The 72089-nt window shown below is 43.3% G+C and overlaps 1 protein-coding gene across 1 annotated transcript; it reads left to right on the top strand.

Moving 5' to 3' along the window:
• Positions 1-26108: 26108 nt before the first annotated feature.
• Positions 26109-51984, top strand: SLC28A2 (solute carrier family 28 member 2). The gene is made up of 17 exons (XM_009210087.4): positions 26109-27235; positions 27372-27460; positions 38875-38966; positions 39909-40092; positions 40720-40861; positions 41491-41604; positions 41925-42002; positions 42440-42520; positions 42937-43017; positions 44309-44434; positions 44517-44647; positions 45059-45227; positions 45436-45633; positions 46251-46332; positions 48330-48428; positions 48708-48819; positions 51634-51984. Exons 1-17 carry the CDS (start codon positions 27155-27157, stop codon positions 51749-51751), a joined length of 1977 nt encoding a protein of 658 aa, XP_009208351.2. The 5' UTR covers positions 26109-27154; the 3' UTR covers positions 51752-51984.
• The last annotated feature ends 20105 nt before the right edge of the window (positions 51985-72089 follow it).

Below are 72089 nucleotides of genomic sequence, written 5' to 3'. Positions count from 1 at the left end.
TCTGAATGGGGTAAGATGGTAAAAAGATCTTTTCTTAATGATCAAATTTGCACAGATTAAAGTAAAATAAAAGCTGTGTTGTAGTTGCTAATTAAGTACTGAATATTTGCATCCTGCCAAAATACATATTTTGGAGCTGTAACCCCCAGTGTGATGGTATTTGGAGATGGGGGCCTTTGGGGGGTAATTGGGTTTAGATGAGGTCACCAGGGTGAGGTGTTAATGATGGGATTCTGTGACCTTACAACATGGCTGGGCACCATGGCTCATGCCAGTAATCCCGGTACTTTGGGAGGCTGAGGCAAGAGGATCTCTTGAGGCCAGGAGTTTGAGACCAGCCTGGCCAGCATAATAAGACTCCATTTCTATTAAAAAAATGAAAAAAGAAGAGGAGATACCAGAGAGCTTACTCTTCCTCTCCATCACATGAGGACACAGAGAGGCGGCGCTGTCTAAAAGCCAAAGAGAGCCCTTACCAGAACCTAACCATGGTGGCGGCCTGATATTGGATTTCCAGCCTCTAGAACTGTGAGAAAAAATGTTCTGTTGTTTAAACCACTCAGTCTATGGTCTTTTGTTATGGCAACTAATATACCGATAAACTTTCCAAACCATGATTCCCTTTTGTTGGTGGATGTTTTCACACGCAATTAGTATTTGTGTTGAAACTCTATGACCTGGCTGCCCATTTGTTTCTGGCCTCTGGGACCTGAGAACAGATTTGACTTCACCAGTTTCGACCTCTGTTCTCATGCCTTAAATATGGCCTCAGGCAGGGGTATCTAATCTTTTGGCTTTCCTGGGCCACATTACAAGAAGAATTGTCTTAGGCCATGTATAAAACACATTAACACTAACGACAGTTGATGAGCTTAAAAAAAAAAATCACAAAAAAATCTCTTAATGTTTTAAGAAAATTTAGGAGTTTGTGTTGGGCTGCATTCAAAGTGTCCTGGGCTGCAGGTGGCCTGTGGACACAGGTTGGATAAGTTTTGCCTAGGGGTTCCTGTCTGGTTCCCTCAGCCCAAACCCAACCCCAGCCAGCCCCTGGTCCCACCCTGTTGAGCTTACCTCTGGTCTCCAGGTAAAGGATCAGAAGATGAGATTGCATCTGGAGCCTAGAAGGTACAAAGAAACAAGGAACACATTGAATCTAAATTTAGGAAAAGAAAAAGAGGGGAGAGCCACAGGAAGGAGGAGAGACAAGAGAGAAAGAACATTTATTTATTTATTTATTTATTTATTTATTTTTCTGAGACGGACGCCCAGGCTGGAGTGCTGTGGTGTGATCTCGGCTCACTGCAACCTCTGCCTTCCAGGTTCAAGTGATTCACCTGCCTCAGCCTCCCAAGTAGGGGGGATTACAGGCACCTGCGACCACACCTGGATAATTTTTGTATTTTTAGTAGAGACGGGGTTTCACCATGTTGGCCAGGCTGGTCTCAAACTCGTGACCTTGTGATCCACCCACGTCGGCCTCCCAAAGTGCTGGGATTACAGGCTTGAGCCACCTCGCCTTGCCAGAAAGAACTTTTATTAAACATGCAACAGGCAATGTGTCAAAAGCTTTCATTTGATTCTTTCATTTAATGAATGACCTAATTTCATTTAGTTCCACAGCTCCGTGAAGATGCCATTGTCATTTTCCTTTTAAATGTCAAATAGTGGCCAGGCGCGGTGGCTCCCAGCACTTTGGGAAGCCGAGACGGGCGGATTACGAGGTCAGGAGATCGAGACCATCCTGGCTAACACAGTGAAACCCCGTCTCTACTAAAGAATACAAAAAATTAGCTGGGCGCGGTGGCAGGTGCCTGTAGCCCCAGCTACTCGGGAGGCTAAGGCAGGAGAATGGTGTGAACCCGGGAGGTGGAGCTTGCAGTGAGCCGAGATTTCACCACCGCACTCCAGTCTGGGCGGCAGAGCAAGTCTGTCTCAAAAAAAAAAAAAAAAAAGTTAAATAGTTTGTCCAAAGGTTTTGCCCTAGGTGGTAAATGTGAGATTCCCTGGGGTAAAACAAACACCTCTGTGGGGCTACAGAGGATGTGGAAATGAAAAGCTAGATTTCACCTTGATGATGAAGAACTTGTGTATCCAGGTTCTTTCCACTGTCCTAGGCTGCCTTGGTCATTGTTAGCTCTGCAGCCTGGAGAACAGGACCTCACCACTCTGAGGCTGCATTTCTATATCTTGAAAATGAGAGAATTGCTGGGCATGGTGGCTCATGCCTGTAATCCCAGCACTTTTGGAGGCTGAGGCAGGAGGATTGCTTGAGCCCAGGAGTTTGAGACCAGCCTGGGCAGCATAGTGGGATCCTACCTCTACAAAAGCATTAAAAAGTTAGTCAAGTGTGGTGGCACAGGCCTGTACTCCCAGCTACACAGAGGCTGAGATGGGAGAATCCCTTGATCCAGAGAGGTTGAGGTTGCAGTGAGCTGAGATTGTGCCACTGCATTCCAGCCTGGGCGATGGAATGAGATCTTGTATCAAAAAAAAGAAAAGAAAAGAAAGCTGGGCGTGGTGGCTGACGCCTGTAATACTAGCACTTTGGGAGGCCGAGGTGGGAGGATCACGAGGTCAAGAGATCGAGACCATCCTGGCCAACATGGTGAAATCCTGTCTCTACTAAAAATACAAAAATTAGCTGGGCGCGGTGGCAGGTGCCTGTAGTCCCAGCTACTTGGGAGGCTGAGGCAGGAGAATCACTTGAACCTGGGAGGCAGAGGTTGCAGTAAGCGAGGATTGTGCCACTGCACTCTAGCCTGGTGACAGAGCGAGACTTTGTCTCAAAAACAAAAAAAACAAACAACAAAAAAAAAAAAAAAAGAAAAAGAAAAAGACAAGAAAATGGAGGAATACATAAATATTTGCCACACTACTTCAGAAGGCTAGTGTGAAGATCTGGTGTGTCAATGTAAAGGAATGAAATGCATGGGAGGCAAAAAACCCATACAGATTCACTTCAACAGCTGGTCATAGTTTCCGTTCCAGGGAGGTTACCATACAGCTTGGGGAACATAACATAAATCAAGTAATAAGAATACATATGTGACTGAGTTTTTATCCACCTGGATGTGACCAAAGTACCCTTGCCTTCTGGGAATACCTCATCCTTCAATATTTAAATAAAATCATTTGGAACTCACATATTCTGTATGAGAAAAATCACCATCACTCCCAGTATTTCTGATAATTCTTTATCTTTTCAATAAATAACCTTCACACACTTTTGTTGTGCTAGATCCTAGGGTCTCTGCCATCATGGAGCTTCATAGCCAAAGAACCAATCAAGATAACTTGCTAAACACAATTCTTGATGAGGAATTCTACTGTCACTTTTTTTTTTTTTTTTGAGACAGAGTTTGGCTCTTGTTGCCCAGGCTGGAGTGCAATGGCGCCATCTTGACTCACTGCAACTTCCGCCTCCCAGGTTCGAGTGATTCTCCTGCCTCAGCCTCCCAAGTAGCTGGGATTACAGGTGTGCGCTGCCACACCCAGCTAATTTTGTATTTTTAGTAGAGACCACGTTTCACCATATTGGCCAGGCTGGTCTTGAACTCCTGACCTCAGGGTATCCACCCGCCTCAGCCTCCCAGAGTGCTGGGATTACAGGCATGAGCCACTGCGCCTGGTCCTCTACTGTCACCTTTGTACACACTTTTTTCCCCCTCCAGGCTACATTAAAAGACAACAATATGACAAACAGTAATATTAGAGAGGAATACAGAAGAGGCCATATCACTGACACATGAATAGCTCAGGCAATATAAGAGGACAGTGAGCTCATGGCGGCGGGGCGGCGGGTTTGAACTAGAGTCCAGACTCTTTCAGGAAAAGGAAGGTCCTGAGTTGAATTTTAAAGGATGGGTGGTACAGAAACAGGAAGAGGGGGAAGGCACAGGAGGCTAGGGGAGGAGTACTAAAGAGTCATGATTAACAGCAAGGACTTTGGACACAAATCCAGCTCTGTCACTTGCTCACTTGGTGACTTTAGCAAATTACTTCATTTCTCTAAGCCTGAGTTTCCTTATCTGGAAAACAGCAATGGTACCTTGCTTAAAAGTTTGTGGTCAGAGTTAAATGAGAAAATGCATGTAAAAGTGCCTGAAATAGAAGAGAACAATCTTGCTTAAGGGAAAGTAAGAAGTGAAAGATCTATGTTAGGGTCTTTACACTTTAACTAATTAGTAATATACACATACATATTTTTTGATATATATATATTTCTTTGAGACAGGGTCTCGCTCTGTCACCCAAGCTGGAGAGCAGTAGCAGGATCTCGGCTTACTGCAACCTCTGCCCCCTGGGCTTAAGTGATCCTCCTACCTCAGCCTCCTGAGTAGCTGGGACTACAGACATGCGCCACCATGCCCAGCTATTTTTTTGTATTTTCAGTAAAGACAGGGTCTCACCATGTTGCTTAGGCTGGTCTCGAACTCCTGAGCTCAAGAGATCCGCCCGCCTCAGCCTCCCAAGGTGCTGGGATTACAGGCATAAGCCACTGTGCCCAGCCATTAGCTAATTATTAAAATAATACTTTTGGATCACCTGATACAAGCGGCTTTTTCCCTGTATTTTTGTTCTAGTTTAATGTTTCCACCAATCTTGTAGGCAGATACGATGATCATAAATAAAATCATTAAATCATTTTGAATGCACATCTTCCGTGTAATGAGAAAAATCACTGTCACCCCCAATATTTCCGAGAATTCTTTTTTTTTTTGAGATGGAGTTGCCGCTCTTGTTGCCCAGGCTGGGGGGGAATGGTGCGATCTCAGCTCACTGCAACCTCTGCCTCCCGGGTTCAAGTGATTTTCCTGCCTCAACCTCCTGAGCACCTGGGATTACAGGCACCTGCCACCACATCCTACTAATTTTTGTACTTTTAATAGAGATGGGGTTTCACCATGTTGGCCAGGCTGGTCTTGAACTCCTGACCTCAAGTGATCCACCCGCCTCAGCCTCCCAAAGTGCTAGGATTACAGACCTAAGCCACTGTGCCCGGCCCCTCTGAGAATTCTTTATCTTTTCTACTTACCGTCTCTCCTTCTTATACGTCGCAGGGCCCTCCCCGACAAGCTGTGCCATAGGGAGCTCTGGGAGGAAAGATCGCCTCCAGAACACCTGTGAGGCCACCTCAGTCCTTGCTGAGCTAAACTGGTGACCCAGACAACACTATGGGCAGAGAGCACTGGTCACGTGCTCAGCTCTAGAGCTTCAGTGTCTACCACAACTTCCTACAGTTATAGCCTTACCAGTCTGTGGAGCTGAATCTTCATTCTCTATTTGCTGAACTTCCTGGAAGACTTCTGAAAAAGGGAGATGATAACTCCTTTTGCAGAAGTGAAAATCAAGGCTCAAGGGAGCTAAATACTTTCCCCAAAGTCTCCAGGTCCCTTTGCCCACAGAATCTCTGACTCCAGGTTTTTCCATTCCTTCTGTAAAAGTAAAACAAAACAAAAACTCCAAGAGGGATTAAACCCTGAAATGCTTAATAATAAATAGTTTGGTGGCGGGTTCCTTCCTTATAATTTGTTTTCCAAACAAGGGTAGACTTTCACCAATGGGACAGAATGAGAGGGTCTAGGGGGAGCATCAAGAGTGGGAGACCAACACCAGCTTTCTTTTTTCTTTTTTTTTTTTTTTTAAGACGGAGTCTGGTTCTGTTGCCCAGGCTGGAGTGCAGTGGCCAGATCTCAGCTCACTGCAAGCCCCGCCTCCCGGGTTCACGCCATTCTCCTGCCTCAGCCTCCCGAGTAGCTGGGACTACAGGCGCCCGCCACCTCGCCCGGCTAATTTTTTTTGTATTTTAGTAGAGACGGGGTTTCACCGTGTTAGCCAGGATGGTCTCGATCTCCTGACCTCGTGATCCGCCCGTCTTGGCCTCCCAAAGTGCTGGGATTACAGGCTTGAGCCACCGCGCCCGGCAACACCAGCTTTCTTAGACTTCATCCACTTCACATTTAGCCATGGAAAATTATTAGCCAACTATAAATCAATAAAGAACACTGAATGTCAGACTTTTCTAATCAGAACCCAACCCAAAAGTCTCCCAGGAAGTTCAGCAAATAGAGAATGAAGATTCAGCTCCACAGACTGATAAGGGTATAATTGTAGAGGTCGTTGTTGATACTGAAGCTCTGGAACTTAGCACATGACCAGTGCTCTCTGCCCTTAGTGCTGTCTGGGTCACCAGTTCAGCTCAGAGAGGACTGAGGTGGACTCACAGGTTTTCTGGAGGCGGTCTTTCCCTCAGAGATCCCTGTGGCACAGCTTGTCAGGGAGGGCCCTGCAAGGTATAAGGAGAGATGGTAAGTAGAAAAGAGATGAAGGAAGGCCAGGTGCGGTGCCTCAGGCCTGTAATCCCAGCACTTTGGGAGGCCGAGGCAGGTGGATCACCTGAGGTCAGGAGTTTGAGACCAGCCTGGCCAACATGGTGAAACCTCATCTCTACTAAAAATACAAAAATTAGCTGGGCATGGTGGCAGGCGCCTGTAATCCCAGCTACTTGGGAAGCTAAGGCAGGAGAATCACATGAACCTGGGAGGCAGAGGTTGCAGTGAGTCGCGATGGCACCATTGCACTCCAGCCTGGGCAACAAGAGCAAAACTCAGTCTAAAAGAAAAAAAAAAAAAAAAAAAGATGAAGTAGTGTGAGGGAGAGACAGAGAGGAGAGAGGGAAGGAAGGAGGTGGAGAAAAGGAGAATCAGAAAGAGAAAAAATTAGAAACATGATACAAAAGCAAAGGACAGGGCTGATGTGGTAGCATGTCCCTATAATCCCAGTGAATCAGGAGGCTGAGGTGGGAGGATATGTAGGATGGCTTGAGCCTGGGAGTTTGAGGCTGCAGTGAGCTATGGTTCCACCACTGCACTCCAGCCTGAGCAACAGAACAAGATCCTATCTCTAATAAATAAATAAATAACAACAAAAAAGTAAAGAGAGGGCAGGAAAGAAAATAGAATCCCCAATACCAGGAAAGCGCACGTGTAGCTCCTTAGGATTTGCCGTATTCTCTCTCACTTTGCTTTCTGTGGCTAGATAAATAATATTTAGTTGATCTTTCGGTGAGGTGTCTAGAAATGCTTTACTGAAAAAGCAGGCTCTCCAGCACCTGATGGTGGAATTGGCCAAGACCAGTGCTGCAGTGCTGCGGGCTATTTATAACTTCCCTCCTCTGTTTCCAGACTTTTCATTCAGTGTCATCTCTTGGAAAGGAGCCTGCTATGGGAGATAAAGCTAGAGAGAAAAATATCTTACTTTTCACAGGCAAATGTCAAAAAGCACAGAATTCCATGAGAAATGAAAAACATTTCAAAAAAATAAACTATACTTGGATATATAAGACATTAATATAAAATAAGGGTCCCTTATTTATATATAAATATTTAATATAAAATTAACGGTCCCTTGGAAAACACTTGTTACCACCATCCCTTTAAATCTACTGTTTTAACTGCCCCCAGTAATTCAGATGGCCTGGTATTCAAGGCCACCTCTATCCAAAATTGTGAAGTTGAAGAAATGTGTCTTTTTTTTTTTTTTTTTTGACAGGGTCTCACTCTGTTGCCCAGACTGAAGCCTAGTGGCATGATCAGAGCTCACTGCAGCCTCGACCTCCCAGGCTCAAACAATCCTTCCACCTCAGTCTCTGTAGAAGCTGGGACCACAGGTGTGTGCCACTATGTCCAGCTGATTTTTCATTTTTTGTAGAGACAGGGTCTCACTATGTTGCGCAGCCTACACAGTTGAGTCTTGAACTCCTGGACTCAAGTGATCCTCCTGCCTTGGCCTCCCAAAGTGCTAGAAGGATTACAGGTATGACCCACTGCAGCGCGCAGAAACGTGTCTGAAAATGCTTCCCGTCACACTCTACTCCATGCTGCTTTTTTTCCTTTACAAGCTCCTCCCCTGAAGGAACCTTGCCTCTGGTGAGAGGGCACAAAGGCTCAATACTTAGCTCTAGCACAAGACCAGAGAAGGAAAGGGTTAGTAGGAAACAGAAGTGTAAGGAATGCTTTACTCTGCCTGGAGGAGAAGGAAGGGGATTTGGGCAAAGGTGACCTCTGAGATGGCCTCTGAGAAGATAATAGCGGTTTGAGTTTAGGACAAATTGACTCTGAGATATCAGTGGATCCTCCAGGCAGAAATAACCTTCAGGTTTTTGCAGAGAGGAATGTGGGTGAGAGGTTAGGATTGGAGAGAGGGACTGGGTGTTGTCTCCATGAAGTGGGAAGTGTGTGATGGGCTGTTATCGTCACTGAAGCCTGAGTGCATGACAAGCAGAACAGAGGGTCCCTATTATGACATGCCCACCAGGCAGCTCCTGCAGCTTCATGACCTGCATTACCACAGTCAATGCCGTTGGGGTTAGTGGGGAGATCTTAAGGTCCATTGTACTCTAAGAATCTAAATGATTTGAAAAGGCAACCTGTTCCATATCCCTAGATAACAGCTATTTTTTACCCTGGCTGACTCCAAGGCCAGTTGGAACTAAACAAGGAAGGGGCAGGTGGACGTCCAAGTAACTCCTTCATTCTTTGATTTCTTCAACCATCCTCTTGGAAGCAGGACAGTTTCCAAGTCTGTTCTCTTCCTTAGCTGATAACAAGATAATTTATCCTCTTAACATTAGCTCAATGAAAAGAAAGTTGGAATTTTCAACTCATTGGTTCTCTCCCTTTCCTCTAAATGTAATTCCTCCATTTTAAATACATTTTCTGGATTTTCTCCAAAGGTCACTAAATGACATTGTAGCACTGCATTAACATGGGCTGACCTAAACTTGGAGATAAAGAAGGAGTCACCCATGTGGGACAATCTCAGGAGTTCTAGGAAGGTCCTGATGTTCAAAGCTATCTACCTAGGTCCTATCCTTAGGTTACAGCATTATTCCTTCTGTTTTATTATTTATTATCCAACAAGTATTTATTAATACCTGCTATGCCTGCTTTGAAGTGGCCTAGAAAGCACTGTACACTTGAGCTGTTGGTGATTAGCTTTTTAGTTGGTTGGTTTGTTGTTTTTATAAACTTTTTTTTTAGACATGAAGTCTCACTTTGTTGTTGTTGTTGTTCGTTTGTTTGTTTTTTGAGATGGAGTCTTGCTCTGTCACCCAGGCTGGAGTGCAGTAGTGTGATCGCAGCTCACTGCAACCTCCGCCTCCCAGGTTCAAGCAATCCTCCTGCCTCAGCCTCCTGAGTAGCTGGAATTACAAGCACCCGCCACATATGCCCGGCTAATTTTTGTATTTTTAGTAGAGGCGGGGGTTTCACCATATTGGTCAGGCTGGTCTCTGTTGGGGAAACCAGTCCCACACCACCCAGCAGGTACCCTGAGTCCAGCAGAGACAAAGGAGTTAGAAAGAGACAGAATAAGCAATTAAAATGTGGGTCCAGGGGACCAGAGCGTCGGAGGCTTGCTCACAACCCAGACTTCTCGGGCTCTGCCCAATTTATTAGTTTATAAGCTCTTTGTTCTTAGGGCAGATGGGAGGGGGAGGAAGGAATGAGGAAAAGGATTAATCAGTGAAGGAGAACTCATGAGTCATTCGATAAGATGTGCAGCAGTGGTGGTTTCTGTGAATTTCCTTGAACAAAGGCATGTGTCTAAACTACTTAAGATCTTTAACTTATCGAGACTGAAACAGGTGGGAGCGGGTTTCAGGAGGAGCCAAGATGTTTGATTATACTCCACTGCTTCAAGGGAGTGTTGTCTTCCTGAGCAACCTGTGGAATGCCGCTGAGCGGTTATACTCTTGGGGCATAAAGACTTGAAGGCAACAAGGAGATTTTTCTCCTCAGAGGTCACCCATGGCTTCCCATGGGTGTCTCACACAGGGGAGACCAACTCAACTGGCACCCCGGAAACTCTCTTTCCCACATGTCCCCCTTTTTTGTCTTTATTAATTTTTTTTTTTTTTTATTAATAACCGCCATTGCTATCATGGCTCATTCACAGTATCTGGCTTCTCTCCCAAGGTGCTGCCCACATCTATAGACTAAAAACAAAAAGCACAAACAGACACAAACCAAAATAAAATTTGCAATTGTTGATCCACCTATGGTTGTAATCCACGTTAAAGGATTGGTATTAGAAAGGCCATCAGCAGCTCCAGTAACATGGTGACATGAGCCTGAGATGCCTCAAAAACTTGTTTTTTCAGTTTAGCAATATCTAATGTTAAATTATCTTCTTTTCCTTGTAGGTGACATCTAATCATCTCCCAATGGTGTTCAGTGGCATTATAAGAGCTAGGAGTAATACAAAAATCAGAAGTATTCCAATCACATTGCATTTGAATTCTATGCTCCAAACTCATAATCTGATCTCCCATCCAAATTACTGTTTGACGGAGATCATTAATTTGATTTGCCAATTTTTGATCTATTTGGCTTTGGGAATTCCAAAGCTTAGAAGAATTTTTCTGCCAACTATCCACAAACCCCGCAGTTTGAATAGAAGACTGCAAAGCAACACCAGCAGCAGCAGCAGCAACAGCTGTGACAGCTATAAGGCCCATGATCACAGCTACTAAAGTAAGTATGAATCTCTTTGATCTATTAAGTATTCCTTTTAGTACTTCAGTGATAATACTTACGGAGGGAGAGGCCTCCCAAGATCTATTGAGGGAAACAGGTATCCAAACTCCTTCTCGGGCCCTAACCAGTAAAACGCTATTATCTTTATTAAAGGTAGAATTAATGCAGGTAAAAAGATGACAGTTGAGGTATGATACAGTTTGAGAGTCAGGTAGGATATTAATTTTTCCCACTGCCAACATAAAAGGAGGTTTAACACAACTCTGCAATGGGATTGACCAATTAGAGGTCATGACTACAACAAATTAAAGTTTTTTTTTTTTTTTTTTTTTTTGAGACGGAGTCTCGCTGTGTCTCCCAGGCTGGAGTGCAGTGGCCGGATCTCCTCACTGCAAGCTCCGCCTCCCGGGTTCACGCCATTCTCCCGCCTCAGCCTCCCAAGTAGCTGAGACTACAGGCGCCCGCCACCACGCCCGGCTAGTTTTTTGTATTTTTAGTAGAGACGGGGTTTCACCATGTTAGCCAGGATAGTCTCGATCTCCTGACCTCGTGATCCACCCGCCTCGGCCTCCCAAAGTGCTGGGATTACAGGCTTGAGCCACCGCGCCCGGCCAAATTGAAGTTTTTTACTGTGGGTCTCTGTTTTATTTTCTCCTTTCCAAATCCAAATTGGGGTTTGAGTCATCATTAATTTCTACAATTCTGGATGTTCTGGACTTATAATTGGATCAATCATTTTTGGGTTGTTCTCCTCCCACTTAATAGGGTAATTTGTTTCAATTCTTCTATATAATTTTGGTGCATTATCTGGGTAGTCGTTTGCAAAAGGAGTCTCTCTACAATCATCGCACTGTCCAGTACTATTTATTGCAAAGCGTCCCCTAGGGGCCCAATCAATGACTATTCCATAGGAATTATTTTGCCGTACAGCAGTGCTGTTTGCAATACAATCTTCCCAGGTTAGCACCTCTAGCTTTCCAGACCATTTAGTGGCCTACCTAGGGCAGGGCTTCTTATTAGGTTTAAATTTATTAATCTGGCAATGTGTCATAACATAGCTGTGCTCAACGTATTTAATAGTGTCCAAAGATTGAAATGTCCTCCCACTGATTGCATGAATAGAGGCTTTTGATCCATTATGTGCAGGGACATAAACCATCCAAATTTGTTTATCATAATTTAAACATCATGTTGCTGGCCCCAGGCAGATGGGAGGAAAGAGATAACCAATGGAAACATTCATTAATATTCCTTCCTCCTCTGGATGAGTAGGACCTTGGTTATCTGTTGGTCCAGGCATCCAGACACTATCATTAATATAAACCTCCATGGGGGGGGGTCTAACCATGTAACAGGCCTAATCAGTGGGGGAATGGGATGTTGGCCCAATAAGTATAATTTTGATCTGCCTCAGTTATGGAGAGACTCACTGCCAAGGAGATTACTGCCACCATAGCTACCATTAGATTACTGGTGGTCAGCAGCTTGTTCTGAGACCTCAGGTTCTCATCTGCAATGTGAGCTATTCTCTTCCTCTGCCCCCAGGTCGGTGGAGTTGCTTGGCGAGTTTTACTGGTTTCCATCTGTTCAACAAAGATGCTCATCTGAGCCATCTGATGAACTGGGGGTGCAGGGACGTTCCGAGGTCTTTTCCTCTTCCTTGGATTCTGGCTCATGGCACAGCTTGAGATGTCTTGTGGGTGCCCAGACAGGAAGCTGATTCTCTCCTGGCGAGATACAAGCAAACCCTTGACCCCATGTAATGATTTTGCCCTTTTCCCAGATTTTGGTTCTGACGTCCTTCCACTACACATGTTTTCCTTCATGAGGATTTTTTTGCCCTGTCAAATGCTGCTCTGCTGCCGTTGTACCCTGATCTCTAGACAAAATTAAAAAATTTAAAGTGGTAATAGCCAATCATAGCTGCATATGGGGAGTAGAGTATTCTCTGGTTCCCCTCTCTGTCTTTTGTTTTTGTAATTGAGATTTTAAGGTTCGATTAGCCCATTCAACAATGGCTTGGCCTTGAGAATTATTGGATGTTCCAGAACGGTGCTCAATGTGCCATTGTTGAAGAAAGCTTATAAAGATTTACTACAGTAGCCTGGGCCATTGTCTGTTTTAATCTTTTGTGGGATGCCCATGGCAGTGAAACAAGAAAGTAAATGTCTTTTAATATGAGCAGCTGCCTCACCTGTTTTGCAAATTGCCCATACAAAATGAGAAAAGATATCTATAGTAACATGGACTTATGAAAGTTTCCTGAATGAAGGTACATGGGTTATGTCCATTGGCCACAACATATTGGGGGTTAATCCCCATGAAGTTAACACCAGTCCTTTCATGTGGCAGTTGTAGTACCTAGCACTGAGGGCAATGTTGCACAATGTCCTTTGCCTGTCTCCAAGTAATCTGATATTTTTGTTTAAGTCCTGCTGCATTAACATGTGTTAGGGAGTGAAAATCTTGGGCATTAATAAGTACAGTGGAAACTAGTAAATCAGCTTGATAGTTAGCTCTTACAAGTGGCCCAGGAAGATTAGTGTGTCCTTGAATGTGCACAATATAGAAAGGAAAACAGCAATCACACATTGCCTTTTGTAAAGAAGAAAACAGCTGATAGAGTTGTTCATCCACAACATATTTAATGAGTGCAGTTTCTATGTATTGAGTGGCTTGAACAACATAAGCTGAATCAGAGACAATATTTACAGGTTGCTTAAAGTCTTCTAACACAGCTGTAACTGCCTGTAATTCAGTCCTCTGTGCCGATTGAAAGTCAGTTTGAATAATTCTGTTTTTAGGTCCTACAAAAGCTGCTTTTCCATTGCTAGAGCCATCTGTAAACACAGTCACTGCTCCTTCCAATGGAGCACTATGGGTAATTTTTGGAAGGACCCATGTTGTTAGCTTCAAACCTGAAAAATTTTGTTTTTTGGATAATGATTGTCAAGAACTTCAATGAAGCCAGCTAAATTTATTTGACAATTGACCGAATTAACAAAGGCTTGCCGAATCTGATTTTTATTCATTGGAACTATAATCTTATCTGGATCTGAGCCACAAAGTTTAACGACTCTAAGGCGAGCTTGCCCAATCAAGATTGCAATCTGGTCCAAGTATACTGTGAGTGTTCTAACAGTATTGTGAGGCAGAAAAGACCATTCAACTAAGTCCTCACTCTGAACTATAACCCCTGTAGCAGATTGGAGAGTAGGGGACACAATGAACTGTAATGGTAAACTTGAGTCTATCCTATTAAGCTGGGCCTGTTGTATTTTTTCTTTAATCATTTGTAATTCTTTGGCAGCCTCAGCAGTCAGTTCTTGTTTACTATTGAGAGCAGGGTCTCCTCTTAAAATAGAGAACAGATTAGACATAGCATAGGTAGGGATTCCCAAAGTAGGTCGAATCCAACTGATATCCCCTAATAATTTTTGAAAATCATTTAAAGTTTTCAGAGAGTCTTTTCGAATTTGAATCTTTTGGGGTTTAATTTCCCTTTCCTGATCCTGCATTCCCAAATATTGGAAAGGAGTGGCCCTTTGAATTTTTTCTGGTGCTATGAGCAATCCAGCATTGGCTACCATCTCCTGTAAATATGAATAACGCTGGATAAGTCAGTCTTGATTTTCGACTTCACACAATATGTCATCCATATAATGAATGATATACGAAAACTGATCTCTCACAGGTTGAATAGCCTTCCCCACAAAAGTTTGACAAATAATAGGACTATTCAACATACCCTGCAGCAGAACTTTCCAATGATATCTGGCTGCTGGTTCCTTGTTGTTTGTTCATAGCAGGAATAGTAAAAGCAAATTTCTCAAAATCAGACTCTGCTAGAGGAATATTTAAAAAGCAATCCTTCAAATCTATAATTATTAATGGCCAGTCTCTAGGAATCATGGTGAAGGATGGAAGCCCTGACTGCAGGGCCCCCATCGGTTGGATGACTGCATTGACTGCTCATAAGTTGGTTAGCATGTGGCATCTACCGGATTTTTTTCTTTATTACAAACACTGGTATGAATTCCATGGAGAAAATGTGGGCTCAATGTTTCCTTTGTTTAATTGCTCTTTGAGTAATTCCTGTAAGGCCCCCATTTTTTCCTAAGAAAGCAGCCACTGCTCCACCCAAGCAGGATTTTGGGTCTTCCATTTTGAGGGAATAGAATTTGGAGGCTCATCAGTGACCACCCCTAAAAATGGTAACCTAATCCTTAACTGTACTCATTTTTTACAGTAACCTGTATGGGTTCAATGATGCCCATCTCCTGTTTTCCTAGACATTTTCTGGGAACATAGCCCATGTTTGACATTATTTTTTGACCAGTTTGACCGTACCAGGGAGAAGGGATTGAAATTTCTGTGCCCCATTGCTGAAGCAGATCTCTCCCCCATAAGTTAACAGGAATGTATGTAATTAGAAGTTGTATTGTGCCTTTCTGTTCTTCTGGACCAAGACAAGGTAAGATAAAAGTACTCTGGAAAACTTCTGAAGCAGTTCTGACCCCAACAAGATCCACTGGGGCCTTTTTTTTAGGCCAGTTTTTTGGCCATTGATAAAGAGCTATGATCGACACATCTGCTTCTGTGTTGACCAGACCCTCAAATTGTTTTCCTTGAATAGTGACTGTACAAATAGGACTATTGTCAGAGACTTGATTTACCCAATAGGCAGCCTTGCCTGCTGAATTTGTGCTTCCAAATCCTCCTGTTCTTTTTTCTGAGCTTTCTCCTAACTTAACATGTGGTAAAAGCAATAGTAGAGCTATTCTGTCACCTGGATTAGCACGCCAGGTAACAGTGGAGGAGATAACAATTTGAATTTCTCTCTGGCAATCAGAGTCCACTACTCCAGTATGTACTCGAATTCCCTTTAAATTTAAGCTGAACCTTCCCAGTATACATCCTACTGTGCCATTTGGCAATGGGCCATAAACTCCCGTTGGAACCTTCCTAGGAGGCTCCCCTGGAAGGAGGGATAAGGCTTCAGTACAGCATAAATCTATTTCCCTGCTTTTAGCTGTGGAGGGGGACAATTGCTGTACATTTGTACAGGAATAGACTGGCTGGGAACACTCCATTTGGAGTCAGGGATGTCCCATCCTGAATTGGGAATGCCCCATTTTGAATTGGAGCCTGGGGCTGGCCCCTCTGTCTGTTTCCCAGTGAGGGCTGTCCGCTGTTATCAAACTTTGAATGACATTGATTAGCCCAGTGTTTTCCTTTTTTATGTCTAGGACAGATACCTGGTTCCCTGCTTTTTCCTACTGAATTTTGCCTTTTTTGGCTCTTTGTACATTCTCTTTTTGTATGTCCTATCTGTCCACAATTATAGCAAGATCCAGGGAACACTCGTGTGTTTTTTGTTACCCTTAGTCCAGTCATTGCCTGAGCAAGGAGGATGGCCTTATATAAGTGCTCCCTAATGCCATTGCAGGCTTTAATATATTCACTTAAAGTTTTTTCCTCATTTAGATCTGCCTTTCCCTTAATAGGTCTAATTGCTGCCTGACATTCTGTATTAGCATTTTCATAAGCAAGCAGTTGAACTTTCCTGGCATGAGAATCCGAAATAACCGTTTTTGTTTGTTTGTTTGTGACAGAGTCTTGATCAGTCACCCAGGCTGGAGTGCAGTGGCACGATCTCGGCTCACTGCAACTTCCATCTCCTGGGTTCATGCCATTCCCCTGCCTCAGCCTCCCCAGTAGCTGGGACTACAGGTGCCCACCACCACGCTCAGCTAATTTTTTTGTATTTTTAGTAGAGAAAGGGTTTCACCATGTTAGCCAGGATGGTCTCAATCTCCTGACCTCTTGATCCACTCGCCTCGGCCTCCCAAAGTGCTGGGATTAAAGGCGTGAGCCACCATGCCTGGCCTTGAAATAGCCTTTTGAGCTATGTCTTGCAAATGGGTGATAAAATCTGGATAAGGCTCCCTTGGACCCTGTCGAGCTGAGTTAAAAGAAGGATAAGTAGTACCAGAGTCATGATTTTTTTCCCAGGCTCTTAGGCATATACTCCTGAGCTGATCAACAGCCTCATCACCCATTACCATCTGTTGATCTATAGTACCCCATGCCTGTCTGATTCCAAGCAATTGATCAGATGTGATATTAATGGGAGGTTGAGCTTGAGCATTTCTGTGTGCCTGATTTGTTGCTTCATCCATCCACCAAGTTTTAAATTGGAGAAATTGAGAGGGGGACAGGGTAGATCAGGCTAATGACTCCCAATCCATAGGTATTAAACACCAGTTATAAGCCACAGATTGTAACAAGGAATGAACATAAGGAGAATTTGGCCCATATTGTCCTATAGTTTGCTTTAAGTCTTTTAATATTTTAAAAGGAAATGGCTCCTAGCATGCTTGAGCCATTGTTCTCTGGGCTCCTCAGCTGGCGAAATAATTACCGGAAACTGCCAAGCATCCAAATCCCCAATTTCTTGTGCCTGGCAAATGGATGTCTGGATTGTCCGTGTGCCATAATTTGTATTTGGGCCGGCTTACAGCATTCCTCTACTGTAATTAACAGGTGGTCAGATCATTCCCTCACTGTAATTGGCTGTTGGGCAAGCCTGAAGCTTCCCTTTGCCATAGTTAATGGTGGGGCATGCAACAATGGGAAGTGGCAAGCCGCGTCTCAGGCTCCTGTTCCAAAAATTCATAAGGCTGAGGCAGGGGTGGCTGTTCCAGACCTTCCCCTAAAGGCGGAGTAGGTGGCACTGTTTCTGCAGTAGGTGGAACTGTTTCTTTCATAAGTTTTTGGAGGTTAGCATATATAGCTTCCCGTTTCTCCCTCCTTTTTAAACTAGACTGTGATGGTTCACTTTGCTGATCATCAGACTCTTGATTATTAAACTTTTCTATGTCATCCTGAAACTACTCCTCCTCCTCCTCCTCAGTGTGGAAGTGCTTTAATTGCTGACCAACAGACCAAGCAGAGAAGGGAATATCGTGGCCCTCTTGTTGTGCTCGTTTTAAGTATGATCTGACCTCGTCCCAATCTTTTACATTCGTGGTTCCATATTCCAGGAACCAAGGAGAACACTTTTCTACAAGATGGAACAAAGATCAAACTTACTTTCAAGCTGACCCATATTTTCCCGAGGTTACCCTGGAATTCTCCAAGTGCCCTACTTACCCGTAGAGCCTGAAGTAAAAACGTACTCAGGTATCCTTCATCAGTCGTCCCCCACTTTCCACACTTTGGCGTTTCTTCACCAGATTATTTGTAGAGATCATGGGGAGCCCCATGTTGGGTGCCAGATGTTGGGGAAACCAGCCCCACACCACCCAGTGGGTACCCTGAGTCTGGCGGAAACAAAGGAGTTAGAAAGAGACAGAATAAGCATTTAAAAGGCGGGTCCAGGGGACTGGAGCATTGGAGGCTTGCTCATGGCCCAGAGCTCTCAGGCTCTGCCCAATTTATTGGTTTACAAGTTCTTTGTTCTTAGGGCAGCTGGGAGGGGAAGGAAGGGATGAGGAAAAGGATTAATTACTGAAGGAGAACTCGTGAGTCATTCAATAAGATGTATAGCAGTGGCGGTTTCTGTGAATTTCCCTGAACAAAGGCATGTTTCTAAACTACTTAAGATCTTTAATTTATTGGGACTGAAACGAGTTGGAGTGGGTTTCAGGAGGAGTCAAGATGTTTGATTATACTCCACTGCTTCAAGGGAGTGTTACCTCCCTGAGCAACCTGTGGAATGCCACTGAGCAGTTATGCCTTTGAGGCATAAAGACATGAAGGCAATAAGGAGACTTTTCTCCTCAGAGGCTGCCCATGGCTTCCCATGGGTGTCTCAATCAGGGAAGACCAACTCAACTGGCACCCCAGAAACTCTCTTTCCCACAGGTCTCGAACTCTTGACTGCAGGTGATCCACCTTCCTTGGCCTCCCAAAGTGTTGGGATTACAGGCATGAGCTACCACACCTGACTAAAACAGGTATTTTAATACATCCCTTACATATTAAATTATGTTAAAGAAGGTAGAGGAAGTAATGAGCTTGATGGAGAGATAAATGAAAGACATAAAAAGAGAGTTGAAATAGAACTCTGGGCCGGGCATGGTGGCTCATGCCTATAATTCTAGCACTTTGGGAGGCTGAGGTGCGTGGATTGTCTCAGCTCAGGAGTTCAAGTCCAGCCTGGGCAACATAGTGAAACCCCGTCTCTACTAAAATACAAAAAATTAGCTGGGTGTGGTGGTGTGCACCTGTAATCCCAGCTACTTGGGAGGCTGAGACAACAGCATCACTTGAACCTGGGGGCAGTGGTCGCAGTGAGCCGAGATCATGCAATTACATTCTAGCCAGGGCGACAGAGTGAGACTCCATCACAAACAAACAAACAAACAAACAAAAAACAAAAAAAAAGAAAGAAAGAAAGAAATAGAACCTCTGGATATGAAAAATACAACATCTGAAATGAAAAGTACATGGGTAGGATTAATAGCAGCTTAGGCATTGTAGAAGAAAAGATAGTGAACTTGAAGACATAGCAATAGAAACTATCAAAATGAAAGATACAGAGAAAAAAAGACTGGGAAAAAAAAAAAAAGAGAGAGAACACCGTATTAGAGATTCATGGAATATCATTAAGTGGCCTGGTGTACATTTAATTTTAGTCCCAGAAAGAAGAGTTAAAAGGGGAAGATAGAACTCCTAGGTTCAAGCAATCCTCCCACCTCAGCCTCCCAAGTAGCTGAGAATATAGACGTACACCATGACACTGGGATTTGAGTTGTTTTTAAGTTCACTGATTCTCTTAGTTAAACTGAGTCTACCAATGAACTGTCAGAGCCATTCTTCATCTCTGTTACCATGTTTTTTATTTTTAGCACTTTCATTTGGTCCTTTATTATAGTTTTCTTCTCGCCTGACAGTCTTTTTTTTTTTTGAGATGGAGTCTCACTTTGTTGCCCAGGCTGGAGTGCAGTGGTGCAATCCTGGCTCACTGCAACCTCCACCTCCCAGGTTCAAGTGATTCTCCTGCCTCAGCCTCTTGAGTAGCTCTGGCTATAGGTACGTGGCACCATGCCTGGCTAATGTTTGTGTATTTTTAGTAGAGGCAAGCTTTTACCATGTTGGCCAGGCTGATCTCAAACTCCTGACTTCTAGTGATCTGCCTGCCTTGGCCTCCTAAAGTATTGGGATTACAGGCATGAGCCATGGCACCCTGTCAGTCCTCATCTCTTTATGCACATTTTCCTCCTTTTCCACTAGAGCCTTTAACATATTAATATTAATTATTTTAAATTCTCCATATAATAAGTGGATTGTTTTAAAGGTGTTCATCCTCACTGTCTTCACATTGAATAGGCTGAGGAGGAGAAGGAAGGGGAGGGGTTGGTCTTGCTATCTGAGGAGCAGCAGAGGCAGAAGACAATCTGCATGTAAGCCGACCCATACAATTCAAAACTGTGCTGTTCAAGGGTCAACTGTATTTGGAAGCTATGATGATGGCTTTAGTGTATACTTTTAGTAGAATCATATAAATTTTGTATAATTAACTGCATTTGTGAGTCTTTAAACTTAAAAATGATAAGGAAAACTATCTCCTTAGTTTTAAAGTTGCTTTAACAGGCAGGGCAAGGTGGCTCACATCTGCAATTCCAGCACTTTGGGAGGCCAAGGTGGGTGTTCAGGAATTCGAGACCAGCCTTGAGGTCAGGAGTTCAAGACCAGCCTGGCCAACATGGTGAAACCCCATCTCTACTAAAAATACAAAAATTAGCTGGGTGTGGTGGTGGGTGCCTATAATCCCAGCTACTCAGGAGGCTGAGGCAGGAGAATCACTTGAACCTGGGAGGCAGAGGTTGCAGTGAGCCAAGACTGTGCCACTGCATTCCAGCCTGGATGACAGAGCAAGATGCCATCTCAAAATAAATAAATAAAAATAAATAAATGAAGTTGCTTTAACAGTTTATAAAAATAAAAAACACCTACTTTTTCAGTTAAAAATAAATAAATCTTCCCATGTAACAGTCATAACATATGGATTATATCCATTTCTGGTTGGTCGTTGCATTATCTCTTGATAGTGTGGTTTTTTGTTTGTTTGTTTGTTTGTTTTTCTTTTTCTGTCATAAGTATTTTGGTTGTAGGCCAGACATCTTCTGTAGAACAGTAGAGACTGGGATGAATGGTTTTTATGCCTGAAAATGGACATGTGCTTTTGTGTTAGTCTGTTCTTGTGTTGCTATGGATAAATACCTGAGAGTGGGTAATTTATAAAGAAAAGAGGTTTAATTGGCTCATGGTTCTGAAGCTTGTACAGGAAGCATCATGTTAGCCATCTGTTCAGCGTCTAAGGAGGCCTCAGGAAACTTACAATCATGGCAGAAGGCAAAGGGGAAGCAGGCTCATCCTACATGGCCAGAGCAAGAGAAAGAGAGAGAGGGGGAGGTGCCGCACACCAGATCTCATGAGAATTCACTCACATACAGTACCAGGGGAAGATGGTGCTAAACCATTCATGAGAACTCTGTCCTCATGAGCCAATCACCGCCCTCCCAGGCCCCACCTCTAGCTTTGAGGATTATGTATATATTTTTGAGAAAGAGTTCCACTCTGTCACCCAGGCTGGGGTTCAGTGGCTTGATCTTGGCTCACTGCAACCTCCGTCTCCTGGGTTCAAGCAATTCTCCTGCCTCAGCCACCATGCCCAGCTAATTTTTGTAGTTTTAGTAGAGACAGGGTTTTGCTATGTTGGCCAGACTGGTCTCAAACTCCGACCTCAAGTGATCCTCCCACCTCAGCCTCCCAAAGTGTTGGGATTACAGGTGTGAGCCACTGAGCCTGGCCTGGGGATTACATTTCAGCATGAGATTTGGGTAGGGACACAGATCCAAATCATATCAGTGTTTTTTTTGTTTTGTTTTGTTTTGTTTTGTTTTGTTTTGAGACAGGGTCTTGCTCTATCACCCAGTCTGGAGTTCAGTAGTGCAATCCTGGCTCACTGCAGCCTGGACTTCCTGGGCTCAAAGGATCTTCCCGTTTCAACCTCCTAAGTAGTGAGTACTACAGGCATGTGGCACCATGCCTGGCGAATGTTAACCCTTTTTTTTTTCTTTTGTAGAAACAGGGTCTCACTATGTTGCCCAGGTTGATCTCAAACTCCTGCCCTCGAGTGATACTCCTGCCTCAGTTTCCCAAAGCACTAAGATTACAGGTTTGAGCTACCATAATCAGCTAGGCGTGTGCTTTCTTTAGCTAAATCCTTAGTGTTTGGGGTTGAGTCAATCTAGTGAGGAGTTGAGCTGGATTTGTTGAATTGAGTTGGTGGCTTGTATGAAGATTTTTCTCAATAACTGCTTGAGCTTCAGCTTTAAGTCTTTTCTTTGCACCTTTGCCTTAGAGAAGGCCTCTCCACACATTCCCCCGCCCGTTTTACAGAAGTAAATGCCTGTTACTTTCTACTCAACTCTTGCTACCCTGGTGGGGAAGAGAGTGCCTTCTGTTTTACAGGCTCATCCTCAATCTTACACAGGTATTGTGTCTCTGGGTCTTGAAGGTGGGGCATTATCTTGTGTCCCTGGGTCTTGAAGGTGGGGCATTATCATCAGCAATCTTCCCTCCGTCAGCAATACGAAATCTCTAATGGCATTTGTCCAGGGCAGTTTTCTGCCTCTCTTTCACAGGTAGAAAATTTTTTTTTCTGTTCACTTCTCTTGGCAATGAATCTTCACCTGTGGCCTAAGGGTGGCAAGTTTTTCCCCCTCTCCCAGTGATCCAAGGCAGTTTGGCAGGGGAGAGAGATGAGAACAATCCAGGTAGAGCTCTGTGTCTTTCCTGCAGTGATAGCTGCTCACCTCTCCCAGGCCTGCACCACGAGGGGAACCTATTTTGCCATGATCTTTCTTTTTTTTTTTTTTTCAACTTCCATTGCCTCTGACCCAAGTCAGTAGCAAACTTTATTACTTATAAAGATATGAAAACATTCCAATTGTATTTATAACACAAATTTTAGGCAACACACTCCTATGAATGTGATGGTTTTAATGGTTAATACCTATCCAAGTAAAAAAAATTATGCTTTCATGTAGAAAGAACTTTAGCCCGGGCAACAAACAGTGAGACTCCATCTCTGCTAAAAAAAAAAAAAAAAATTTTAAAAAGTGTATCCATCAAACTATATGTGATAAGGCAAAAAACAAACAATGGGGCCCAAGTCAGTTAATCGAGGGGAGGTACCTGCTAGGTTAAATCTCTTCCTCTTGGCAGTTGGGTTATGTCAATATTTGCGTTTAAAAGAAATCTGGATCCCTTGGGAAAGTGACAGGAGTGCCATGGCCTGCACTTAGAAGATGAAGACATGAGTTTTTACATCTTCTACAAGGAAAGAAAAAGGGAAGAGAGAGGGTGAGAGAAGATGGAGATGTGATCGCTGGCATCGTTTCACCTGAACGGAATATTAGGATCTATGCCTATCATTATGCTTGGACTTAGCCCTGGAAGTGGCAATTATTTAAGGTAAAAACTGTTGGGGCACGGTGGCTGGAGCCTATATCCCAACACTTTGGGAGACCAAGGTAGGAAGATTACTTGAGGCCAGGGGTTCGAAACCAACCTGGGCAACATAGTGAGAATCGTGGGTCTACCAAATAAAAATTTAAAAATTAGCTGGACACGGTGGCACACACCTATAGTCCCAGTTACTCAGGAGGCTGAGGCGGGAGGACCACTTGAGCCCAGGAGTTTCAGGCTGCAGTAAGCTGTGATCTCACCACTGAACTCCAGCCTGGATGACAAAGCGAGATCCCGTCTCTAAAATAAATACATACATATGTACACAGATAAGGCAAAAATGAAAAAAAGATATAACATATATATCCTTTTGTAATCTTATATATTTTTGTATACATTCTATCTTATATGTATATCATATATATAAGATTTACATGTATATATGTATGTAAAAATATACAAAAAGATATAAGATATATGTATAAGACAGAATGAGCAAGAGACACTTCAGTCATATTGATATATAGAACAATAGCTTGAAAATATCTGTAAGCAGGTTTACTTTCAACACTGGTGCCTTATTTTCCTGAATTAATATAAGATCTTACAACAGTGCTCCACAATGGCAAAGTCATGTAATATTTTTCCAAGTTCCTTCTTCTGTATTAAATTACTTAATTTTCATGATAATCTTATGAGATAGTGTAGCAGGACGAGCCGCAGACAAAACCTCTCAGACACCGAGTTGTAGAAGGAATGGCTTTATCCAGCTGGGAGCATCGGCAAGCTACTGCCTTAAAATCCGAGCTCCCCGAGTGCACAATTTCTGTCCCTTTTAAAGACTCACAACACTGACGATTTCACATGAAAGGGTCATGATTGAGTTGAGCAAGCAGAGGGTACGTGACAGGGGCTGCATGCACCGGTGGTCAGAGAGAAACAGAACAGGGCAGGGAATTTCACAATGTTCTTCTATACAATGTCAGAAACGTTGGTTTCTAAGTCATGAGTTGATTTGTAACTACTGGGTTTAGGCCAGGCAGACCCAGGCCTGGTTCCGGGCCTGGTGGCTGGGCTGCCTGTCTTTGGTTTTATTTTATTGTTTTTTCTTAAAACAGGTACTGAGTATAAAACAATAGAAAACAATATGAGAGGGTGTCTCTCTTTCCTCAATAGGATTAGGCAGGGTGGGAAAGACTGAAGAGGCCCAGAGAGGTAAAGTGAGTTGCTCTAGACCCAGAATACAACACACATCTACTCTGTGAGGGACTGTGTGTACGTGTGCACACACATACACACGCAGAACAGGAGAAATAGAAATGTGTCCTTATTTTGGTGATTGGAATCCGCATCTACATACCAAATAATCTAAGCCAGAATCTGTGGTGGTGATGTTGTTTTCACATATTTGACAAATATTTATTGATTGCCTAATAATATTGTGGTGGGCCTTGAGCCTAGGGATACAGTGAAGAACAAGATAGAGAACCTGGCCAGGAGCAGTGGCTCATACCAGTAATCCCAGTACTTGGGAAGCAGGAGGATGGCTTGAGCCCAGGAGTTTGAGAGCAGACTGGGCAACATATTGAGACACCCATCCCCACAGAAATTAAAAAAAGATTTAGCCAGGTGCGGTGGTACATGCCTGTGGTCCCAGCTACTCCAGAAGCTGAGATGGGAGGATCACCTGAGCCTAGAAGTTAGAGGCTGCAATAAGCCATGATAGTGCCGTTGCACTCTAGTCTGGGTGACAGAGCAAGACTTTGTCTAAGGAAAAAAAAAGACAGAGCTTGTACTTGAGGAGATCACGGTCTAGCAGGAGATGGTATGTGCTCTATAGGGTTCAGCAACAACATGGTACAATCAGAGTACAGGGAGGGGTCCTAAGTTTTATCTAGAGGGAGTCATAGAAAGCTTTCTTTCTTTCTTCCTTCCTTTCCAGGCCAGAATAAGTGTTACCAGCTCTGCAAAGCCTTTCTCTCTTTCTCTCCCTCTACCCTCTACCCACCTCCTGCCTTTTTTTTAGACGGAGATGGAGTCTCGCTCACCCAGGCTGGAGTGCAGTGGCATGATCATGGCTCACTGCAACCTCTGCCTCCTGGGTTCAAATGATTCTCCTGCTTCAGCCTCCTGAGTAAGTAAGATTACAAACCTGCACCACCATGCCCAGATCGTTTTTGTATTTTTAGTAGAACTGGAGTTTCGCTGTGTTGGCCAGGCTGGTCTCAAACTCCTGACCTCAAATGATCCGCCCGCCTTGGCCTCCCGGTGTGCTGGGATTACAGGTGTGAGCCACCGCGCTCGGCCTGCAAAGCCTTTCTTGACACATCTGTCTTTCCTCACTGGTCTGTTCGTTTTTTGATGGCAGAGACCTTGTCTCACTCATTTTTGTGTCCTCAGCATGGAAAACGGTGGCTGGCTAATAGTGGTTACTCAATAAATATTTGTTGAATGGATTAATAAAAGAATTCCTAGCAGTCATTTGGCATCGAATCACGTACAGTCGTGCTTTCTATTGTTTTCTAGGGCATGTCTTTCCAGTACAAAATGATGGTAAATTTTCTGGGTACAGAGACGGCTCTTACTTTATTTTACAGGCTACCCAGTGCCTAGACTCGTGGTGGATAATGCTCCCAGGGATGCACCTGTTATAAGTTCTTGCAGAATTCTTTTGTTTTGTTTTGTTTTCAGACAGCGTCTCACTCTGTCGCCCAGGCTGGAGTGCAGTGGCGAAATCACAGCTCACTGCAAACTCCATCTCCAGAGGCTCAAGGGATCCTTCCACCTCCACCTCCCGAGTAACTGGGACCACAGGTGTGTGCCACCATGCCCAGCTAATTTTTGTATTTGTTGTAGAGATGGGGTTTCGCCATGTTGCCCTGGCTGGTCTCAAACTCCTGGGCTCAAGCGATCTGCCAGTCTCGGCCTCCCGAAGTGCTGGGATTACGGGCGGGCGCCACCTCTGCAGAAGTCTTAGGCCTGCAAAACAGTCTGAAAAAGATATAATATTTAACTTGAGAGGTGTAGTCCTCCTCACAGTGTGGGCAGGCTCAGCGAAGGAGGGCCCAAGACATAAAACTAACCAATGGCAGCAAAGCCCCCATGCCCCACCCAAGCTGCCCCTCGTTCCTGGCAGCTGAGCTTTTCTTTCAGTCCTTCGCTGCGCAGCCAGAGGGAATCAATTCCACAAGCTGGGGTAAGCAAAGGTGTTGGGGGAGGGCAGGTGCCTAGTTCCCAAATTTTTAAAGAGATCATATTTAAACTAAATGCAGGTAGTTCTGTGCCTCGTCAGGAAGGCCCTAATTTACACACTATAAGTTGGTTATGTGTGTTTAATGAAATCATACTTCAAGTGCTTGAAGAGATCACATTTTTAAAAGCAAATTCATGGGGAAAGGAATTTTCTGCAAAGTAAAGAAATATCTCAGAATGAACTTATATTCTAATTGTGAATGTCCATATACTAAATTTGCTTATTCTGAGGCCCAAATGTTTGCTTATTTTGTTTAAAAACTTTACTTGGGATCATTAACATTCATACTAATTACTTTAAATGTAAATTTCATTAATTTCACTGATAAGGAGTTCTCTCTGGGGCATAAAACATAATTTTTATGCTGCATTATAGTCAGGAATTTGAAGGCTTGTTAATCTTTGTCTGCTCAGCGTACTTTAGGGTCTGGGTCTTCCCAACTGCCTTGCTCCCCATTTCCTTCTTACTCAGCAAGCTTAGTGGGGCCTCCCCCAGGCTAAAAGGAGTAGTTACCCTATGACTCTTCCTTTGAGGGTCCAAGTAGGAACCTTTATAGCCCAGATCCTGGGGCCCTGGGCAGCCCACTAATTTATTTCAATTCCACTGCCTTTCATTTCTCTTCTCCTATCTTATTGCCCCTTCTTTAGCTATTCACAAGAGGAAATAGGATTTTATTTTTCATTATGTATTACATAAAAATTACACATCCAATCTTCTCAATTCTCAGTTCTTAAAGAAATCAATTAAGCCTTCAAAGACTTTTAGTTTTGCATTTTCCATGGGTAACGGGTCCTAAAAATTCTCCCCATCCCCACAGGACAGAATGACCAATCTTTCAGGCTTGACCCCGAATTTGTTTTTCAGTTGAGGAGAACAAGAGATGGAGAAAGCAAGTGGAAGACAGTCCATTGCCCTGTCCACAGTGGAAACTGGCACAGAGAACCCGGGGCTGGAGCTCATGGTAATTCACCAGTTTAGTTTCTCTCTGCAGAGCTGTGCACGGCTGCATGGCCTCCTGTAGGGTGTCTGACTGCTCTCAATCCCCATCATCCCTGGCAAGGCTCCGTGACTGATTCCAACACTCCCTGTGCTTGTAGGAAAAAGAAGTAGAGCCTGAGGGAAGCAACAGGACTGACACACAAGGACACAGCCTGGGGGATGGACTGGGCCCTTCCACTCAACAGAGGTACTGGTGTTTTGGAATCTTGTTCAGTTAGGAAAGGGCCTAGGGAGGGTTACCCCTTCGAGCAGCTTGTGGTCTTATCACAACTGCTCCCCCTTAGCATGTGTACATATATATATGTACCTTATGTAATTAATTGTTACTTAATCCTGTGCCAAAAACAATAGGAGTTCAGCAGTATCAGTGTTGATTGGACTGAAGACAAAAATAACAACAATGGTAATAATAATGGCTAACAGATTTTGAGTGTAGACTTACTATTTTGCAGATTGCTTTATGTTATATATTTATTTTCATAACAACATGTAGATATTCATTTTAATCCCTTCAGAAATTAATTTACTGTATCTTTAAAAAAAGGTAACTCTTCTGGAATACTCAGATTTGGGAATGGTGGAGGGGAAGGGAAACCTGGGGAGAAAACACAGAAGGACCTATTATAATGATAATAAAGAAAGTAAAAAAGGACAATGTCTTAGAAGTCCAAAGAGGAGTCTCAAGAATGAAGAAGGTATGTGAACAGGGGTGTTCACAGTGCTACCTGAACAGGGGTCTAGGAAGGAGGAGTGAGAAAAATCTTTGAATTTGTTCATGGATCTGGTCCCAGAAGTAATGTCAAAGAAAATTGAGTAAAATAGATAATATGGAAGGAAGCAATGTTCCATGGTCTGGAAAGGAGTGGGTCTTTATAAAAGAGTGCAGAAGTCATCACTAAAAGCTGAGAAGAGGATATTGGATAGCTTCTAAAGGGAATACGGTCATGAGCCGCATAACGATGTTTCAGTCAATGATGGACCGCATTGTACAACGGTGTACAATGGTGTGTATCAATGGTGTATATCATTACACAATGGTGGTCCCATAAAATTATAATACTGTATTTTTACTGTACCTTTTCTATGTTTAGATATGTTTAGATACATACATACTTACCATTGTGCTACAATTGCCTACAGTATTAAGTACAGAAACAGGCTGAACAGATTTGCAGCCTAAGAGTAATAGGATCCACCATATAGCCTGGATGTGTCATAAGCTATACCATCTAGGTTTGCATAAGTACACTCTAAGATGTTCACATAATTATGAAATTGCCTAATGGTGCATTTATCAGAATGTATCCCTGTTGTTAAGTAACACATGACTATATATGGAGATGATTCAGAACAGCTTCCAAACAAAAGGTGATTTTGTTGTTTTTTTCTCTTTATTTTTGAAAGCTACCTCAGTGACTTCTTACAATTTTTGTTTTCTTCACAATTTGCTTCTTTCTAAAAATTTTTGTATTATCATGTTTTATATATACTGAATTGACAGTAAACTCTGTAAGTTTTTCATGCTTACATGATATTTCATATTTTGCTTAGCAGTGTGGTCGTTAATCACGTGAGATTACAGTATTTGCCTGTAAGGTAAAAACTCTCAACATGGCTGATTTCAAGTAACCAAAGGGATATCATTGAACAAGGAGTTGGGAAGAGATGTATCAGAGCACATCATTATACAAAATTTCCACCATACACATACAGCAGTCATGAATAACTTCATGACTTGGGTCTGTATTTGAACAGTGGTATGCTGGTAAATGTTTAAGAATGGACTCTCCACCGGGCTAGTAGCTCATGCCTGTAATCCCAGCACTTTGGGAGGCTGAGGTGAGAGGATCACTTGAGCCCAGGAATTCAAGACCAGCCTGAGCAACATAGTGAGACCTGCCTCTACAAAAATTTTTTAAAAATTAGCAGGGCGTGGTGGTGTGTGCCTGTAGTCCCAGCTACTCCAGGAGGCTGAGATGGGAGGATCACTTGAGCCCAGGAGGTTAAGGCTGCAGTAAGCCATGATTGTGCCACTGTACTCCAGCCTAGGGGACAGAGTCAGACCCTGTCTCGAAAAAAAAGAAAAAAGAAAAAAAAACCCGCCTCTCCGAGTGTAGTTTTGCAATGAATGTTGGTTAGTATTTTTGCTCACCTTAATGAAGAGTAAGACCAGGGGTTGGCAAACTTTTCCTGTAAAAGACAAGGTAGTAAATATTATGGGTTTCGTGGTTGATGTGGTCTCTGTTGCAATTACTAAACTCTACCATTTTCGTAGGAAAGCAGCCACAGGTGATACTAAACAAATGAGCATGGCTGTGTTTTGATAAAACTTAATTTTTAAAAAGAAAGTGAGATAAACTTGGCCCACAGACCACAGCTTGCTAATCTTTAGTCTAGATGAAATAATAAATTAAGACTTCATTTACAGTATTTGCCTGTAAGGTAAAAACTCTCAACATGGCTGATTTCAAGTAACCAAAGGGATATCATTGAACAAAGAGTTGGGAAGAGATGTATCAGAGCACATCATTATACAAAATTTCCACTATACACATACAGCAGTCATGAATAACTTCATGAGCTCACATAACAGAAAAATGTAGTAAAATAATTAGAAAATTATGAGTTTTTAGTTTTTATTACCTTTGTCTTTAATGTAATTTAATTACACGTTTATATAGTTTTAATTTTTAGTAATGGCTTGCACAATTCCTGGGAATGTGGCAATCACCTCTCTCAAGCCAGCGCAGGCCAGCTTCCCCTGCAGACTCTACCACTTACCAGATTTTGGGCAAGTTATTTACCTTCTCTAAGCCTCAGTGTTCATCCTGTAAAACAAGAATAATATTAGCACTTAGCTGAAAAGATCTTGGTTTTTGTGAGTTTTTTTGCCAGACTGTTGTTGGCACCTTAAACTACTCTGATATATAACGTGTCCAGTTCCCTTCAATTCTCATCGACTTTATATTTTCTGATATAAACAATGTTAACTAAAATTACATAGATATAAAATCATGCCTTAAGGTTCCTAACTTGTATTTATTTTTATTTTTTGAGAAACGAGGTCTTACTTTGTTACCCAGGCTGGTCTTGAATTCCTGGGCCCAAACAATCTGCCTGTCTCAGCCTCCCAAAGTGCTGAGATTACAGGTGTGAGCCATGTGCCTGACCTTCACTTGCATTTCTTTAAATTTTTGTAAAGCTACACATTTTCCTCCATTTGCCTTACTTTCCGTATTTCTGTGTGTGATTTTCTTTTCTTTTTCTTTTTTTTTTTTTGGAGATAGTCTCACTCTGCCACCTAGGCTGGAGTGCAGTGGTGTGATCACTGCAACCTCTACCTCCTGGGTTCAAGCGATTCTACTGTCTCAGCCTCCCGCATAGCTGGGATTACAGGTACATTCCACCATACCCAGCTAACTTTTTTTTGTATTTTTAGTAGAGACGGTGTTTCACCATGTTGGCCAGGCTGGTCTTGAACTCCTGACCTCAGGTGATCGGCCCACCTTGGCCTCCCAAAGTGCTGGGATAACAGGTGTGAACCATGAACCACCGTGGCTGGCCTACTTTTCTTTATCAACTAAAGTAAGTTCTGGATTTTGAACCTCATTTCCTTTCTCCCGACCAACTCAAATAGAACCCACATAGATTTCTTGTTTCCAGTTCTCCCCACCTCCTGCCAACCTGTCCTATATAGCTTCTACCAAAACTGCCTAAAGTATGCCTGAACTCCCTTATTCACAAATCTCTGTGGCCCCCCAGTTGCTCCTGAACAAAGCCAAACTCCACAGCCTGGTATTCAATTCTCCCCACAACCACTGCCCCCCAACCAGGATCTATATCCAACTTGACTTTCCAACATTAACTCTTGCAATTCCCATTCTAATGCCACCCTATGTTCTAGTGAAAGTCAACTATCAACCGTTCCTTATATGTAATCCTCAATTTCCTGCCTCCATGTCGTGCATGTCATTTCATCGTTGCTTCTGAGCATACTGTCTTCCTTTTATGTCTTTGAGCCCAAATACAACACATCTTTTAAGGCTCAACTCAAGAGCAATCATGTCCATGAAACTTTCCCTGATGCTGCCTCTCCTCACCTCAGTCTCACTGGCCCCAGTCCTAAGAGGTCCCTTCTTCCTCCAAACTTTTAACATTCTATCTGAACCTCTCTTATAACACTTTAAGCTTTTGACATTTTGTTATAGACTTACATGTACATTATATCCCCTATACTGGCCTGTAAACACATTGAGGGCGAGATAAATGTCTATTTCATCCTTTTGTCTCCTGTAACACTGAGAACAATGCTTCACCCATAGTTTATACTTAAAATTCCATAACATCCAAAATTCAATAAATACATGTTAGTAAGTTATGTATATAATCTAGATAATAGACTTTATTTGTAATTTTTTCATGTATACATTTTTCAATTGTTTTGTTTCTGTATTGATTTTTAAGTATTTATTTCTTTTTCTTTTTATTCTTTTGTTTGATTGACTCTGATGATCTGGGATTCTTTGTAGAGAGTAATCTGACATGTAGCTCTAAGCTGATGCTTTTCCATACTGATACCCACTTTTCCAGCAATAGTTATTAAATTGTGAGTTCTTTCTCTATTCCGATGTTACTTTGACTTCGTTAAGTTAATGTGATAATTTGGATCTGTTTTTAAATCTTTTGTTCCATTGACACAGTTCCGAGTACTTAACACTCAGAACTGTGTCATTGTTTACAATGTACATTAAAACTCGACGGGTCACGTATTTGCCTTAGTTTTACCTTTAAAAAATATTCCTTGGGGCTGGGCACGGTGGCTTATGCCTGTAATCCCAGCATTTCAGGAGACCGAGGCAGGTGGATCACTTGAGGTCAGAAGTTTGAGACCAGCCTGGCCAACATGGTGAAATCCAGTCTCTACTAAAAATATAAAAATATAAAAATTAAACGGGCATGGTGGTGGGCGCCTGTTGTCCCAGCTACTCGGGAGGCTGAGGCAGGAGAGTTTCCTGAACCTGGGAGGTGGAGGTTGCAGTGAGCCAAGATCATGTCATTGCACTCCAGCCTGGGCAACAGTGAGACTCCATCTCAAAAATATATATGATATACATGTTTTTTGTCAAATTTTATTATTTTTATTAATTTTTTTTGAGACTGATTGCATGCCATAGTTTAACTGGTACAGTTTTTTTGCCTTTTTAGTGTAATTTTTAATAAGGTATAGCATGCATACAGAAAAATAAACATAAGCCTTAATGAATTTTCACAAAGCGAATACACCTATATGACCATCGCCCAGATGCAGAACCAAAACATTATCAGTACCCAAGAACCATTTTATGTTTCCTTTCAGTCAGCCTCCCTAAGGGTAATCATTATCCTGACTTTTAGCATCATAGATTAATTTTGCCTGTGTTTGGATTTTATATGGGAAGTCTAATTTATATTTTAAATGAAAATATACCATATATATACTCTTGTGTTTGGCTTCTTTTGCTTCACGTTGTGTTTTGGAGATTCTTCCACATTATTGCATATATTGTACTTTGTACATTTTTAATTGCTGTATAGTATTTCATTGTAAGAATCTATTACAGTTTATCTGCTCATTTTACTGTGGGTCGGAATTTTAGTAGTTTCTATGTTTTTGCTATTATGGTACAGCTATGAATATTTTTGTGCATGTCTTTAGTAAAGATAAATACACCTTTCTATTGGGTATATACCTTGGAGTGGAATTGCCATGCTATAGGGTATGTGTATAGGTTTATGTAGCTTTAATAGATGATAAACATATTTGTACCAAATTTCACTCCTCTGGCAGTGTTATGAGAGCGTGTCTTTTTTCATTATCTCCATTGTGTGTGTGTAGTATTATCACATTGTAGCTTTGCTTTGTATTTCCCTAATGGCTAAGGAACTTGTGCACCTTTTCAGCTTTTTCTGGCCACTGAATATTCTCTTTTGTGAAGTGCCTGTTCAAGTCTTTAATTGGCAGCATTTTTCTTTCTTAGTGTATAAAAGTAGGAGTACATTTTATAAATGATGAAATACAAACAAGAGTACATTTTAAGTACTTGCCATTAAAAAAATTGGTATGTGGCCAGGCGCGGTGGCTCAAGCCTGTAATCCCAGCACTTTGGGAGGCCGAGACAGGCGGATCACGAGGTCAGGAGATCGAGACCATCCTGGCTAACACGGTGAAACCCCGTCTCTACTAAAAAAATACAAAAAACTAGCCGGGCGAGGTGGTGGGCGGCTGTAGTCCCAGCTACTCGGGAGGCTGAGGCAGGAGATGGCCTAAACTCGGGAGGCGGAGCTTGCAGTGAGCTGAGATCCAGCCACTGCACTCCAGCCTGGGCGACAGAGCGAGACTCCGTCTCAAAAAAAAAAAAAAAAAAAAAAAATTGGTATGTAAGGTAATGCATGTGTTCATTAGCTTGATGTAGCCATTCCACAATGTATACATATTTTAAGGCACCATGTTGTATACCATAAACATATACAATTTTTGCCAATTTTATTTTATTTTCATTTTTTTTTTTTTAGAGATGGGGTCTCACAATATTGCCCATGCTGGTCTCAAACTACTGGGCTCAAGTGATCCTCCCACCTTGGCCTCCCAAAGTGCTAGGATTACAGGTGTGAGCCACTGCACTGAGCCAATTTTTGTCAATTTTAAAAAGAATTAAAAAATTAATACCCTGAATGACATTGCTACCACTGTAAATGATATTCTTTCACACTTTCTAGCTATCTGTCACAAGTATATAGACAAATCATTTTTGTGAATTTATCTATCTACCTACCTATTCCTTTATTCAGCAAAATTTTTTTTTTTTTTTGAGACGGAGTCTCACTCTGTCACCCAGGCTGGAGTGCAGTGGCACAATCTCGACTCACTGCAAGCTCCGCCTCCCGGGCTCACGCCATTCTCCTGCCTCGGCCTCCCAAGTAGCTGGGACTACAGGTGCCTGCCACCACACCCAACTTATTTTTTGTATTTTTAGTAGAGATGGGGTTTCACCGTGTTATCCAGGATGGTCTTGATCTCCTGACCTCGTGATCCACCTGCCTCGGCCTCCCAAAGTGCTGGGATTACAGGCATGAGCCACCGTGCCTGGCCAGCAAGCACTTATTGAACATCTATTATGGGCCGGGCACTTGTTAGCAACCTAATGCAATAATAGTATGTGCTAGGTACTAAGTTAGGCACCAAGAATACAAAGATAAAAACAGAAATGCACCTTTCCCTGATATGCTCACAACCTAAGAAAGACAGGTAAACAGAAAAATGACAATATCATGTTATATGGTAAGTGCTAGAACAAAGATGTAAAATGCCACAAGACCACAAGAAAGTGAGCAACTGATTCTGACTGGAAGGAATCAAGGAAGGCTTTACTTAGGAGTTGACATTTAGTTGGATCTTGGAGGATGAATAGGAGTTTGTCAGATGGAGAAAGGTAATAGTGCATACCGGGTGTGGGGTGTGAACGGTTCTTACGTGTCCCGTGAAGGGTAGGATATATGGACTGGCAGAACACTGGCTTGTATAGTGGGAAAGAGGCAAGCAGTAAGACTGTGAGACAGGAAGTCTTAGTTGGGGACATGCTATAAAGTCCTAACAGGTCTGGTTTTGTGAGTACAAAACCTCTTGAGTAAGAGACAAAGGGATATTTTTTTCTTTTTTAAAATTTTTATTTTGCTCTGTCACCCAGGCTGGAGTGCAGTGGTGCGATCTCAGCTCACTGTAGCCTCTGCCTCCCAGGTTCCAGCGATTCTCCTGCCTCAGCCTCCTGGGTAGCTGGGATTACAGGCGCATGCCACCAAGCCCGGCTAATTTTTGTATTTTTAGTAGAGACGGGGTTTCGCCATGTTGACCAAACTGGTCTTGAACACCTGACCTCAGGTAATCTGCCTGCCTCGGCCTCCCAAAGTGCTGGAACTATAGGCATGAGCCACTGCCCCCAGTGGCCAAAGGGATTTTTAAGCAGGAGAGGAAAAGGAACCATATTGTTTCTTAGAAATCAATTCTGACAGCAATGTGATGAGGGGATTGCAGTAGGGAGAGTGGTGGCAAAAGCTAGTTAAAAGGCTCTTACCATTGTTCAAGCAAGAGATGAAGAGGGCCTAGGCTTAGGCAGGGTGAATAGGGATAGATCAGAGAAGTCAAATCCCAGAGACTTTTGGTGAAGAACGGGCGAGACTGAATGATTGATTATAGGCTAGCCATTCTCAGGAAAAACACCGAGACCCCCGTCTATATCCTCTCTTACTCCCGTTCTTGGTTCCTCAGGACATCTTTAATCTGATCCTTCAATGCAGACTGATTTTTATCTGCTTTCTTGTCATTATTATTTTATTTTTATTTTTATTTTTTATTTTTTATTTTATTATTATTTTTTTGAGACGGAGTCTCGCTCTGTCGCCCAGGCTGGAGTGCAGTGGCCGGATCTCAGCTCACTGCAAGCTCTGCCTCCCGGGTTTACGCCATTCTCCTGCCTCAGCCTCCCAAAGTGCTGGGATTACAGGCTTGAGCCACCGCGCCCGGCCTATTTTTATTTTTTGAGGCAGAGTCTTGCTCTGTCGCCCAGGCCGGAGTGCAGTGGTGCGATCTCGACTAACTGTAACCTTCGCCTCCCAGGTTCAAGCGATTCTCTTGCCTCAATCTTCCAAGTAGCTGGGACCACAGGCATGCACCACCACACTCAGCTAATTTTTGTATTTTAGTAGAGACAACGTTTTACAGTGTTGGCAAGGCTGGTCTCAAACTCCTGACCTCAAGTGATCTTCCCGCCTTGGCCTCCCAAAGTGCTGGGATTACAGGTGTGAGCCACCACGCCTGACCTTCATTATTCTTTTGTTGTTGTTGTTCTTTTGAGACAGTCTCGCTCTGTCGGGCAGGCTGGAGTGCAGTGGTGTGATCTTGGCTCACTGCAACCTCTGTCTCCCGGGCTCAAGCAATTCTTCTGCCTCAGCCTCCCGAGTAGCTGGGATTACAAGTTCATGCCACCACACCCAGTTCATTTTTCTATATTTTTAGTAGAGACAACCTCCACCTCCTGGGTTCAAACGATTATCCTGCCTAACCCTCCTTAGTAGCTGGGATTACAGGTGCCCGCCACCACGCCTGGCTAATTCTTGTATTTTTAGTAGAGACAAGGTTTTGCCATGTTGGCCAGGCTGGTCTCGAACTCCTGACCTCAAGTGATCCCCCCACTCCTGCCTTGACCTCCCAAAGTGCTGGGATTACAGGCATGAGCCACCACACCCAACCAATTTTTTATTTTTATTTTTTAAACCCGAGGCTCAGTTCCAACCTGATATTCTAGGAATAGGTTGTTAATGGGTTTTGCAGAAATGAGTGTTCTTAATTGATTTCCTGCAGTACTCCTGAATTTTAGTTCCCAGGAAATGGTGAGTTGTGGTCAGGAGGTGATGGAAGAAATCTTTTCTAGGCATGTGATTTATATCTACTCTAGGACTAGTCCATGCCTGCCTCTTGTTTTGCAGGAGGCTTGCTCAACTGGCATTTGACTGCATATAATTTTAAACCAGCTTTATCTAGTACATCAGTTTAGGTCCCAACAGGAAACAGATGGCATACTTAAGATAATTATAGGAGAATTTATTTACAAAGAGACCATTACAAAGATATGTATGAGGTGTGGTGACACCATAAGAAAGGATAGTGCAAGAACCAAAAGTCTTGAAGCAGTGAGCAGTGTCTATTCCTAGGCCTGAAGGAATAAGATGTAAGAGCACCTGGCAGGAAAGTCAGATAAAAAGGCCTCCTCAACACACTGACCTCAGTCTTTTCATACACTCTGATCTTCTGTGGAGGTCCCAGTAGCAGAACGAAACTTGATAAGCCAGAGGACATGGGAGTACGTTGATGTAGTTTACAGGAGTTCAATTCCCAGGGCACAGAGTGGGGTGGAGAGTGGCGCTGGAGGAGCACACCAAAGATATCTGGCACACATGGGAAGGCCAGGATTGAAATTAAATTCATTCCTTGATATACTTTGCAAATGATGTTCCAAAGATAATGATGCTCCTCAGGTATGCTGCCCCTTTTACTCACTACTTTCTCTATTAAGCATGGAAAAATGAGGGAGGATCACTTGAGCCCAGGAATTTGAGACCAGCCCAGGGAACACAGCAAGACCTCATCTTTACAAAAATTTAAAAAAAGAAAATTAGCTGGGTGTAGTGGTGCACACCTGTAGTCCCAGCTACTCGGGAGGCTGAGGCAGGAGGATCACCTGAGCCTGGGAGTTCAAGGTTGCAGTGAGCCATGATCACACCATGCCACTTCTCTCCAGCCTGGGCAACAGAGTGAGACCTTGTCTCTTAAAGAGAAGCAAAGCAAAGCAAAGCAGAGTTCTGGAGATCCTAAAGAATCATCTTGAGTTGATCCAGTCAGATGGTGATAAGCATTGTTTTCTCCTTTCTCAGCTTACCTGTATCTCATAGTACACACTCTGTACACACTCAACACAGGGTTGGGCTCCCTGCAGCAGGGACAGGAGGTGATGAGAGCAGGAATGAAAAGGAAGACTAGAAACGGGGAGTGTGTTAGATGGGAGGGGCAGCCATGGAACTCTATGGGCCAAAGGCCCAGGGCATTAGGAGTTAATGGCTTGTCCTAACCCTGGCTAAGCTGCCCTGCCTCAGTATGACTGCCAGACTGGGACCTTCTTACTAGGATCACCTTCTTTGGAGCTTCCAAGATTTTGGAAATTAGAACTTTTGGCTCAGATGGCTGCAGCATGCTCAGCATACTTAGGAGTGGCAAAGACAGGCAAGCCTGGCATCTAGGGAAGACGTGGCATAGAATGATGGTTAAGAGCTTACATGCTGAAGCCAGAGTGTGTATTCTGTGTCTGTTCCCTACAGCCTCTGTGACTTTGGGAAAGTTATTTAACTTCTCTGTTTTTCAGTTTCCACATCTGTAAAATGGGAATGCTAATAGTAACAGCTCCAGGGGTCTTAGGAGGAGTCAATGAGTTAGTATTTGCTAAGTTCTCAGAAAGAGCTCAGCATAGAGAAAGCACCATATACATGTTTGTTAAATCAAACTTGAATATCCCTACTTGCTGGGCCTCTTCTCTCAGGCCTGCCCAACCAGAGCGATTCTTGAGGTTGGTGGCATTTTCCTTCCTGTCTGTCAATGCACATCTGGCTGAATGCTCAAGGCCATAAGTTTGTTTGGTTTTTAGGGAGGGATGGCCAAATTGCCTCTAAGAAGAATAGGCCCTCTTATGAATATGGAAGCTTAGCAATGCCCTGTCCTTTCAGAATGGGAAAGTCATAGACCCCTGACATAAGCAGTGCCCACTTCTATGGTAGGAGACTACCAAGGATATTGCTAGTTCAGGCTGAGTAGGGTATTCTGACCTGCTGCCCACCAGCAAGGTTTGATTTGCCCTTTTTGGCATTGCAGAACACTACCTAATTTCCTCCTGGCTGAAGAATATTCTTCATTGACTAAGAGCTAATTCTGTCTTGTGTTAGTAATCTGAATTCTGAGAGTTGAATTAGTAGAAATGGGATGGAGTAATTCTTGTATCTTAACTTTTGGGTTCTTATTAGGAGGAGACAGTGGCCTTTCAGCAAAGCAAGAAGTTTCTGCAAAACACACGCCAGCTTGTTCAAGAAGATCCTGTTGGGCCTGTTGTGTTTGGGTGAGACACTGAGAATTCATGAGAGTGAGAAACACAGTTATTTTAGAAATTTGCCTTGTGTCAAGGTGATTACCAGGTGGAAGGCATTTTTATTAAAAACTGATCTAAAAAGCTATTTGATGTATCGATCTTAACTACTTGTAGGTGAACCATAATGTATTGAATTGCACTTATAGGAACAAGTAAAATCTGAGAATAAACTGTTTTTCAAAAGTGTACTATTTGATAGATTTAAAATATTTCAGAGAATGTGGGCTTATCCTTTTTTTAGTGCCTTGATTTGGTGGAGTGCATGATTCTTACAGCCTTTATGACAGAAGCTTATATTATACCTTACTTATTTGCTGGCTTACTAGTAAGATCAATGATGTAAAATATTCTTAAAAGACAGCAAAGCTCTGTTTAAAACATGTATGGGGCTTTGATGTCAAAATAAGAGGCAGCTGGGATGGTGAGAGCAAAAATTATATTTTGAGATGAGTAAGAGAGCCATGGGATGAGGTCCACATGGCTGCACTTCCTAGTGGTAGCCTTGTTTACATGGTTTGTTCCAGAGGCAAGGTTAAAGTGACTGGGGTAATAAAGTTTCAAGGGGAGATGACTGACTTTTGAAGAGTCTAATGGTGAACACTGATCAAATCTACTCCAAGGGACAGAGAGAGGATATTAGATAAAATAGAAGGGAATGAGATTTCATTAGGGATCGGTGAAAATATGCAGTCTTCGCACTAAGTCAGACTGTCCTTGGGAATCCTGAAGAAGAGGACAGTTAGACATCTATCCTGGCCTCAAGAAGTGCAGCTCCGTCTGACAGTAGGGCTGGGTGGCAAGGTCTCTGGAGGATTTTTCTTGCTTTAAGTCCCAGGCATTCATGACTGCAGTTCCATTTGCCCATTGGAAGCACTGCCTTGCTGATCATTACTCTGCGTCTTCTCTTTTTAGCCTATGCTGCCTATTTCCTGGCAGCTTGCATCTTGAATTTCCAGAGGGCACTGGCCTTGTTTGTCATCACCTGCTTGGTGATCTTTGTCCCGGTTTACTCCTTTCTGAAAAAGCTCCTGGGCAAAAAATTAACAAGATGTCTGAAGCCCTTTGAAAACTCCCGCCTGAGGCTTTGGATGAAATGGTAAGATAAGAATCTCAATACCTGGCCTCACAGCTTATCCCAGTCCACCTCCTTTTTTCTCTTTTGATAGTTATTGAGCAGTCTCTCAGACCCACACACATGCTTTTCAGAACCAAAGTGCAGAGAAAAATAGCAACAGGCCTCTGAGCACAGGATCTCAGTCCAGATTCTTGTAGCCTTGGGTCTCAACCTTGCTAGGGGGCAGGAGGAGTTTAGTCTCAGAGAAGAGTTTTAGTCTGATTGTCATCAGGGCCTGTGTCAGAAATGAGAACACTCATACTCCTCCTCAGTGAAGTAATCAGAACACAGAGCCTTGCAGCTGCATTAAGCAATCAAATTGATTTGGTGTTCATCAGTGTCTCCCTTAGTTCCCTGATACATTTTATGCTTTTTTCTCTCTAGTCTCCCAGACTTCCTGCACCCACTGGTGCCTTTTACAATTCCTTAGAGTTTAAAGAGAAAACTTACAGTTATGTATATTCTGAACTGGACTCTACAGCAGCCACAGCATGCACATGGCCTTTGATCACCGGCCAGGAGTGAGAGAATAACTTTCAGACTCTCTATATAAGTTATTTGTTTTTCATTCACCGGGTTGATGACATGGTCTTGGCATTCCTTCTTCAGGGTGTTTGCAGGAGTCTCCTTGGTTGGCCTTATACTGTGGTTGGCTTTAGACACAGCCCAAAGGCCAGAGCAGCTGATCTCCTTCGCAGGAATCTGCATGTTCATCCTCATCCTCTTTGCCTGCTCCAAACACCACAGTGCAGTGAGTTTTGGGTATTTGGGTTGGGTATAGCAACACATGACCAAGGGCCAAGTGCTAATCATAAAGCACATGCATCAAGCATTAATTATAAGGGCATAGAACTAAGTTTGTAACAACCCCTAGAATTTGCCTCTTTGATAATTTTGTTTCTAAGAGAGGTTTAAAAAATTATCAGAGGCCCTAGATCACTTATTTTCAAACTGTAGATTGTAATCCATTAATGAATCTTGATACCAATTTTGTGAATCTAGGTCAGTGTTAAATAAAGAACAAAAGAAAAAAAAATAAGGACGTAAAGGAAAATAGAATACAGTAGAAAATCAGTTTGCATTGCAGATAGTACTGTTAAAATATTGATTTATAAAACTTTTATTTGTATGTATGCATGCATATATGTGTGTCTAAGTGTCATCTAATCTTTAGACACATTTTTAAAAAACCTTATGAACATATGTGGCTTTTTATATATTACTGCCCTGTTTCTCCCCACCATTGCCCCTGCTCCCTACACCATCAGACCCTAGACTTACTGTTAACATCCTAGGTTTGTTCCACTGAGAGTACATGTTTAAAACTCTTGTAATGGACAAGCAGAACTCACATTGGAATAATTTTCTTATTGATCCTAGGTGTCCTGGAGGACAGTGTTTTGGGGCCTCGGTCTTCAGTTTGTCTTTGGGATCTTGGTCATGAGAACTGATCTTGGATATAGTGCATTTCAGTGGCTGGGAGAGCAGGGCCAGGTATGAGAAATTAAATGTGAGGGCTTTTCCCTTTTAGAACTCTAGAGAAAGGAGATTTGAGGGGAGCATGAGAAGATTAGGCTGTATCTTGTTAATGATGTGGTTGGAGATCTGGTTGGGAAAGGAGAGAGTGTATTAGGATACAGCTAAGAATATGAATAAAGAGCTCATGGGGACATAGCCTGCCCCTGGGCTGTCAAAGAGAGGCCAACCTCAGTAGCAACAGTAGGTCCTCAGGACACATGGGGCTAGTCTCATCTTCCTGTGTGTCCTTTTGGGTTTCATTCTTATTCTCTGTCTTTTTCTTTTTTTCCCTTCAGATTTTCCTGAACTACACTGTGGCCGGCTCCAGTTTTGTCTTTGGGGATACACTGGTCAAGGATGTCTTTGCTTTTCAGGTGATACCTATTTTATGGGCAGGAATGACGGTCTATGGAGGGGTGGAGGAATAAAGCGGAGGATGAAAGTGTGTGTCCAAGACATCAGCCCCCCTGTATACCAGTTTGACCCTAAGAAGAGGGTTTAACCCCATCAGTAAAGGAAATGGCATCCATCTCCTTCCCTTTGGTCATTGCCATCCTAAAATTAGAAGAAATGGGAATTGGGGGAAAAGGGTCAGAAAACAGCTTGTGGTTTAGTACTGGTGGGACAATGGATTTAATACATTTTAAATGTATCCCTAAACTAGTTTGTGTGGGTACTGAATATCTACCCTGTATGAGATGCCCTTGGAATGCTAAGAGCTTAACTTAGAAGCCTAAAACACAGTCAGTTTACGGTCTACACAGAGTATGCAATGTAACATCTCACCACCTGCTCACCATTCTCATCACAGGCCTTACCAATCATCATTTTCTTTGGATGTGTGATGTCCATTCTCTACTACCTGGGCCTCGTGCAATGGGTGGTTCAGAAGGTGAGTCATTCTCCCACACCAGCCAGGAGGCAGGCCTTCATCTTGCCATCTGTCAGCTTTGGAAAAATGCCCATAGCTAGGGTCTAGAGTGTTAGAAAAATGGGGAAGGCAGGCCCTCTCAAGCATGCCTGATAGCAAACCATCAGCCCAGGCCCTAGGTAGGCTGAGGGCAGAGCAGAGAGAAGATGAGCTGGACTGCCTTTGATACTGAGTTTTAATGTACTTGTTCTAAAGGCCATAAGTCCTGAGTTCTGGTCAGGGCTCTGTTTGTAAGTTGGTTTTTTGGCCCTGGGCTTGCTGCTCTACTTCTCTAGGCCTCAGTTTCCTTATCAGTAAAATGAAGGAGGAGGAGTTTTGCGAGACATTCTCCAAGATTCCTGCTAACATTAATGGTTTAGGTTTCTGTATTCTTCTAGGTCGCCTGGTTTTTACAAGTCACTATGGGCACCACCGCCACAGAGACCCTGGCTGTGGCAGGAAACATCTTTGTGGGTATGGTAAGCATCTTGAGGCCTTTTGGTCTTGTTCTCTCTGAGGAACTGAAAATTTGGCACAAAACAAGAGTATGCTTTCCTTCTGAAAAGTCAAATATGTGAAGACTGTGGGGCAGCCAATCTCAGATGAGAGAGAACTCAGCAGCTCAGAGAAGACGCTGCTCATTGCGTTCACCCTTTGTGCCTAATAACACTTCCCTGGTCATACTTAATCTGGAGGGATAGCCTTCACCACTTCTAACGACCACTTCCTATATAGGAATGTAGGGAATATCCTGGTCCAACTCGTATCCCCTTTCGGATGCTATGAAGAGTGTTTGATCCTCATTCTGGTTTCTCCCTGTGACTCCCTGTGGTACTTGGTTTCCACGGTCTCTAAGGAGGAAATCACTTGTCTTGCTCATAGCTAATGCCAAGGCTCTTCCCCATAATACTTGCTTGGTACATTCGTCTGTATGGAGTAGGGCTCCATATATGCTACTGACCAGCTCAGTGTTGGGGACAATGACTTGTACATTCACAGGGAGTTAGTACTGAGGTCTTTCTCTCCCAAGGCGCTAGGCTGCTTCTGAAATGTTCTCAGAGTACTTCTGGATACTTTACCATAGCACTCCACATTTTGCTGAAATTATTCATAATCAGCCTAGTTTCCTATGTGAGACTATAAGCTTCTAAGAGTAAGGACTTTGCCTTATTTATATTAATGTCCTTAGCATCTAGTACAGTGCTAGGCACATAGTTGGCACTTGTTAAATAATAGATATCATTATCTTAGGTCAGTGCTGGATATGGCTTACATAGATGGCCCTTCATAATTTCATAACATTTTCACAAACATTATTTCTTTTGATTATTTCATAAACAGGGGGTTTGGATCATCTATTTGTATTTCCTTTAATGAGTACTGTTTAATCATCTAATATGTTCTCATTAAGTGCACTGCATTCCATAAGTTTAGTAAGTGTGTGGTTTTAGACATTGAGAATATACAAAGAAAATATACCATTTCTCTTCTATAACATTTTAACATGTCAATAGATGAAACAAGCATGTATGGAAACGTGTGAGAACTATGCCAGCCAGGACATGATTGGGTGCCAGAGGAAGTAAAGCAGATGCTGGATGGGCCTGACAGCTGGGCTCCATGCTCACTAAGTGAAGCTGTGGCTCACTGAACAGTGCTCACACTGGACGGATGTGTGTCTAGAGGGTCCAGCCCCTGGGGCTGGGGTGGGCACTCTGGCGTGGGGAGTTGCTCCTTCTTGGAATCTGACTGTTTTCTCCTTGTTTGTAGACAGAGGCACCACTGCTCATCCGTCCCTACTTTGGGGACATGACACTCTCTGAAATCCATGCAGTGATGACTGGAGGGTTTGCCACCATTTCCGGCACTGTGCTAGGAGTCTTCATATCCTTCGGGGTAGGTATAGTCTGCTTGATCACTCCTGGTGAGCTCGAGTTGGATTTGACAGAAATACTGATGCCTAAGTCTGGCCTCACAGGTTGATGCATCATCCCTGATTTCTGCCTCTGTGATGGCCGCCCCTTGTGCTCTCGCCTTGTCAAAGCTAGCATATCCGGAAGTGGAGGAGTCCAAGTTCAAGAGCAAGGAGGGGGTAAAGCTGCCCCGTGGGTGAGTCCAAGGAGGCATATACTTTCGGAGATAGTGAGCTGTAGTTAAGAGTGGCACTGTGGTGGCAGAGACTTCAGGTCTCCCTGAGGGGAAATAATGTGATTCCATATTCCTTCTTGCCTATCTCTGATGCTTGCTAATCATGCTGGTTTTCTTCATTTAACCCTCCGCCCTGGCAGTAGCTTCTGCATGCCAGTACTCTCTGTCCTTGCCATCAGTGCAATTATATAACAATTATATCTGATATTGCTTCAGAGTAATTTCCACTAATAGGGTCTCTGAGGAACCCCGTCACCTTGTACATTGGCCTTGCACCCTCTTCTCGCACGATAGGGACAGTGGGATTTCTCTTCTCTAAGGGGCCGAGACTACTGTAGACACCCTACTCTTGCCCTCTGCCCATGATCACAGGAAGGAGAGGAATGTCCTGGAAGCTGCTAGCATCGGAGCCACAGATGCCATAGGCCTTGCTGCTAATGTAGCAGCCAACCTGGTTGCCTTTTTGGCTGTGTTGGCTTTCATCAATGCTGCCCTCTCCTGGCTGGGAGAACTGGTGGACATACAGGGGCTCACTTTCCAGGTAAAGGATTACATTTGTTGGGCTGTCCCTCTGGGATGTAGTTAGGTAGCCCTTCAACCATGCATGTCCTTCTGACTCACAGTAAGCCAAGAGAGATCATGCATAGAAGGGTGGAGGAGATTGGGCCAAGGCTCTAGAGAAGGTCCTTGGCACCTGACCTTTGCTATTAGTCCTTCCTCTTTCACTGGGATATCTCCCTTTCACTCAGGTCATCTGCTCCTATCTCCTAAGGCCCATGGTTTTCATGATGGGTGTAGAGTGGACAGATTGTCCAATGGTGGCTGAGATGGTGGGAATCAAGTTCTTCATAAATGAGTTTGTGGCTTATCAGCAACTGTCTCAATACAAGAACAAACGTCTCTCTGGAGTGGAGGAGTGGACTGAGGGAGAGAAACAGTGGATTTCTGTAAGTGACAATCCAAAAAGCATAAACACCGTGAGGTCTCAACCATGGTTATCTGAGGGTAGATAGAAAGTGCCACACGGGTTTGTTGCAGACCTAACTACAAAGCAAGCAGAACAGCATACCTAGCAGCCTCATTTGCAGCGCCTGAGCTATTACCAGTCTGCATGCTATTTTCCCTTGCCCGCCCCCACCACTGCCCCAACTCTGACCCAACTTCTCTCTATAATGTAATTGCTGGGTCTTTACAGCTGGGGCAGTCCAGGGCAGACACTATCTTCTGATGGCCTAAGGTCCCCTTCTTCATTTAAAAGTTTAAATTGCTCCAAATTAATATCATTTTTCTTTCCCTTTGCCTCTTTCCTTTTCCTTTGTAATCCTCATTCCCAGGACTTCTCCTTATTCATAGCCTTCAACAAGAACAGTGTTGGGCAATGAGGCCCATGGTGGTTTCCATGTCATTATCCCTATAGTAACTCAGGGAACAGATATTTTCTGAATAATCTTGGGAAACCATGGAAAAGATTGGGGGCTGTCAGTATGCTGGAACTTCTCTTGTGGTTATAAGACCGCACGCATGGGACTGAATTTATTTGCTTATTTATTTTTGTTTTCCCTAGGTGAGAGCTGAAATCATTACAACATTTTCACTCTGTGGATTTGCCAATCTTAGTTCCATAGGAATCACGCTTGGAGGCTTGAGTGAGTTCATCCATTTTCCCAGCTCCCCAGTAAGACAGCCAGATCCCAGCTTCTGCAGTGGGCAGTCCTGGTGCTTCAGTACAAGTTGGGATCAGACAGAGAAGCCATTGTGAAATGGACCCATTTCTTAGGCTGCAGTCAACTTGGACCTAAGGCAGTCAGGCCCACCTGGCTATGTATAGAGCCCTTTATAATCTCAACTTCAGTTACTTTTTTTGTTTGGATTGGAGGCCCCAAAAACTAATTTTATTTTACTTTTCTCTATGAGGAAGAAAATATAATGATATTATTTCAATTTTGCCATTAAACTGGAGTAGTGCATATATAAATAAAGATATTTATTTATTTATTTATTTATTTATTTATTTATTTGAGACAGAGTCTCACTCTGTTGCCCATGTTGGAGTGCAGTGGTGTGATCTCAGCTCATTTCAACCTCCACCTCCTGGGTTCAAGCGATTCTCGTGCCTCAGCCTCCCAAGATGGGATTACAAGTGTGTGCCACAATGCCTACATTTTTTTTTTTTTTTTTGTATTTTTAGAAGAGATGGGGTTTCACCATGTTGGTCAAGCTGGTCTTGAACTCCTGGCCTCAAGTGGTCTGCTGCCTTGGCCTCCCAAAATGTTGGGATAATAGGTGTGAGCCACCGCGCCTGGTCTTGTATTTTATTCAGTAGTGAAGACACTTTTTGAAATTAGGCTGCTCACTAGTCCTCATGGAAGCACAAAGAATTAAAACAAATAAAAGCAGCAGGCACATAAGGCAGATAGATAGTAAGGGAGAGTGGTGTAAAGTGTTGGATTTAAATCTGCAAGTACCAAACATTAAAAGAGTGGGTCTTTGAAGCAGACGCAGATATATTTAGACTGTTGGAGATACTGCTGCATGGGGGTGATGGTTGGAGGAATAATATGAAGACAGTGGAATTGTCCTTGAGTGCAGGGGCACAGGGATGACTAGCAGATCTGAAGTTTGGAAGATCCAAGTTAGAAATGGATCTTAGGCTGGATGTGGTGGCTCATGCCTGTAATCCCAACACTTTGGAAGGCCAAGGCAGGAGGATTGCTTGCTGTAGGAATTTGAGAGCAGCCTGGGGCAACATGGTGAGATTCTGTCTCTACGAAGAATTTAAAAGTTAGCCAGGCGTATTGGCACATATGCCTGTAGTCCTAGCTACTCGGGAGGCTGAGGTGGGAGGATTGCTTGAACTGAGATCGAGGCTCCAGTAAGCTGTGATTGCACCCCTGCAGCCCGGCGTGGGTGACACAGGGAGGTCTGAAGGAAAGAAGGAAGGAAGGAAGGAAGGAAGGAAGGAAGGAAGGAAGGACGGACGGGAGGGAGGGAAGGAAGGGATTATAATAAGAAATATAGCTCAGTGTGTCCCTTTTTAAAGGCAATTATATTCTGGGGTAGAGTCATTTAATTCATGTATTTGGTAGCCGATTTAATTGAAAGGTGAAATAATTCCCTTTCAGTTTATCTTTTCTGCTTCTGTTAAACACCTGTCTCTATTGTTCTAGTCTTGATGCCTGATTACTGTCCGATTATGAGATTGCCATCTAGTAGTAGGATATGCACTGTGTGGCTAAGTCTTAGGTGAGTGTTGCTTTACTTAGCCCTCTGTCTCAAAATAGTCCATCTAATTCTGGTCCAGGCTTAACAGTGCATATCTCAAGCGGCGAACGCCAGGCATTTGTACCTGTCTGGAGCAACCCAGAGCCTTGCTTAATCCAGATATGTCTTGGGTATGTTCACAGAACCATTAAAGTGAGGGTCAGACACTCAATCCTTGATCTGAGGAAAGTCTAAGTTAGTGATCCCTCAGGACTAATGTACACGCACACTTCTTAGGGCAACACTGGCCAGTCTCAGGTGGATGGTAATAAGGATGCTCTTCATTGGCTGTGTTTTGTTCCTCTGCGTTCTTCTAAGTGGAGGGATATACCTGATAGCCTGATGGGGAAAAGCTGAAGCTATTTTATTTTATTGTCTGCAGCATCAATAGCACCTCACCGGAAGAGTGACTTGTCCAAGGTTGTGGTCAGGGCCCTTTTCACAGGGGCCTGTGTATCCCTTATCAGTGCCTCTATGGCAGGTAGGTGCCTCAGCTCTGATGGAGATACCACTGCATGAGGGTGATGATTGGAGGAATAATATGAGGAAGGTGGAATTGTCCTTGAGTACAAGGGCAGCAGAGATCACTTCCCTAGATCATGACAGCATGTCTTTCAGAATATTGATTTACCCATCCATTCCACAGATATATGGCAAAGGCACCTAATCAACAGTGTCCACAATTCGTACCAAAAGAATAAAGAGCCTCGAGAAGCATGTGTCAGATCTTCCTCTCAGTATCTCTGTCTCCTTTATCCAGGAATCCTCTATGTCCCCAGGGGAGCTGAAGCTGACTGCGTGTCCTTCCTAAACACAAGTTTCACCAATAGAACCTATGAGACCTACATGTGCTGCAGAGGGCTCTTTCAGAGGTGAGCACCAGGACCCCATTCCCGCGTGAGAACGCACGGCCCTCAGGTCTCCAGGGTAATGCTGTTGAGGTTGAATAGAGTGTATGAGAAGGGCCGTGAGTATTGGTAACGGCCTAGATCAGTGTTCTTTTCTCTTATTGAGTGCATCTTCATTATTAGCTTAGTATGCTCCAGCGACAGGGTCTACCTGTGTCAGCGGGCCACTAAGAAGTAGAGCAGCAAGGGAAGAAGTAAAGAAAAATGGTTTCCCTGATAAGAAATTACTCTACTGGCTGGGCATGGTGGCTCACACCCACAATCCCACACTTTGGGAGGCTGAAGCGGGAGGATGACTTGAGCCCAGGAGTTCAAGACAAGCCTGGGCAACATAGCGAGACTTGTCTCTATTTTACATTAATTAAAAAAAGAAATTACTCTACTTATTGTGATTGGAATACAGATAGGTTATAGGTAGATTTAGCAATGGTTATAAGTGGCTAAAATATTATACACTTCTTCAGACAGAAATGAAGAAAACTGAGAGAGGATAAAGTTGAATTTATAAAATCATGATGAGTTCAGGTAGTGTAAAAACGAACTTGTTTACCAAAATCTAGAATGTGAAAAGACGAGGGTATGTCATTAATCTAAAAGAACTAGTTTTGGAACACACAAAAGGAAAGATTTCAGGAACTAGAATGTTTGGTGCCTTCAAATCTTCAAATCAAAAGGTGTGTGTGTATTGGTGGTGATATGTGCGTGAATGAAGAGAGTGGTGGGAAAAAAGGCTGAGAGATCATAAAAAGCCTTGTATGAAATACTAAAGAATTTAGGTTTTGACCTGCTGAATTCCGAACACTGGCATGATCAACTATGCTGTTTCAACATATCATTTCGGTAGCCATTTGGATGGCAAGGAGACCAACAAACTGCTGTAATAGTCCTAGTGAGAGATGGTAAGAATTGATACTAAGTGATTGTGAGGTTGGAGATACACTAGATCCAGTAGAATCAATAGGATTGATCATTGGCTAGATAGGAGGAAAAGGTGGGGCGAAGAAGAGGAAGGAGTCTTAAATGACTGTCTCTTTTCTGGCATGAGCAAGTGGGTCTAAGGAGTGCCATTCATGCACAGAAGAGGAGGACTAGTTTCAGGAATGGGAGTAAAAGGGAGAGATTATGGCTTAATTCAGTTTTTGTTTTTTATATTTATTTATTTATTGTATTGAGATGGGGTCTCACTATGTTGTTCAGGCTGGTCTTGAACTCCTGGGATCAAGTGATCCTCCCATTTTGGCCTCCCAAAATGCTGGGATTACAGGCCTGAGCCACCATGCCCAGCCTTAATTCAGTTTTTGATGTGTTAACTTGGAGGTAGTTGCAGGACTACCCTGTGAAGGTACTCAAAATCCACCTCACTATGCTCACTGGAACATACTAAGCTAATAATGAAGATGCACCCAATAAGAGAAAAGAACACTGATCTAGGCTGTTACCAATACTCACGGCCCTTCTCATACACTCTATTCAACCTCAGCAGCATTACCCTGGAGACCTGAGGGCCGTGTGTTCTCACATGGGAACTTCAAGAGAGAAATCAGAGCTGGAGATAGATTTAAAAGTTATGGGCTAGACACAGTGGCTCACACCTGTAATCCCAGCACTTTGGGAGGCCAAGGCAGGAGGATCGCTTGAGCTCAGGAGTTCAAGACCAGCCTGGGCAACATGGAGAAACCCCATCTCTACTAAAACAAAACAAAACAAAACAAAACTAGCCAGGCATGGTGGTGTGTGCCTGTAGTCCCAGCTACGTGGGGAGGCTGAGGTGGCAGGATCACTTCAGCCCAGGAATTAGAGACTGCAGTGAGCCGTGATCCATACCACTGCAGTCCAGTCTGGGTGACAGGGTGAGACCCTGTCTCAAACAAACAAACAAAGATTTGGAAGTTATTAAGCGGTCTGTTCACTATACAGGTAGATATTCAGGTGCTAGCTGCTTGACAGGTTACTGGGCCAAGTTCATGAATGTTGCCCCTCCTGTGTTTGGAGGTTATCATCAGAGAAGGCAACTAACATATTTTTAAAAAAAAAATCCTTTTGATGCACTATTAAAGATGAGGTATGAGCTGGATTCATCATTGCTCTGGCACAGTTTTGATTCTTTTTTTTTTTTTTTTTTTGAGACACAGTCTTGCTCTGTTGCCCCAGCTGGAGTGCAGTGGCACAATCTTGGCCCAGGCTCAAGCAATCCTCTTATGTCAGCCTCCTGAGTAGCTGGGACTACAGGCCAGGTGCATGTCACCGTGCCTGGTTAATTTTTACTTTTTGTAGACACGGACGTTCGTCATGTTGCCTGATTCTTACGTTCTTGTGGCATTTTGGTGGATTTTCTAAAGCCACATACTAAAGATCATTGGCATCTAGAATATGAAAGACATAATGTTTTTGTCCAATTAATTTATACTAATTAAGTGTAAGCTGTTTTCAAGAGGAAGGTGGCCTTGGAATACCACCTTACTTTTTAGAATCAATTCAATACTAAATCATTATAAGCCATACATTTTGACTCAGGGATATCTGGAAATTTCCAAATGGACTGTGGTTAGGAGTTGGGCAAAGGAGCAGACACACATAGTTGAGGGTTTCTTGCCAGTATTATCTTGGGAATGAATGAGAAAAGAAATATAATTGGGTTCTGTTTATTTAGTCATGGCTGATGGATCAATTTTCAGGTTTTTGTTTTTGTTTTCAGCTGCTTAGTATAACTTATTGATATGTTTTGTTGCTTTGTTCCTGTCTGACCCCGCTATGTACCTCTCTGGTTTTTCGTTGCAGTACTTCTCTGAATGGCACCAACCCTCCTTCTTTTTCTGGTCTCTGGGAAGACAAGGAGTTCAGTGCTATGGCCCTTACTAACTGCTGTGGATTCTACAACAATACCGTCTGTGCCTAAGGCTGCTTGATCTATTTCCATAACAGTTTTGATCTTATCAGCTTTGTGATTGCAAAGGTGTTTATGTACTCAGGGTTCCCACAACTCACTCACCAAGATCTTTAACAGTAAATAACAGTAAATGTTAAAAGATTCATTTTGGGCCAGGCGTGGTGGCTCATGCCTGTAATCCCAGCACTTTGGGAGGCTGAGGTAGGCGGATCACAAGGTCAGGAGATGAAGACCATCCTGGCTAACACCGTGAAACCCCATCTCTACTAAAAATACAAAAAATTAGCCACAGGGGGGTGGCAGGCACCTGTAGTCCCAGCCACTCGGGATGCTGAGGCAGGAGAAAGACGTGAACTCGGGAGGCGGAGCTTGCAGTGAGCTGAGATCATGCCACTGCACTCCAGCCTGGGCGACAGAGCGAGACTCCGTCTCAAAAAAAAAAAAAAAAAAAAAAAAAGATTCATTTTGGTTCACTGTATCTCAATAATGAAAAATAGCTTTTGTTTTTCCATTATTTGGCTGAACCAAAAAATGACATTCCTCATGGGCGCTACCTGAACTTTTATTTGAAAAAATAAGTATTACTATATCAAAAAAGTCTTACAAATCATGCTCCTAGCTGCCACCTTAAAAATAATGTGATGCAGTGTGCTATAAATGTGATTTAGTATGTAATGTGCCTGGGACGGGAGAGAAGCTGTATTTCTTGGCGTTGCGGATGAGCCGGATTTATATTACTGATGTTACATTTGAAAGGTATATGAATATTTAATGATAAGATTTTTCTGGTTGTCAAACATTTGTAAATCTGCAAACTTCTTAACATTACACAGTAAACAAAAAATACTTCCTGTATACTAAGGAAGACTTCTAGGGAATATCCATTTCTTAAAGGCCATTACTTTGTTGTAGTATTCTACTTTAGTGCTAGCCACATTTGCTCCAACTTTATGAGGAAGCCTTTAAAACAGTAATTTTCAGTGGGAAGGGGGCCAATTTTGCTTTTCAGAGGACATCCGACAGTGTCTCCAGACATTATTGGTGATTGAAGTGGGAGGATGCTACTGACATCTAGTGAGTAGAGGCCAATATTGCTACTAAAATTCCTGTATAACCAAAGGTCAGCTCTCCCACAACAAAGAATTACCGGGTCCCAAATGTCAATTGTGCTAAGACTCAGAAACTCTGATTCAAAATATTTAGTATATTTAATAGTATTTATTATATTAATATTATGGCCTTAAGGAAGGGTTTCAAAAGGATATAGGAGTTCCTCAAAAAGTTAAACACAGAATTACCATAGAGCCCCACAATTCCACTCCTACATATATATATATTCAAAAGAATTGAAACTAAGTTCTCAAACAAGTACGAGTACATGCATGCTCACAGTAGTACTATACACAATAGCCAAAAAATTGGATACAGTCTAAATGTCCATCAATGGATAAATTGTGTTACATACACACAACGGAATTTTATTCACCCAAAAAAAAGAAGTACTGATTTATGCTATGTAGAAGAAACCCAAAAACATGCTAAATGAAAGAAGCCAGACACAAAAGGCTTATTATTATATGATTCCATTTAGATGAAATATTCACAATATTTAAATCCATAGAAGGGAGACTGGTGGTTGCCAGGGCCTGGCGGAGGAGGGATTAGAGAGTGACTCCTTAACGAGTTTGGGGTTTTCCTTTGGGGTGACAGGAATGTTTTGGAACTAGACAGAGGTGGTGGTTGTGCAACATTGTGAATGTTATGTCACTGAATTGTTCACTTTAAAATGGCTGAGTTTATGTTTTGTGAATTTCACCTCAATAAAAAATTTTTTAGAAGGATTCAGGTACTTGTATCTTTCCTTAGCTAATCTACCTCCTTCAATTTCCCAATTCTCTGAACTCAGAACTACTTGGTCGTCTTCTCAGTCTCCATTCCTATTTTCTCCCCCGTTTTCCAAACTTGACAGAAAAAGGAAGCTTCAATAAATTGTTTCTTGAACTACAGATGAATATTACTCCATGCCTGGTTTATTTCTGAGAGGCAGCAGAATGCAATGGTTGGTAGCATTGGACGCCAGATTACTTGAATTCTGATTCAAGCTCTGCCAGTTATCACTAAGGTGATTTTGGACAAGTTCCTTAACTTCTCTGTGCCTTGGCATCCTCATCTATAAAATAAGGATAGTGAGATCCACCTTATAGGTAAAGATAGTGACATTGCTGTAAAGGGATTATCTGTTTTCTGTTGCTCATAACAGAATATGTGAAACTGGGTAATTTATGAAGAAAAGAAATTTATTTCTTAAGACTTACGGAGGCTGAGAAGTCCAAGGTAAAGAGGCCACACCTGGTGACGGCTTCTTGCCAGTGGGGACTGCAGAGTGCAGGGGCAGTGCAGGGCATCACATGGTGAGGGGCTCAGTGTGCTAGCTCAGGTCTCCTCTTTTTATAAAGCCACCAGTCCCTCTCCGTTATAACCCATTAACTCATGAATGGATCGGTCCATTCAGGACGACAGAGCCCTCATGACCCAATCACGTCTTCAAGACCCCATTCTCAATATTGCCACACTGGGGATTAGGTTTCAACATGAGTTTCCGAGGCGGCATTCAAACCACAGCAGGGAACAAGAGTGACTGCTCGCTCCAAGTCTAATGTAAGGTTAGCTATTAGTATTAGTTGTTACTAATACTATACTTACTATAATGCTATAGTAATAGTATTATAGATTATAGTAGTAATAATACCATTACTACTATTTAGGAACCTGAGTTCATGGCTATCGATTTGTTGAGTAATATATGAAATTCAGTTCACACAAGGAAGCATGAGAGAAGGGGGCTCTTTATCTCCCTCCAGGGCGGCGGCCAACTTTTTAATTCGGTTTTTAATTCTCAGGTTCCTACTTAAAGTAAACTTGGCCTAAACTCTCCCTCTTAAAGGGCTTCTCTGTAAATGCGTGAGGCATGCCAATCTCAACACCAGTGTCTGCAGAACACTGTCAAAGGCAGGAGGGAACAGCAAAAACAGGTGCTCACTGCGTCCTGGATAAACGCGACGGGGCGAGAGGCGCTGCCATGCGAGGGCGGAAGTGATCTGAGCGGGTGTGGGTCGCCCTGGTTGGGTGAAAGGGCCAGTCAATCCTGGGAGGCCCAAAACGGGGACCAATCGCTCCTCGGCTCCGCCCTGGGGGCGAGGAAAACACGCCCACCCCACGTTCTGGGCGGTGCCACGGCGCACGCGCGTTCCTGCCGCAGCTGGTCTACCCGGGTCCTGATCCTGGACGCAGAGAGGAAGAGCAGGGGGAGCGGGAGAGTACTGAGAGAAAAAGACGGAAGGTCGTGGAAAAGCGCTGTGTTGGGCGAGGAGTAGTAGCTGGGATGAGGAGAGGAGAGAGACAGGCTGCGTTACCGAATGGGCAGTCTGTTATCTTAAAGTACGCCGTAAAGCCTCTCTTTTGCCTGTTGTTTTACAGCCTGACCTTTTTGCTTTATGTGTATGGACATCTTTCTAGGCCAGTACTTACAAAGCTACCTCATTTTATTTATTTATTTGTTTGTTTGTTTGACACAGGGTCTGGCTCTACTGCCTAGGCTGGAGTGCAGTGGCACGATCTGGGCCTACTGCAGCCTCCACATCCCTTCAAGCAATCCTGCCTCCACCTCCCTAGATGCTGGGACCACAGGCATGTGCGAATTTTTTTTTATGTTTTGTAGAGACAGGGTCTCGCCATGAACGTTTGTGTCTCGTGAAATTCATATGTTGAGATTCTCCTCCAGGGAGATATTAGGAGATGGAACAAGAGGGTGGAGCTTTTATGGGAGGGATTAGGTCATGAGGGTGAAGCCCTCATGAGTGGAATTAGTGCTCTTATTAAAAAGGCCTGAGAGAGGTCCCTTACCCCTTCTGCCATGTGAGGTTACTGTGAGATGATGGCTGTGAGATGATGATGAGAAACTGGCCCTCATCAAACACCAGATCTTCTAGTGCCTTGATCTTGGACTTCCTATCTCCAGAATTGTGAGAAAAGAATTTCTTTTGTTTAAAAGACGCCTGGTCAAAGGTATTTTATCACAGTAGCCTCTGCAGACTAAGACAAATAGTTTCTCTGTATCTCTACCATAAATTTCTTATATTTCTTTTCAGTGGCACCTGGCTCCATGTCTTGTATATGTCTGACTCCTAGAGGCCAGAGGTAGGCTCCGAAGGATGGGGTTAGGGCATGGGTTAGGTCCAGCTGGTAGTTGACGAGGGTGGCCTGAGGGATCCAGACAGGAAGCTCCGTGCTGTGTTTATGGTATAAGGCCAAAGATCAGAACTGATGGAGCCAAATCTGTTCTCAGGTATTGGGAGTAAGGTAAATCCAGGAACGGGGAACTAGGTCATCATATCGTTGTTTTTTTGTTTTTTTTTTTTTTTGAGATGGGGTCTCACTTTGTCACCCAGGCTGAAGTGCAGTGGCGCCATCTCAGCTCACTGCAACCTTCACCTTCCAGGCTCAAGTGGTCCTCCCACCTCAGCCTCCCGAGTAGCTGGGACCACAGGTGTGTGCCACCATGCCTGGCTAATTTTTGGATTTTTGGCAGAAATGGAGTTTCGCCATGTTGCCCAGGCTGGTCTTGAACTCCTGAGCTCAAGCGATCCACCTGCCTCGGCCTTCCAAGGCAGCTGCACCCAGCCAGGTCATCAAATACTTTCAACACAATTGCCAGACACTCAGGATAAACGTCTGTCATCAACAGGAAAGCATAGTTTAGGAAATTGATTCAAAATTACCTAAATAAAATATACGTTACCTCTTATATTTTCATTAGACTGATTAACTTTGATCAGTTTTTAAAAAGTCAGTTCTTGCTTCCAGACAAGCAAATGGTGTATTTCTTTAAAGCCCAAAATTTACTTTGTCATTGTCTCAAGGTTCATGCCTCTCACATTCATCAGTAGATTTCCCTTGACTATAAAAATCCTTTCCATAAATTCAAAGCAGGAATCAAGACATAATATTGAAGCAGTTTAACAAATACAGAGTGGAAAGGTTTTTTTGCTGAAATTGTATTTCCACTTGTCAAGAGCTGTTGTTTCTTGAAGGGAAGTAAACATTATGACTGTGGCATTGAGTGCCTCATTAAGAAAAATGGGAGGAGAGAGCCCTGTTTTCCATGGTGACAAGACTCAGATTTGAACTATTCATTAAATGAAGAATATTTCTTTATGATTAACCAAAGTCAGAGGACAGTGTCACAAATTTCCCACAGAAGAGATATTCTTCAGACACTTGACAGTTGAGGGCCCCTGTATTCATGGTTTCAGAAGCAAATGTATGACTCTGTGAATGGGCAAACTGTCTTTGAGCTATGTGACTATAATTTATGGAACAAAAACCACTATCAGTTTATTTCCTTGGTAGATTTGAGAGACAAGCTAAATATTTAAAAGAATGTTTTAGGGTGGCTAGAGAATGGAAGGCATTATCGCTAGTCCTATTTTTATAAAAGCAAAACACTCCATTGCACAACTCTTTGCTGCCTAGATGGTGGTCACCATTCTTGTGGACTAACTGCAAAGCCATGTGCTGCCTGGCTGCCCCATGTGGCTGCGGACCACAGCTCATGGCACTGTTGAGCTGCTTAGATTTGGCTAACTGTGCCAGCGTGTGCGACTGAGCACAGTGGCGCTAAACAAAGGCTTAGAAGGGGTGGGGAACATGCTGCTACCAGCCATATCGTGTAAGAATCACACACACAAAATTCACTCAATTACTATTCATAATGATAGCTAACATTTACTGAGTGCCTACTAACTGCCAGGCATTGGATATTAATTGACCAAATTCTCACAAATACTCTATGAGGCATCTCACAGTCATAAAGCCACAGCCACAGCCCCTGCTGCTAACCTGCCCCCACACACCGAGAGGCCCCCGTGTGGTACTGACTCAGGAGGAAGGACTGAAGCACATTGGCCAAAATGGACTGCAGAGGCTCTGTCTTCCTGAGAAGCTTCCTGGAGGAGTGGGTACTACAACCCGGAAGTGTGGGAGAGTTCATGTCTAAGGTAGGGTAAACCTTGACCACTGAGAGACAGGAGACAAAAAGAAGCCAGCATTGTTCACCCTTCCTCCCATGAGAGGCAGTGGCTTCATAGGTACTCTGTGGAGATGCCCTGGAAGGCCAGGCAAGCATCTTTGTTTGCAGTGAAGCTGTGGCCATCTTGGTAGCACATCTCTTTGTTTGGTTTTACATCTTCCCTACCTCACTTTTTTTTTCTCCTCATATTTTCTTCCCTGCAATTTCACCAATCAATAAAGCATCCATCACAAAAATGTGCATACTTTTGCTTTAAACTTTTCTTGAGACTGTAGGCTCAAAAATGCTAGTACCAGGAGTAGTCTTTAAAAGCAGACCCTTAAAGGTGGGATTTTAGAGATTAGCCCACCTATCTAAAGGCAATCAGAACTGTTTTCCCAGTAGTAAATAGGATAGTAATAACCCTGCCATGCAGAGGCATGCATGACAATTACTAAAGCTTTCACTTCCAGTTGACTTGGATGAGGTACAGATAGAAGATAAGGAATTAGGATATTATGTGGATGCTGTATTTGATCAGTATGGGAGCAATAATAATGATACAGTGTGGGGAATAGACTGGCTCTTGAGAGCATTGGAAGTCTTGGAAAAAGAAAATGATAGTTCAAAGCAGCATTTTGCCAATTAAGTAACAATATGAAAACCAGAGGAGTTCTACGGCAGCCATGAAGGAGACTCATCTCTTGCAGCAGTAGGTTAGACGCTGTTGAAAACAATGAGAACACTTGGACACAGGATGGGGAACATCACACACTGGGGCCTATAGTGGGGTGGGGGGAGGGGGGAGAGATAGCATTAGGAGATATACCTCGTGTAAATGACGAGTGAATGGGTGCAGCACACCAACATGGCACATGTATTCATATGTAATAAACCTGCATGTTGTGCACATGTACCTTAGAACTTAAAGTATAGTTAAAAAAAATAAAAATTGAGTTAAAAAAAGAAAATTAGGTTCAGGGCGGGGTGCAGTGGCTCACGCCTATAATCCCAGCACTTTGGGAAGCGGAGGTGGGCAGATCAACTGAGGTCAGGAGTTTAAAATCAGCCTGGCCAACATGGCGAAACCCCGTCTCTACTAAAAATGCAGAACTAGCTGAGCATGGTGGTGCATGCCTGTAATCCCAGCTGCTCGGAAGGCTGAGGCAGGAGAATCACCTGAACCAGGAGGCAGAGGTTGCAGTGAGCCGAGATCGTGCCATTGCACCCCAGGTTGGGCTACAAGAGGGAAACTCTGTCTCAAAAAAAAGAAAGAAGAAAAGAAAAGAAAATTAGGTTCAGGATCCAGAATGGCAAAGCTGCTAAAGGGATTGAATGCATAGCTTCGACAGCTTTCCCATGTGAAGGTATTTTCCAGAAAGGAAAAATGTGAGGTGTTAAGACCTGAATAAGAAATATGTGAGTGTATGAGCCTCAAAATCTTGAGCTCCTAAATATTCCTGACCAGCAGAAGCAGTCCCTTTTCTCTCTTATTTATTTATTTATTTATTTATAATGCTGTCAGCAAAACTCTTTTCTCTTGACTAAGGAAAACAGCCTCCCCTTGCCCATCTGAAATAGGTCATTGCAGAATAACTTTTATTCTGCCCAAGATAAGCCTCCATTCTCTCCCTTTTTTGCCTCCAGTCTGGTGATCTGCGCCAGAGCTCAGCACAGTCTGAGCAGGGAAGTACAGGTCCTGCTCTAGGAGTTAGCCGCCATTCCAGAGGAAATGTAGGACCTGGAGAATACGTAAGACCTGAGGACTAAACTCTGATTTTTATATCTGCCCAAATTCCTACCTAAGGGGTCTAGGGAGTCATATCCTACAAGCCATAAATTCTCATCAGATGGGTTTTATTTGACCCTATATATCGTGACTTACTTTTCAATCACTCTGGCATAACATTGAGACAAGGAAGAAATATTTAACCCCAAAATATATTTCCTTACCATACCTTGAAATTGCCCTGCAAAGTCTCTTGTGGGAAAATTATACATCCTGTAGAGAATCCCCTTTCCCCTTTGTTTTCCTTCCTTCCTTTCCAGATCCAGGAGATAATCAGCTAAGAGCCAGGCACCCTTTTAGGTCTAATAAGAAACATTTTATAACCTGCTGTCTCTCAAGTCTGCTGAGAGATTCCTCTGCACAATAAAACTTGGTCTCTCCATAATCCTCTTTGTTAACCTGAACATTCCTTTCCGTTGATCCCAGGTCTTCAGATAAACTCAACCAATTGTCAACCAGAAAATGTTTAAATCTACCTATACCCTGAAGTCCCCGGTTTGAGTTGTCCTGCCTTTCTGAACCAAACCAATGTCTTGTCTTTTCTTTTTGAGATGGAGTTTTGCTCTGTCGCCGAGGCTGGAGTCCAGTGGCACAATCACGGGTCACTGCAACCTCTGCCTTCTGGATTCAAGCAATTCTCCTGCCTAAGCCTCCTGAGTAGCTGGGATTACAGGTGCATGCCACCACGCCTGGCTAATTTTTATATATTTGGTATAGATGGGGTTTTGCCATGTTGGTCAGGCTGGTCTCGAACTCCTGACCTCAGGTGTTCCGCCCGCCTCAGCCTCCCATAGTGTTGGGATTACAGGCATAAGCCACCATGCCCGGCCCAATGTATTTCTTAAATGTATTTGATTGATGTATCATGCCCCCCTAAAAATATATAAAACCAAGCTGTACCCCAACCACCTTGGGTACATGTTCCCATTAGGATCTCCTGAGGGCTGTGTCACAGGCCATGATCACTCATATTTGGCTCAGAATAAATCTCTTAAAATATTTTACAGAGTTTGACTCTTTTTGTCAACAGAATCAGGGTAATATAGGTGGGAGCAGATCTTGAAAATGTAAGACTGGGGAGAAAGAGAGAGTGAGTGCATAAAATGAGGTTTTATAAGAGAGAATTCATTACATGAAGGCATGCACTCATGAGTGGTTATCCAGTGTTTTGGCAAGAGCACTTGAGGTCACTATAAATAGTTTGTTGGGATGTTTCCTTGAAGCTTGGAAAGGTGGTAGACACACCAGAAATAATCTTGGCATTGTACTGGGGAAGAGATCAAAAGTCATAGGAAAGTGAGAACGTTAGAATATATTTACTATGTATTCAGACCTGCTAACCCACCACCTGTCTCTATACTCCAAGAGGCCAGGGAACTTCCTTGTACTAAGGAATAGGAAATACATTGGTGAAAGGAGACCTGTCAAGGCCAAGAGTGGGGGATACTGCCATGGAACATGGATCTCTAGTATCAAAAGGGATGATGGAATTCCAGAATACCAGAAGCCAAATGATAACACCCAACTAACAGAGCAAAGGTAAATACAATTACCATAATGGGTAGCAATGCCAGTGTGACAATCAAGGTGCCTCGACCCACAAATGTTTTTGGCAACAATCAGTAGATTTGCTTATTCCTAGGGTGGAGACAGATGGACAGCCTTGTAGGATATTATTTAATTTATAAAATAAATGCACGAATTGGTAAACAGAAGGCTGACATCAGCCATCACAATGGAACATTGCTATCCCTCAGCTAGTTTCCAAATCGAAGTCAGTTTACAAACCCAGAGCCCATTGATTGAAGGGCAGCCTGAGTCCCCTTGAGAAGGAAACTCCAAAACTACCATAAGGATATACATTAATATTTTTAGAATCCCTCTCTAAAAGGACAAGTGACATTTCCCAAAGACAGCTACACTGGGAAAAGGAGAATACCTAGATGTTCTGAGAGCTGGTATCAGGGGACCTGAAATGTTATCATACCCTGTAGTTAGATTGGTGGTTTCCTGAGTCCAGGTGATGAATAGACCCCCTGGCTCAAGATTGTATCACAACGTATCCAGAGGTTTTGCAAACTGGCCTTAAGTTTATGTCCCTGGTTTCTGAAAGTATAATTGAGACAGATACACTTAGAATCTGGGAAAATTGTCACTTTGGTTTTCTGACCTGTGAAATAAACTCTTTATGGTAGAAAAGGCCCAATGAAAGCCACCTTCTGCCCCTGGTTAAGATACTAAATCACAAGTATTACCATATCCCAAGAGGAATTGCAGAGATTAGCACCAACATCAGAGACTTAAAGTGGCCTCGTGACATAATCCTAGAACTTTGGGAGGCCAAGGTGGGAGGATTGCTTGAGCCCAGGGATTCGAGACCAACCTGGACAACATAGGGAGACCTCATCTCTACAAAAATTTAAAAATTAATCAGGCTTGATGGCACACACCTGTGGTCCCAGCTGCTCGGGAGGCTGAGGTGGAAGGATCACTTGAGCCCAGGAGGTTGAGGCTGCAGTAAGCTGTGATTATGCCACTGAACCCCAGCCTGGGCAACAGAATGAGACCCTGTCAAAAAAAAAAAAAAGACTTAAAAGTGTCCTGGGTTGGTGTTCCCAGTCATATTCCCATTCAGCTAGATAGACAGTGCAGCGGACGTGTGCTGGGCCCAGATTCCCATTCAGTTCACTTGTGTTTAAAAGCACAGATAAATAATGGAGGGTGGTAACAGACTGCCATAAACTTAACTGAGTCATTGCCTCAGTTGCAGTTCCTATCTTTGTTAGAGGGAATCAACACACCTTCTGGTATTTGATATGTGGCTGTTGATTTGATAAATGCTTTATTCTCAATCATGGGTTAGCTAACTTTTCCTATACAAGGCAAGACAGTAAATATTTTAGGCCTTGCATGCCATCTAATCTCTGTTGCACCTAGTCAATTTAGCTGATTTTGTGTCAAAACAGCAATATACAGCATGTAAATGAATGAGCATGGCTGTGTTCCAATAAAATTTTATTTATAGAAACAGTTGGAGAGTCATATTTGGCCTGGAGGTTGTAGTTTGCCAGTCCCCGTTAGAGAGCCCCATCAATTGGGAGAAGCAAAAGCATTACTTGACAAGAAGCACAGTACACTTGACAGTCTTGCCTCTGGCCTATGTTAACTCTCCTGATCTGTGTCAAAGTATAGTCGATGGGGATTTTGATTCTCTTGGTAGCTCACAGCACAATATGGTAGTGTCATCATTCTGATTACATTATGCTAATTGGATCTGAGAAGTAGGAGGCATCAAGCACCTTACATGCTTTTGACACATTTACTTCTGAGGTTGTGGTTGTGTTTTCTTGTCTGCACTTTTTTTTTTTTTTTTTTTTTTTGAGACATAGTCTTGCTCTGTCACCCAGGCTGGAGTGCAGTGGCACATTCTCAGCTCACTGCAACCTCCACCTCCTGAGTTAAAACAATTCTCCTGCCTCAGCCTCCCAAGTAGCTGGGATTACAGGTGCGTGCCACCATGCCTGGCTAATTTTTGTACTTTTAGTAGAGATGGGTTTCACCATGTTGGCCAGGCTGGTCTCGAACTCCTCACCTCAAGTGATCCACCTGCCTCGGCCTCCCAAAGTGCTGAGATTACAGGTGTGAGCCACTGTGCCCAGCCTCTTCTCTGCTTTCAATTGCTAAAATGACAATTTTGTACTGACAGGGATAGGAATTAGAAATTACAACGTTTATAGCCAATTACTGCTTTAGCTTTAAGTCCTAGCCAAAATTTGTTAGAAAACAAGGCCTGCAGCAAATGCTTACATGCTAATGCTTTATTAGGAGTACCATGCCAGAGAAGCAAGGTAAAACAGAAGTGTGGCAGGGAAACAGGGAAAACAGAAAGTGTTAGATCCCATGTAGACATATCCACCAGTCCTCATTTCATCTGGCATCTCTGCAGTGTAACCCTTCCAGCAACCCCTTCCTTCTTGACATGTATGTCTGTTTCCTTTACACACACTTTCTTACCTCCCACCTCTCTTGCTGCCTGTTTTCTGCTTCCTTCATTAGCTCGTTTTTCTCCACTTGCCCTTCACATGCTGGGTATTTTCAGGGATTTTGTCCATGGCCTTTTCTCACTCCCTTACTTATGTCTTGATTCACAAAGCAACTCGGAAGGCTTACATTGTTCTCTTAAGCTCCTGACCCAGAGTTCCAATAGTTTGCTAAACATTTCCACCTGCATGTTCCAATGATATCTCAAACTAAATGTGTCCAAAATCCAATTCAAATAACCATACACCGAGCACTAGTCTATGCTGTCAGCTCTAAGTTATGTTGGAGGAATACGAAGACAAATGGCTTCACACTTCCTCCACGGACATGTGCCTCCTTCTGCATGCCCTGTGTTTTTTGTTTCTTTGTTTTCAGAGACAGGTCCCCCTCTGTCACCCAGGCGGGAGTGCAGTGGAATGATCATAGATCACTGCAGCCTCAAACTCAAGCAATCCTCCTGATGCTGCTTCCCACCACGCTGGCCAATTGTTTCTTTATTATGTGTAGAGACGGGGTCCTACTACGCTGCCTAGGATTGGCCTTAAGCAATCCTTCCACCTTGGCCTCCCAGTGTGGGCGTGGGCCACTGTCCCAGCATACCCTATGTTTTGTAAATATTATCGGCATTCCCAGTGACCCTGGAAAAGTACTTTTGATCATCCCACCTCTCTTTTCCCCCAGAATCCTATTGATTCTTTCTCTTAACATCTATTCCCTCTGCCTCCTCTCCTCATCCTTTCGCCCCTGTATCATCACAGGTGCTTCCTAATTGACCTTCAGTCCATCTCTCACACCACTGCCACCAGCTTGACCCTTCTGAGAACAAATCTGGTTATCTCAATACCTTGCCTAAAACTCTTCAATGACACCCCATTGCCTATAGGGTAATTCTAATCTCATAGGCTTGGCAGATAAGGCTCTTTATGATGTGGCACCTGTAAATCTTTCCAGGACTTCCTTTTCCCATCCCTGTATTCTCCCCGCTTTCTAAAAATATTGCATTATGCTACTGTGTTCAAAATGCTAGGCTGTTTCCTCTGCCAGAGATGCTCTGAAGCTCTCTCCCGTTCTTCTCACACATGTCTTCTTAGCAAACTTTTCTGCCTTTTCAGCTCCCTCGTCTCAGCTCGCAGGAGTCACAGGTCCAGCCACAACTTCTCCAGAGTTCTGGTTCTAGTTCTCTACTTGGAGATAGTGTGGAATAGTGGAAAGAAGCCCTGACTTTAGTCTGGTGGCATGGGACTTAAAATCCTGACTCTGCCACCTTCTGTTGGCCTTGTTTTTCTCCATTAGAAAACTGTGGTAATGGCTGGGTGCGGTGGCTCACACCTGTAATCCCAGCACTTTGGGAGGCCAAGGTGGGTAGATGACGAGATCAAGAGATGGAGACCATCCTGGCCAATATGGTGAAACCCCATCTCTACTAAAAATACAAAAATTAGCTGGGTGTGGTGGCGCACGCCTATAGTCCCAGCTACTCGGGAGGCTGAGGCAGGAGAATCACTTGAACCTGGTAGGTGGAGGTTGCAGTGAGCCAAGGTCGTGCCACTGCACTTCAGCCTGGCAATAGAGTGAGACTCCGCCTCAAAAAAAAAAAAAAAAGAAAAAAAGAAAGAAAAGAAAAGAAAACTGTGGTAACACTTGCCTGGCAGGTAGGCTGTGAGGATGAGTAGCATCCTATGGTGAAGCTCGTGATAGAAGGTGCTGTAGAAGAAGTAACTTTTTTTTTCCTGTTGTGAAATTCACTTAGACTTATGAGCATCATCTCAAAGTTAATTTTTCTTTCTTCCCAAAGCAATTCCTCCTCTAGAGATGTCTCTTTTCATCAGTAGCTCTGTCATTCTTTTAGCCATCCATGCTGAAGACCTGTCATATTGGATTCTTTTTTAACCAGCTAGATCCTTTCCTTTTTCTTTCCTTTTGCCACAACTCTAATCTTTTTTTTTTTGGAGACGGGGTTTCTCTCTTGTTGCCCAGACTGGTGTACATGCTGCAATCTCAGCTCACTGAAATCTCCACCTCCTGGGTTCAAGCAATTCTCCTGCCTCAGCCTCCCGAGTAGCTGGGACAACAGGCATGCACTACCCTGCCTGGCTAATTTTTGTATTTTTAGTAGAGACGGGGTTTTACCATGTTGGCCAGGCTGGTCTTGAACTCCTGACCTCAGGTGATCTGCCCACCTTGGCCTCCCAAAGTGCTGGGATTACAGATGTGAGCCACCACACCCAGCCCACCACTGTAGTCTTATTTTTCAGAATGTGTGTGTGTGTTTGTGTGTGTGTGTGATGGAGTTTTGCTCTTGTTGCCCAGGCTGGAGTGCAGTGGCACTATCTCGGCTCACCGCAACCTCTTCCTCCCAGGTTCAAGCAATTCTCCTGCCTCAGCCTCCCGAGTAGCTGGGATTACAGGCATGCACCACCACGCCCGGCTAACTTTTTGCATTTTTAGTAGAGATGGGGTTTCTCCATGTTAGTCAGACTGGTCTCGAACTCCCAGCCTCAGGTGATCCACCCGCCTCGGCCTCCCAAAGTGCTGGGATTACAGATGTGAGCCACTGTGCCCAGCCTTTTCAGAATTTTATACTGGACAATTGCCAGTGTCTTCTGGCTGGTCTGAAACACCATTTTATTAATGTCACTCCTTTGGGCCAAAATCCTCAATGAGTCCTTGTTAGCCATGGAATAAAGTCTAAATTCCTTAGCATATATTAAAACCCTCCACAATCTGGTCCTACAGTTGACAGATTTAGCAAATAAAAATACAGAATTCCCAGTTAATTTTGAATTTTAGATAAATACATAGTTTTTAGTATGTTACATGCAATATTTGGGACATACTTAAACTAATACATTATTTGCTGTTTATCTGAAATTCAAATTTAACTGGGCATCCTGTATTTCATCTGGCAAACCCATTTGACCTTAACTTCTCTCTCTGGTCCTATAACTCAATACTCTTCATGGATCTCAGCTACTCTTGATCTATCCTCAGGCCTCATGTTTCTTGTTGCATGTATTTTTGCTGTGGGTGCCAAAGGAGAAAAAGTATAGCCTTTGGGATCAGAAAGATCTGAGTTTGAACCTCAGCTCTCTTGCTTACTAACCCTATGACTGGGGCAAGTAATTTAACTCTTCTAATCTCAGTTTTCTCTTCTGTAAAATTGAACCCTAGTACTGACATAAGAGAAAGTGGTTGTGACGATGAGCTATTCAAAACCCAGGACAGTTGAGGTCTAGTGTATGTATTCAACATGTGAGTTCATTGTCATCATTGCAAGCATTTTTGAAAAGCAGATCTGTGTCACCTCTTTCAGTCCTTGGTGATACAGTTGACCGTGATTTGCCAAGAAGCAATGTGGTCTGGGTTAAATTTAGAAGTCATGAAGGCTGGAATGGAGGTCATCTCTCCTGGGTGTGCTTGCCTTACCAGGTCAAGCTTTCTGGCAGCAGGAGTGAAACAAGCTGCACAGCGGGGAGGATCCAGGGACAAGGAGCCGAGGTGGTCTCCTAACACTGGGAGCCATCCTGCCTCCACTGGCCAAGGTTCCTCTACCCTACAAAACCTTTTCTCTTTACCTAACTCCTCTGAAGCCACAGTCCATCACTCTCTTTGTTTGCTTAAGGCCAAATGTCTTTAGAAAGTAGTCACACCCTTGCTGCTTCCATTTCTGCATGTGAAGCTCCATTTACACCCCAGTAACTCTTTGAAACCGTGCTTTCAACCCTCTTTGGTCACCTGGTTGTCGGATTCAGTGTATTCCTTATTGATGTAGTTGGAAATGCTGACCACTCGTCTTCATATGTAGACCTTATGGCATTGTCCTCTTCTGGTTCTCCTCCTACTTCTCCAGCTGCTCCTTTTAAGTGTCTTCTGGCTGCCCCTTCCATATGACTCTCCTGAGCAGGATGCTCGTAGAGTATGGAAGCCTAGCTCCTCTTGCCCAAAAGTCCATTGAAATAATGAATAGAGTACACATGTAGAGGAAAATGATTTATTGCTACAGAAAACCAAGGTTGAAATCATGTATAAACTAGAAATCTGGGAAGATTTCTTCCAGCAGTAATGATGGGCCAGGGTTGAAAGGAGCCAGTGAGGGCTGCGTACCACCCTCCTTCTTGAGCAAGGACAACTTATCTAGAAAGTAAGTAGCAAAACTCCCTGGCATATCCCACTGCCACTGTCTAACTCAGAGAGGCAAGGACAGTGTTACTTTGGCAGACAGGAGGTGAGGTGGGTTGAGGGGCCTGCTGAGAGGCCCACCACCAGAAGTACCTTCTGGTCTTTGTCTTATACTATTATAAGACACTGCTAGCTTGCAGACTGAGGTATGCTATAATTTGAAGCAGGCATTAAGCTGATAGCTGAGTGCTGTGTGTGTGTAGAGGCCTGGGAGTTCTCCAGAGAATCAGAGTGGTACACAGACAAAGCTCCCAGCTGCAGCTGTACTCAGCACTCATTACCTCCAGCTTCCCTCCCCTTCCCACCTCTCCCCTTCCCTTCCCTGCCCATTCCCCATCCACCCTTGCTGAGGCAGGGAGTCAGGAAGGGCTGAACTGCACAGGGGTGATTTGGAAGCTTGTCCACGCCTGTGGTTTGGATGTAGTTTGTCCCATCCAAAACTCACATTGAAATTTGATTCCTAGTTTGGCAGTGTTGGGACATGGGGCCTTGTGAGAGGTGTCTGGGTCATGCGGGCTGATCTCTCATAAATAGATTAACGCCTTCTCTCCAGAGTGAGTTCTGTCTCCAGGGACTGGATTAGTTACTGTGAGAGCAGATTGTTTGGTCTCTGCACACGCCCTCTTCCCCTTCTGCTTTCTATCATGAGTTGAAGCAAGCTGCCTGATCTTGGACTTTCCAGTCACCAGAATCTGAGCCAAATAAATGTATTTCCTTTGTAAATTGCCCAGTCTTTGGTATTCTGTTAGGGCAGCAGAAAACAAAGTCCCAGCTATACCCAAAGACAGAGAACACAGAACACTAAAGTGGAGAGAGGAAGGAGCTGTGCAGAAGCACACTGCTGTTGCCCGCTGGTGCCTGAGAACACAGAGATGGCATACATAGGTGTTGAACAAAGGAGACCACCAACAGGGCAAGGAGACTGCTTACATTGAGCAAATAAGAAAATTGATTGAACAAATAATTCAATATATTTAAGGTATTAGAGATTTGTCACCATTACAGAAGGTGAAATACAAAAAGAAGCTAAGTTTGAAGGAGCGCTGAGATGTTGGATTGGAATTAGAAGTATTGTTATACATTCATGGAAAAGTACTTGGATAACTGCAGAACTCTAGGCACATAATGACTCCACCCAAACTCTGGCACTGAGTGACTGACTGTTGCAGAGGTCAGAGGAGGGTACAAAAGGCTGGTACCCTTGCCTCAAGTGGGAGACAGCCCTGCTGTGTGGTTAATGCTTCAGATCCCTCACCTGTGGATCAGGCCATGATGGACTTTACCTGCGATCACACATCCTGGCTAGGCTCTTTCCCTTTCCCTGTTTGTCTTCTCTCCTTCCCTTATAGGTTCTTCGAGGAATTCAGTGCCTTGATAGATCATGTGTACCCCACACCTGCTTTCAAATTCTGTTTTTAGGGAACCCAACCTAAGACAACCGGTAGTAGCCATTTATTCGGGTGGAGATGGCTGATAACTGGAACCAAGTGGAGTCAGTATGGCTGACCACTAATTAGGAGTAAAAAGGGAGGGCAGTGGGGGAAGGAAGGGATTTGGAATGTTCTCTAATTTGCCTTGGGTCTAAAGGGGTACTATTCATTCACTGAAAAATGGAGGAATAGTTCTGGGGTGGAGTGAGGGAGGAGACAAGTTAATTCCATTTTGAACATGTTGACTTGGAGATGCCTGTGGGACACCAGGGCAGCCAGGCAGGCAGACATGAAGAAGGCAGTTGGAGTTTAGAGTTTGGGACAGGAAATCTGAGCTGGAGATCTAGATTTGGGAATTAAAAGCAAATAAATGGCAGTTACAATAGGGGTATTATGTTCATAATCCTGGCTCTATACAGGAAGAGTTGCCAGGTGCTGTGTTGAATTTTTAGGTTAACATGAAGTAGGGCAATGTAGGTCTCCAATCTAATCCCTTTGACCCATTGTTAGAATTCTAAGCTGGATAATATTTGACCTAGCCTTAAAAAAAAAAAAAATCTCATGTTCCTATTGCAGCCCCGTGTCATCATTAGTATCAAATATAATAAGACAAATATGAAAATAATTAACTTTGGTTTACAGTGAGTTGTAGTCACAGTAATGATGTATATTATTATCATGCTAAAAATAACAAAGCACTCTTACTCACTTCCTCTTGCAGAGCCGGAATTAACTGTTTGCCTAAGGCCCCGTAATGAAGACTGTTAGCATCTAGAATCTGAAATAACTCTTTTTACCCAATTAATTAATTTTAGACATTAAGCCTAGGTCTCTGTCCTCTTTTCCTCAAGAGCAATGAGTCTCGCAAGATCTGGTGGTTTAAAAATAAGAAAAAAAAAAAAAAAAGTAATGAGACCTGAGGATAGCTAACTCAATTTTTAAGATGAAAGCCCATGAAATAAATAAAACTGCAAAGCACAAACTTGATTTTGACAAAGCCTGGGGAGGAATTCCCTGACAGGGGCAGAATTGAAGGAAGTTTTTAACTGCACACTTTACAGGGCTTCTTATTGGTGTAATCTGGGGTATGAAAGGGAAAATAAATGTTTTGTTCATGAAGTCATTGCTGAAGGCTTTCCTTAGCTGCTCAGCTTGCTAATGCAGTCTCATTGCTTTGTATCAGTCTGAACCACCATGCATTCCTTTCCCTTTTCATTGTAGCACTTCTCTAGAGGACTCCATCTTTTGCCAGTCCCTAGATGGAAAAGATTTTGGGGTGTAAGCAGACCACCATGCGTAAGACTGGTCCATTTCCTCAGCATTCCTCATTCAGGCTACCGTTTTGTTGGCAAAGCTGGTGACTTCCCATTCTACAATCAATTCACCAAGATCTCTAGTAGAAAATGTTAATGTTTAGTTTCAGTTCACTGTCTCCTAATAATGACAACTTCCTCAACAATATTTAAAATTGCCTGTGGATCTTACCTGAATCAGGTTTGAAATAATAAACATTACCATATCAATTAAAATCTTAACATTTTAATTCCTCATAGTCCTTCTATAAATTGTATGATGTAATGTGGTATAGCAAAGAATGGCACTCATGGAGAAAAGCTCTATTTCTAGATATTTTGAGGGTGAGCTGAAATTCATGTAACTACAGAATAGTTTGAAAGGAGTGTATAAACTTAATGGGCAGTCCCCCCACTCCCACATTTGCACAGCTGCTACATATCTCTTTAACTATTAATATAGAAACAAAAATACTTTCTATTTACAAACTTCTGGGGTATCCTGCTCTTTAAAATTCTTCACTATGGTTTAGTATTAAAGAGCCATGTCTTTTTCCTTATTTATTTTTTATTTTTTCGAGACGGAGTTTTGCTCTCGTTGCCCAGGCTGGAGTGCACTGGCACAATCTTGGCTCACCGCAACCTCTCCCTCCTGGGTTCAAGCGATTCTCCTGCTTCAGCCTCCCAAGTAGCTGGGATTACAGGCATATGCCATCACGCCTGGCTAATTTGGTATTTTTAGTAGAGATGATATTTCTCCATGTTGGTCAGGCTGGTCTTGAACTCCCAACCTCAGGTGATCCACCCACCTTGGCCTCCCAAAGTGTTGGGATTACAGGCGTGAGTCACCGCGCCCAGTCGTCTTTTTCCATTTTAATAAGAGATCATTTAATAATTTTTCTATTAATATTTTAGCAAGTAAGTTTTAAAGAATGATTTCAAAAGAATACTCACATCCTGTATGCCTACTCAATGAACCCATCTGTCTTAGTCTGTTTTGCATTACTATAAAGGAATACCTGAGGTAACTTATAAGGAAAAGAGGTTTATTTGGCCCACTGTTCTGCAGGCTGTACAAGAAGCATGGTACCAGCATCTACTTCTGGTCAGGACCTCAGGAGGCTTCCAGCCATGCTGGAGGTGAAAGGGGAGCAGGTGTGTCACATGGTGAGGGAGGGAACAAAAGACAGGACAGGAGTGCCATGCTCTTGTAAACAACCAGCTCTCCTGTGAGCTAGTAGAGAACTCACTCATTACAGTGAGGATGACACCAAGTCCCTCATGAGGAATCCACCTTCCTGACTCAAATGTCTCCCACCAGTCCCCACCTCTAACACTGGAGATCAATTTCAATATGAGATTTGGAGAGAACAAATATCCAAATTATATCACCACTTCATCATTCAACCCACCAAGCTCAGACAACACAGCACCAAAACAAAAAAAAAAGCCTTGTATGCTCTTCCTCATCCTTCTCCCCCCTCTCCCATGTCTTTGAAACTTGACTCAAAGAAAGAGGGAAGCCTCTGTAATTTGCTTCTTGAATTAT

The sequence above is a fragment of the Papio anubis genome, chromosome 7 (genome assembly GCF_008728515.1).
Source record: "Papio anubis isolate 15944 chromosome 7, Panubis1.0, whole genome shotgun sequence".
In the NCBI taxonomy this organism is placed as follows: domain Eukaryota; kingdom Metazoa; phylum Chordata; class Mammalia; order Primates; family Cercopithecidae; genus Papio; species Papio anubis.
This window is presented reverse-complemented; position numbering and strand designations above follow the sequence as displayed.

Excerpts from the sequence above, each read along its gene's own strand:
- SLC28A2 (XM_009210087.4), top strand. The coding sequence starts at position 27,155 with ATGGAGAAAGCAAGTGGAAGACAGTCCATTGCCCTGTCCACAGTGGAA. Across the intron at positions 38,967-39,908 it reads GTTGGGCCTGTTGTGTTTGG|CCTATGCTGCCTATTTCCTG; the intron begins GTGAGACACTGA and ends TTCTCTTTTTAG. Across the intron at positions 44,435-44,516 it reads GAGTCTTCATATCCTTCGGG|GTTGATGCATCATCCCTGAT; the intron begins GTAGGTATAGTC and ends CTGGCCTCACAG.